Source organism: Nansenia antarctica (genome assembly GCF_963989245.1).
Source record: "Nansenia antarctica genome assembly, chromosome: 1".
Classification (NCBI taxonomy): domain Eukaryota; kingdom Metazoa; phylum Chordata; class Actinopteri; order Argentiniformes; family Microstomatidae; genus Nansenia; species Nansenia antarctica.
In genome coordinates this window covers 51,157,259-51,228,646 of record NC_137674.1, presented here as the reverse complement: position 1 = coordinate 51,228,646, position 71,388 = coordinate 51,157,259, and the positions used below count along the sequence as shown (strand labels likewise).

General features: G+C 48.9%; 5 protein-coding genes across 5 annotated transcripts in view; 2 read left to right on the top strand and 3 right to left on the bottom strand.

Annotated features, from left to right (window-relative positions):
* The window catches only part of tecpr2 (tectonin beta-propeller repeat containing 2), a gene marked incomplete at both ends in the record, with an annotated part of 69,065 nt that extends 68,038 nt beyond the window's left edge, over positions 1-1,027 (bottom strand). The window contains 2 exons of the mRNA XM_080523867.1: positions 134-262; positions 806-1,027. Coding sequence (XP_080379993.1) covers positions 134-262; positions 806-1,027 — 351 coding nt within the window. The remainder of the gene's footprint in view (positions 1-133; positions 263-805) is intronic.
* A 1,626-nt stretch (positions 1,028-2,653) lies between these two features.
* Positions 2,654-10,950, top strand: znf839 (zinc finger protein 839). Its single transcript, XM_080523855.1, has 8 exons — positions 2,654-3,571; positions 5,216-6,250; positions 6,929-7,198; positions 7,510-7,602; positions 8,371-8,517; positions 9,114-9,233; positions 9,856-9,937; positions 10,124-10,950. Exons 1-8 carry the CDS (start codon positions 2,714-2,716, stop codon positions 10,924-10,926), a joined length of 3,408 nt encoding a protein of 1,135 aa, XP_080379981.1. The 5' UTR covers positions 2,654-2,713; the 3' UTR covers positions 10,927-10,950.
* A 759-nt stretch (positions 10,951-11,709) lies between these two features.
* On the bottom strand, positions 11,710-14,550 carry cinp (cyclin dependent kinase 2 interacting protein; the record flags this gene model as incomplete). Its single annotated transcript, XM_080547001.1, has 5 exons — positions 14,450-14,550; positions 12,715-12,877; positions 12,410-12,542; positions 12,139-12,268; positions 11,710-11,912 (listed from the first exon to the last, which is right to left on the bottom strand). Exons 1-5 carry the CDS (start codon positions 14,454-14,456, stop codon positions 11,710-11,712), a joined length of 636 nt encoding a protein of 211 aa, XP_080403127.1. The 5' UTR covers positions 14,457-14,550.
* A 1,975-nt stretch (positions 14,551-16,525) lies between these two features.
* adprs (ADP-ribosylserine hydrolase) lies at positions 16,526-19,003 on the bottom strand (the record flags this gene model as incomplete). Its single annotated transcript, XM_080549707.1, has 6 exons — positions 16,526-17,090; positions 17,281-17,381; positions 17,655-17,842; positions 17,963-18,170; positions 18,438-18,534; positions 18,817-19,003. 6 exons carry the CDS (start codon positions 19,001-19,003, stop codon positions 16,741-16,743), a joined length of 1,131 nt encoding a protein of 376 aa, XP_080405833.1. The 3' UTR covers positions 16,526-16,740.
* Positions 19,004-20,267: 1,264 nt separating this feature from the next.
* Positions 20,268-57,100, top strand: LOC308151034 (zinc finger MYM-type protein 4; the record flags this gene model as incomplete). Its single annotated transcript, XM_080523844.1, has 27 exons — positions 20,268-20,423; positions 21,864-21,977; positions 22,828-23,583; positions 25,582-25,627; positions 27,246-27,555; positions 28,374-28,611; positions 33,222-33,434; positions 33,909-34,053; positions 34,906-35,021; positions 37,273-38,031; positions 41,578-41,728; positions 41,984-42,159; positions 42,401-42,590; positions 43,208-43,363; positions 43,539-43,582; positions 44,099-44,240; positions 44,517-44,656; positions 46,646-46,850; positions 47,145-47,360; positions 47,657-47,760; positions 52,946-53,132; positions 53,381-53,532; positions 53,723-53,837; positions 54,488-54,587; positions 55,162-55,298; positions 56,222-56,345; positions 56,869-57,100. 27 exons carry the CDS (start codon positions 20,268-20,270, stop codon positions 57,098-57,100), a joined length of 5,424 nt encoding a protein of 1,807 aa, XP_080379970.1.
* Between the last annotated feature and the right edge of the window lie 14,288 nt (positions 57,101-71,388).

The following is a 71,388-nucleotide window of genomic DNA, read 5'->3' as shown; positions in this document are numbered from 1 at the left end:
AGCCACATTGACTAGGGACTTGAACTAAATGCTTTAGTATCATCTTCTCCATTTCATTACATTCGTCTCGGTTCCTCAATAGAAAATAACAGTCAGGCACAAACGATAACAGATTGTTCATTCATTGGCTTACCTGCTTATTCCTACCCGGAAGTTGGGACACCAATTGAAAGAGTGCCACCCGTCCAGATGCGGTACCCACGGCAACCAAATCATCAAAACAGCTGAGCAGCTTCACCGCAGTGATCGCCTCACATTTGCCCTGGAAAGACAAGAGTCGTACTTGACTCGAGTTTATGGTGACAACATGAAGGGACACAAACAGACAGACAGACAAATAAACTTTGACACTTTGATCAACGTTTACAGATTATCGGGGGTACTGTCGTCAAAACCGACTTGGGATGACGATTACAAAAAAAACTAGTTCAAAACGACACATGAAACTGTCTCATCAACATTATCCAACAATCAAGGTTGGAACCCGGGTCTGCCTCGTAGGAGCCCCAGGTGTCTACCGTTAGACCGAGAGGACATGCTCAGGTGTCTCCCGTTACACCGAGAGGACATGCCCAGGTGTCTACCGTTAGACCGAGAGGACATGCTCAGGTGTCTACCGTTACACCGAGAGAACATGCTCAGGTGTCTACCGTTAGACCGAGAGGACATGCTCAGGTGTCTACCGTTAGACCGAGAGGACATGCTCAGGTGTCTACCGTTAGACCGAGAGGACATGCTCAGGCAGGGCTCTCTCATCTCAAGACAGACTGGGATTCCAAATCCAACTTCCACGACCATCGCTCACCTCCAGGTTGTACTTGTTCATCTGACTGACCCTCCGGCAGTAGAGGTAGAGCATGCCGATGCTGCTGCCCACGGCGATGTAGTCGCTACTGGTGTCCAGCGCCGTCAGGTACACCAGCACGGAGCGGAAGCCCTTCTGGACCTTGGCGGGGATGGCGTTGAGCAGGTAGTACAGGGGGCAGAACTCCCTCAGACTGGACTGGGAGGGGGTCTGGGCCGCCATGGCGACTGGGGTGGTGGGGGGGGGGATGGTCAGGCAATGTTCTGCATCGAGGACAGCCTACATGACTTGGTAATCAGTCTATGACTTACAAAACATCAAACTCTTCGCAAACAGTATATGATGGAGTGCAGTCAGCGTATGTATCTGGAACTGGTATACAACAGAATTGTAGGAAGATCAATCTACTTATGCTGACTGTGTCAGATTTCCTACAACACCTCCATGTTGGTCTCGACCAGGAGAACACGCCCAGCCACCTGACAGGTGGAGCGACGATGGAACCTGGCTGACATCACATGATAGCTCAAACAACCGTCTGTCTACTAACTAATCAAGACAGAATGATTATACAAACCGTGCACAGAACACACACGTTGATGACTCAACTACTAGATAACATCGAAGGGCCATGCAGCTTAGTAGGAGTGTGTCCAGCTAGCGGACACATGTGTGTAGTCGGTGGCCTTGTCACATTTTGTAGCTAGCGCAGTGTCAACGCTTTGTGATAGATTAATACAACTGCTGCCTAAATCATCATGGAAAACAGCTGTTTATGGCAGGGAGGCGGTTGGGTTGCAACTCCGCAAGCCTGCCAGCCATTGTTATGTATCACAGCCAGCTAGCTGCTAGCGACAACACAGTAGTACATTGATGTACACACAGTAAACATAGACTTACATTCGGTTATGCCTCAAGTATGCTGTAATCACATGGAAGACGTTAACTTATAAACACGTGTAAAGGAGGTGGCTGGCGACATCGCGTTCGCACACTTTTATAATGATTATAACATCTGTTCTCATGCTGATGTTCCCGTCAGGAGCTCTGGATGTCAACAAACCTCACTTCCTGGTCTCGCGTGAGCAATGATGCTGTTCTGCCCCCTACTGGACAATGTGGGCAAGTGACCCAATATGATGTGGTTATTTTGTATCAACATTGCAGATAGGGCACAGCAGGCAGCACATAGTTGATTGATAAGCAACCAACAAATAATTGATATTAAATATTATTGCAGATATAATATTAATACTAATACAAAGTAAATACCATTGTACGAAATATAGCTATGTTTACCATCCGTGAGGTAAATACATATATAGCTGGTTGCTTTCAATTTTTATATTTAGACTTTGAGGCTCTCTGTTTCATTACATATTAAATATCTGTAACGAAATATGTGTTTTTTCTAAAGGGCTTCTATTTCTATCACAAAACAGATGCTACGACTGCGTTCGTAAATCCGCTCTGAGTGCGGTGGAGCGCACACTAAGTTCAACGTCACAAGGGGACCAAGTAATCTGATTGGACAAGAGGCATTCCATGAGTGCTGATCAGATTTCCAGAGCGTATTGACGAACGCAGCCTACGTCTTCTATGGCAGCGCAGGCTGACAGGAAACGGAAAGGCTGTCGTTGGACTTTCTGAGGAAAAAAACCATGCTAGCAGCAGCAAGCTAGCGGAAAAACTCACGGCCTGAACCGTTACATTTTGTAGCGCTTGACTGCACCATTTGACAATTCTCCCTATAACATTCGTGCATTTAATTATTCGTTGCAGATGTCGTATTAAAAAACCTAACTGGAACGCAAAAATCGATCGACATTCAGGGTAGCTAATCCATCGGTTGGCTTGGTTCGGGGACTGTATGAACGGCTAGCCAGCTAACTAGCTGGAACAGGGAAAATGGCGGACAACGAGGAGGAAAGCAATATTATGTCAAGTACAATAATAGTCGGAGACCGCGGCTCTGTGTCTCAAATTCAATGTGTTTCTGAAATGGCAGCGACTGAAACCCAGGTAAGCCGAGGTTGTGACGGCAAGGCCGTTGAAACTGCGACGGAGGTGACGACGCAGGGCTTGACTGAATTCCTCCAAAGCTGCACCAAACAAGGGGACACGTTAGTGAACAAGGACGGCCAGGTTGTTGCCCATATTGAAGGCAGCGAACAACACGATCAGAATATAATAACGTCCATTGTTGGGACCTCCGGTATTGCAACGGGCACAGAGTATTCCACAATGAATGCCGAGTTTGTAAACACTCTTGCACCGACAACCACCACCATCATCTACGTGCAGCCGGACGGTAGTTTCGTCGAGGGCTCGGGTCTCACCGCGGAGGAGCAGCAGCAGCTCGTGGAACAGTTGGCGAAACAGCAGATCGTCCAAGTGACGGAGAGCGAGGCAGCACGCTTATTTGAACACAACCAAGTAATCAAAACACTCCCTGCTGCACCACAGTTCGTTCCCAGCGCAACACTGGGGGCCAGCGAGCTACAACAAGTTATAGATCAAGTCACCAAATCTCAGCAGCAGTCTCTGGTCCAGGTAAACCCACATAATCTGACGGTCAAAGCCCATGAGCAGGTTTTGGCCACGGTGGACGCGAGTGGCATGCTCACAGCTGTGAGCCGCTCCGACGTGGTGACCATGAGCCCCCAGCCTCTGAACACAGTGCAGAACGCAGCGCAGCAGCTGAAGAATGTCGCCAAACATGTGTCATTGCAGTCCCACAATGGTACCCGGCTGATCCCGAAAAAGGTAAATTAATTTTAATTTAATTTAATTTGTTGTGTTTAATTGTAAACACAACACAGTTATAGTGTCTTTGACTCAGTGTCTTAATGCAGGTAATCAACATTATTATTTGATAGAGATGCTCCGATCAGGGTTTTTGGTGCCGATCACCGATCACTGGAATCAGTGATCTGCCGATCCGATATCACCGATCACAGCGTCGAAAATGGCAATTGAAGCATTCTATTTATTGTGTAGCATTATTTATGTTTTAAATTATTCTTAACACCATTGACATTGTATATTAAGTATTTAAATGAAATTAGGAGATGAGAAAGTATCATGAATTGACGACCATCTGTTTTATTGAATTCACAACCACCTGTAGCTTACTTCAGGAAAAACAAATAAAATGTGAAAATAAAAATCATAATAAATAAAATGTACACTGTCACATCAAATGTGCAACATTCCACTCGAATGAGAGGAACTAGGGGCTCTTAGAGAACTTGGAGCTTATACTGTAACTGTAGCTTTCCTGAGGAACAATAAACATACCCAAACTAAACTGCAACATAAACAGGCTATAGCCAAATATAAAATACTGTTTCAAGTCAGTCAGTTTCAAGTCATATTTAGGAGGAGATAAGACAGCAAGTCAGCAATAATCAATAAAACAAAAAAACAAAACATTGCACCTAAGGAGATTTCAGACTCAAACCTTACTTCTGATTAAGCAGCATCACTGGCAGATTAGCCTTGAGAAATACAAGCATCTCAGCGTTTTTGGCACTCAGCCTGTTCCTCTTATCATCTAAAATATGTCCTGCTGCTGAAAAGTCGCTCGCTATCTACACTTGTGCAAGGTGCACAGAGGAAGACCTAAAACTCACGCGCTAATAGTTGTTGTTGCTATGGGCCAAGTGACTTCCTGCTCGCGGGGTCACATGACGTCGGTGAACACTACCTACACTACGCTCGTGAAGTCGCGCTGGAACTCTGACCAGCACTCGTGGAACGCCTCTCGTCCAATCAAAGCACTCGGTCCCTTTATGACGTCGAGCCCAGTGTGCGCTTCGGCGCTCTCTGAGCGAATCGACGAACGCAGCAAATGCCGTATGATATTCGTGGTATTGAAAGACCTTGCGTGCGTTCCTCCGCAAGGTATTTCTTTTGAGCAGACATTACAAACGGCATATTTGTTGTCTCTTTCCGACACTGTGTAATATTTCCAGACTGGCGACGCCATTTTGTAAACTGATCGGTCATGTTTGATCGGCCGTTTTGAGAACTCCGATCAAAACCGATCAAGGCCATATCGGCCGATACCGATCGGCGCCGATCAGATCGGAGCATCACTATTATTTGACAAAATTATGCCACTTTCACTGATGGGCAACAATAGACTGTTGAAGCAGCAATAGGAAGTTCATTGTTGACTGCTGCCATATGTGTAATTGTCAAATTACAAAAAGCCTGTACACTCATAGTAGCCACTGACCAGGGGAGGCTGGTGGAGAAATCTGGCTTGATACCATTCCACATTCCATTCCCTGCATTACAATGAGCCGCTACCTCCACCGCCCATGACATCACGATCAGATGTAAAGACACTATCGCCTGACCCACACGAACCCACACTAACCTGTGTTGTTTACCTCCCTCTAGCCGGAGCCCATCCACATCCAAGTCCAGATGCCACCCAAGCAGGAGCTGAAACCCATAACGACCATCACAATACCTCAGCAGAAGACCCTGTCTGTGGGTCAGCCCCAGGTCAAAGTGTCCACCAACGGGAGCGTGGGCAGCCCCCAGATCATCCACATCACCCCGATGCTGGGACAGCAGCAGTACTTCCTCCAGGGGAACCCCGGGGAGCCGCCCATCCAGCTGCTCCTGCAGAGCTCGGCCCCCGTGGTGGGCAGCTTGGTCCCCGTGGTACACAAACTCCCTGTCCCAAGTCCCGCCCCCGCCGCCATCGTCCAGGCCAAGGTCAACGTCCAGGCCAAGGTCACGACAACAACCCCCGCGAAGACCCCCGTCAACGGCACAGCCTTGAAACCCGCCGCCGCGGCCTTCAAACCCGCCGCGGTCGCTAAACCCGCCGCGGTCGCTAAACCCGCCGCGGTTGCTAAACCCGCTGCGGTCGCTAGACCCACTGCCCCCCTGCCGGCCCCCGCCGCTGCGGAGAAGAAGAAGCTCAGAAACAAAGAGAAGAAGCCGCAGCCGAAGATCAAGACCCGCTCCGGGAGGGTGTCGCGGCCGCCCAAGTACAAGGCCAAGGACTACAAGTTCATCAAGACGGAGGACCTGGCGGACAGCCACCAGTCGGACTCGGACGACTACTCTGAGATGAGCGTGGAGGAGGACGGAGAGGAAGGCAAAAAGGGAGGTGCGGCGTCGTCGTCGTCGACAATCAGCTACAGCCACAAACAGAAGGCCCATAAATGTGAAACGTGTGACAAAGCGTACATAGGAAACGGCGGCTTGAACAGACACTACAAACTGAACCCCACTCACGGTGAGGAGACGCCCTCTCCTACCCCGGACCCCCAGAGAACAGACCCCCCAGGGAAGAAGGCCGCCGTGGGGGCCGATCAAAAAGACTCCACCGCCGCTAAGAAAGAGAAAGCTGACGAATTAACAGCAGCAACAGCATCATCTTCAACACCACCATCATCATCATCCACTACACAACAGAAAGTAAGAAGGGTTTGGAACTTGTGTTGAATCAACGTGGATTGTGGATAGTGTGAAAAGTATTATGAAAGTGGATTCAATTCATGTAGGTGTGCTCTTTCCCTGGGCTTTACACGGCTTACCCACTAACACTACTATGTAGCACCCACCTGGGTGAATGTACAATAACCATATTGACCTTTTACTATGCCTGGAAGCATGTTAGTGGGAGCTAAAGAGGTATATGTGTTGTAAAATCTGAGGTACATTGGTGGCAGAGTTAGAGTAAGTAGTGATAGCGGACACGTCTTTTTGGACAGGTTATTTATTTGACAAATTACATTTGAAAATTCTGTCATCACTTTCATAGCATCTTCAACCACACAGACGGTGGTGCTGGACAAACACTCTTAAGGCATTTATAATATAGTAATTTAGGACTTTTTTATGACGGTATTGAGAAATACTGTTGCTATTTTCAAAAACGCTGGTTTACGGTATTATTAACCGCCCAACCCTACTATGGTATAATAATATCTGAGGTACGTTGATATCTGAGGTATAGTGACAGCAGTGTCAGTGTGTAGTGACTGCTCTGTATAGAAGTGACTCCTCTGTATAGAAGTGACTGCTCTGTGGAAGTGACTGCTCTGTGTAGAAGTGACTGGTCTGTGTAGAAGTGACTGGTCTGTCCCTCTGCAGGCTGACAGCCCGGCGGCCCTGGGCCCGGCAGCAGCAGCTGGTACCAGACAGATCCAGGTCCAGCAGGAGGTCCAACCCCAGGCCCAACAGCAGCTCCAGCACCGAGGACCAGGGAGGCCCAGGGGCACAGGCAGGGGACGGGGGCGAGGACCCCCGCCCAAGTTGGTGGGACTGGGAAACCCCATGAGGAAGGGGCGTCGTGGCCGACCCCCAAAGATAGTCACTAGTGTGGAGCAGCTGGCCCAGAGGAGGAAGGACAGGCTGAAAGAGGTAGAGAGAGACTTCAGCGACGGTTGTGTCTGCTCAAAGCATTTATGGTTAGGTTCATGTTCACCATGCCGTGCGCCATTTTGCTTATACCTGTCCAATCCTTTCAGATCTAATCAAGTGTAAAGGGAGTAGGGGTTAGGGGTTGTTTCTGGACATGCCCTGGAATTCTACCAGACAGGTTTTAGATCTAAATGAGTGTTTATATGGTTGTAAAGTGCTGAAACCCTTACTAGAAGTTTTGATATTGTATAAGGACTAGGGGCTGTTTCAGGGTCTAGGTATGAGTGGTAGGCTGACATGTCTCTGTGCAGGTGGCCCAGCAGTGTGAGAACGAGGAGCTGATGGAAGTGGTGCTGCCCCGCCTGGCCAAGGCCCTGACGCTCTGGGACTTCCTCCTCATGAAGGTAACCAACCGCCTCCACCACCCGACATTCAACACAATGACAACACAGTTACCGATGGTACGGCGATAAAGTGATAGTCTGCCTAACTTAACTGCCAACTAAATGGCTTAACGTTAAAGCGATCGATCATTGGTAGGGATGCTCCGATTTATCGGCCACCGATTTAAATCGGCCGATTTCACTCCAAATGACTCGATCGGTGATCGGCAAAAATGGCCGATCGCAAAAACCGATCTTTTTTTTTCTTCCTTTTTTTCCCCTGGGGAAGACAGATAACTGAACAGAAAACATAGGAGGACGTAACAGTATGTAAACCATGAAGGCCACGTTTATGATGTCTTTTATACAGCCATATCGACTGACTTGGGCTTCAGGCCCTAACTGGGTGATAGGCCAGACCTTTACTATGCCATAAAAATGGGTCTGCGTTTGCTTGGTGCCTAATGGATCAAAACTTTTGTCTAAAAAGCAAAAAATATGTAGGCTATCCAGTCAGTAGGCCTACAGTTATGTATTTTTAAAAAAATCGGTATCGGTATCGGTTGATCTTGAGGAAAAAAATCGGTGATCGGTATCGGCCCCAAAAATCCAGATCGGAGCATCCCTAATCATTGGTTTATATTGACGTAGCCCGTCTGTTAAGAAAGACCCCCGGGGTATGGTCTGTGACGCGTTGTCCGCGACTCACGTTTTAGCGTCGGTGAACGAACAGTGTGGTCGTTGTTGGTCTGTCCTTCCCTGGGTAAACGTGAGGTGGTTGTGTCCCAGGTGGAGACGGGTCGGCCGGCCAAGGCCCACTTCCCTGACGTGTACAGAGAGTTGGAGCAGCTCCACGACCACGCCAGGAAGATGGCCCACGACTACATGGCCAGTCCTGAGGGGCTGCAGGGTGATCTGGAGGTCCTCAACATAGAGGTAACCAGTGCCCCCATTACCCAGGGTCTAGAATGCTGCTAAGACTACATTACCCAGGGTATAGAATGCTGCTAAGACTACATTACCCAGGGTCTAGAATGCTGCTAAGACTACATTACCCAGGGTCTAGAATGCTGTTAAAGACTACATTACCAAGGGTCTAGAATGCTGCTAAGACTACATTACCAAGGGTCTAGAATGCTGCTAAGACTACATTACCAAGGGTCTAGAATGCTGCTAAGACTACATTACCAAGGGTCTAGAATGCTGCTAAGACTACATTACCAAGGGTCTAGAATGCTGCTAAGACTACATTACCCAGGGTCTAGAATGCTGTTAAGACTACATTACCAAGGGTCTAGAATGCTGCTAATACTACATTACCAAGGGTCTAGAATGCTGCTAATACTACATTACCCAGGGTCTAGCAGTCTTGTCAGGACTACCCTACTTGTCCCACTCCCTATACACATACTGTATGATATGACGACAATAGTCAGTGAGCTGGCTGAAGCATTCCATACAGTTTCAGAAGCAGGCTAGGATATTCTCCATGTTCATACCTGGCTCACCTGACTGACCCTCTCCCCCTCCAGGTGGCCAAGTCTCTTGGCATCTTTGATGAGGTGAACAAGGTGAAGGTCCTCGGCCCCGGGGCGTCGCAGCAGAGCCCCACCAGCCTGGCAGCCAGCACCAAGAACGTCCGCTACATGGAGGTGAGCACCATAGATATCATGTTTATAGATCAGTATGGTTCAGCACCATAGATATCATGTTTATAGATCAGTATGGTTCAGCACCATAGATATCAGGTTTATACAGTTGCAATCACAATTATTCAACCCCCATTGCATATTAGGCTTATTGGCAAAATGTCAAATGTTTGCAATAAACAAAGTAGACAAGAACAGTTTAAATAGTTAAATAAAACTAATATTACCATGGTTTTAATCCAAATTCAACACAAAATGTTACTTTTAATCACTACTGCAGTCTCAACACAGAATCATCTTTCAAAAGGTAACAAAGAATAATCCAAAAGGTTTCCCAAACCCTGCCCTTTCCTTTTTTATCATTTAAAAACTCAGATTTTTTTTTTTTTTAGCAAAAAGGGCTCATGTTTAACTGTAGCAGTTAGTGTTCAGATTTGCTTTCAATCAGAGATTGTAACAGACATTTAAACCAGGGGAAGCCACATTTTTGCACCCCACTGTAGAACTATTGTACACTAGCTGGCTTGCTCTTGGGTTTATCGAATGTTTCTCATCAATATGTAAGCTTTACGTTCAGTGATTGTTCCGTTGACGTTGGCTAATTGATGGATTTGTCTTCAATCAGAACACCAAAATGTTGCCGCCTTCCAAGAGATTCAAGATGGAGAACAGTGTTTCCATCCAACAGAACGGGGTAGAGAAGACAGGTGAGTGAAACCACACACCCTGACCCTCTACACAGGTACATTGTGTTGTATGCTGTCCTGGGTTTACACCTGGGGAGGCTGGTGGAGGTAGACATCAAAGCTCCATTGATGATAGACTTACTATATTCCAAATCCAAAACCATATTTGGGAGATCATTAATGTCTTTGTTGTGTGCTTGTCTGCAGCCAGCGTGAAGACGTGTACAGTGGCTGTGTCGCCCCTGGTCCTCCCCCAGGCTACCAAAGCCCTGCCCACCCCCACACCCACCACAACCCTCTCAGTACCCCCCAAACAGGCCCTCCAGGCACAGGCCACCCCCACCCCAAATCCTCAGCCCCAGTCCTTGGAGACAAGCCCAGACACATCCACCTCCATCACCCCTATGGAGCTGATCCAGGACCACCTCTCCAACAGCATGTCTGGGAACGGGGGGCATCCGGAGGCCATGGACACAGGGGGGGATCAGGGAGGACAGGGCACCCCTGGGGGGGCAGAGTCTTGCGAACAGGTCCTGAGCACCAGTGAGATAGCAGACCAGATGAAGGAACTGGAGAAGGCCCTGGCAACTGAACCACTGGCTACTGACCCACTGGCTACTGACCCACTGGCTACTGACCCACTGGCTACTGACCCACTGGCTACTGACCCACAGCCCAGGGGTAGCAGCAGCCAAGAGGCCCAGCAACAGCAGCTGTCGTCCCCGGCCCCTCAGTGTACCCCAGCCCCGGCTGCCACTGCTGGGGCCCAGGTGGTGGTTCAGGAGGGTCTGGAGAGCCAGGCAGGCCAGGAGATCTACATCCAGACAGAGGGCCTGACCATGCATCTGGCCGAGGGCTCTGAAGGCGGCCTGACCACGGAGCGCGTGGTCATCGTCAACGGCCCAGACGGGACTACCATGCACATCCGCGCCCCCGAGGGCGTGCCCCTGGAGGCTGTCCACGCTCTGCTGGGTATCGAGGCAGAGGCGGCCAAAAAGGCCCAACAATGATCTTCCACATCACCCTGTCATACAGTTCATCAGTACCGAGTTGTGATTCTCTACCCCTCCCTTCTGAAGCGGGTGTGAGGTCACTCCCTCAGTACGCAGTGAGAAGCAGAGGAGGGGAGTGAACGAGTGCACACTTCGGAGGAGAGGGACAGAGAATGTGAATAACACGCAGTAATTTACCTTGGTGGTTTTTTTATTGTATTCCAAGTATTCTTTGTAAATTTGTAAACGTTATTTTCCATGTGGTTTCATATTTAGACACAAATGTTGCCCTTCCTCTCAAGTGCTTAGTTGTTTGTGATATGTTTATATGTAGATAAATATCAAAGGCAGTTTAAAAAAAAAAGTTGCACTATTTTATTACTTTTTATATATTTGGGCATAACGATTTCCAAACATAAAAAAGGTTTGTAATACCATGGGAACTTTATGCAAGGAAGGGAACAGTTAAATATACAAACTTTTATTCATTTTCATGTGGCACTTATTGTTATGATTCGTTGGTGCAGTAAAACCATTTCATACGCTGTACATACATTTGGAACTCATTCTCCTCAATAAACGACATGAGAAAATAACCTATTTAACATCTAGCATTTCATGTTAATGTTAAAAAGAGCCTTGTGAGTTGTTGAATTCATTTGTTACGTTCAGAGTCAGACTTCTTTTTTGTTTTAATAGTTTTCCGTACTTGTAAATAAACACGGAATCTCTTCAAATATGAAATGTCATGCTTTTGAATCTGTACTGTACAGTAAAAATAGATATACATTTCAAGTCTTGTTACACTGGTCTGTGTCCTGTTTCTAGCAGCAGCGCCTCCAGCAGTAGTTTGATGTGGTCGTCTATGTAGGGCTGGTACAGCCAGGAGGACAGGTACACCATGGAGAGGTCTGGGTTGGCGGTGTGGGCTAGTTCTTGAAGGAGGGCCTGCTTCAGGGACAGCTCCTGGCTGTAGGCCCTGTACAGCTGGGAGGACACATCCACTGCGAGGAGAGGAGAGATGTTCATTACAAGACTACACAAAGATCATTCCTAATGTTTATATGCATAAAACATTACTATCCATTAGCGAAAACCTAACGGTAAGGGATCATTTTCCAGTCCCTAGATGAAGCTAACCCTTTCATACAATGTGTTTCCACTGAAAGTGCTCATTAGTCCTTAGGCCAGGGCATCCCAACCCAACAGATGGGGAGTTGTCTGTCTCACCGAACTGTGCTGTGGGCCAGGTCAGGAACAGAGGCGTCTGTCTGCCCTCTGCTCCGTACTGGAAAGCCTCCAGCTCCATGATCCCCTTCTCAGAGGAGACCAACTTCTCCATCTTGGATACGATGCGGGTCTGATGGAGAGAGACAAAGAGTTTGTAAACAGCATTGCCAGAGACTGAGGAAAGATGGAGAAACTTCACTCAAGTAGTCAGGCCTCCAATGATTTGTTATTTTTCGCTGGTGTTGCTCATCGTGGCACAGAGGAAACTCACCATTTTGTCCACAACATCAAGCAGCTTGGCACACTCCTCCTCTAGTTCTCGACTGTGTTTCAGGGAGTTCTCTGGACGAGAGGTGCCAGGTGTGTCTTGATCCTCCGTCGACGTGTGCAGCTCCTTCTGTGAACTGGTGTGAGAAACAGACAATAATACAAACTAGCACTTTGGCAGCATGATTCTTGCTGGTTTTCTCCACCCAGCTTTGTTTGTCAATTGATTCATGAACGTGTCATGTGTCGTTAATAAAGACTACTGGGAATTATTATAGGAACCCTTATTATGCAGAACCATTGACTTACTCTTTACTTATTCCTAGATTGACTATCTTATTAGCAACAGTGGAGCCGTCGTCATTCAGCCGGTTCCACTTCAGGATGAGGTTGTGCCAGTCTGCAGCATTGTCCTTCAGCTTCCGGGCGCTGCCGCTGACGGCAGACTTCCTACCAGGAGGCGTGTCTGCACCTGGGGAAGAGGGGGAAAGATGTACAGTTAGGTCCGGAAATATTTTGGACAGTGACACAATTTCCATCGTTTTGGCTCTGTACGCCACCTCAGTGGATTTGAAATGAAACAATCAAGATGCAATGGAAGTGCAGACTTTCAGCTATATTTCAAGGGGTTGAACTGTTTAGGAATGGCAACCATTTTAAGTCTGGAACCCATGGACATCACCAAATGCTGGGTTTCCCCCTTTGTGATGCTTTGCCAGGCCTTTACTGCAGCTGTCTTCAGTTGTTGTTTGTTCGTGGGTCTTTCTAACTTTAGTTTTGTCTTCAGCAAGTGAAATGTATGCTTGATCGGCTTGACATCAGGTGATTGACTCGGCCATTGCAGAATATTCCACTTCTTTGCCTTAAAAAACTCCTGGGTTGCTTATGCAGTACGTTTTTCAGTCATTGTCCATCTGTATTGAGAAGCACGGTCCAATAAACTATGCTGACTTTGGCTGAATCTGAGCAGACAGTATATCCCTAAACACTTCAGAAGTCATCCGTCTGCTTCTGTCTTCTGTCACATCATCAATAAACACTAGAGACCCAGTGCCTTTGGAAGCCAGGCATGCCCATGCCATCACACTGCCTCCACCGTGTTTTACAGATTATGTCTTCTCTTTATAGTAGACTTGGATAATTATATGCTTACTTCCTGGAGACTGTTCTTCACATGGCTGGATGTTGTGAAGGGGTTTTTCTTGCCATGTAAAGGATCCTGCAATCATCCACCACGGTAGTCTACCTTTTTGTGGTGCCGAGCTCACCAGTGCGTCACCAGTGCGTTTTTTCTCCGAATGTACCAACCTGTTGATTTGGCCACTCCTAATGTTCCCACTATCTTTCTGATGGATTTTTGTGTTGTTTTTGCAGCCTGAGCCTAAGGATGAACGGTTTCACTTGCATTGAGAGCTCTGTTGAACGCATGTTGTGTGTATACAGCAACATCTTTCAAATTCAAATGCCACACTTGGAATCAACTCAGACCTTTTACCTGCTTAATTGATAAAGAAATAATGAAGGAATAGCCCACAGTGGCCCAGGAAACAGCTTGAGTCAATTGTCCAATTACTTTTGGCCCCTTGAAAAAGAGGGAGATACATTTTAAAGAGCTGTAATTCCTAAACCCTTCCTTCAATTTGGATGTGAATACAGCTGAGAGTGCACTTTAAGCCCATATTCATTATAGTCTATAAACTGTAACTTGTAGGCCTACCATGTTTTGGTAAACAGCTAAAATAACAAACATTTTCTGTGTCCAAATATATATATGGACCTAACTGTATGAGCAGATAAAAGATCGTTTTATTACAGAGAGGAATGAGACATGCAATAATCTGTTATCGATTAACTTTGATGGCTACTTTATCTGGAAATTGAACATTGACAGCCCATAGACGGGACATCTCGACGATAGGTTGTCGGTGTCGTTTTATTCTTTTTTGCATCTTTTGATTTGACAGTTCCTGACCACTGAATGGCTTTGCTGTCAGTAGGCTATGTAACAATATAGTAGATTACGAACGTCTAGCCTAAATCTTACCGTCCATTGCTACAGTATATCCATATCGTTGAACCTATTTCATTGTAATAACACTGTATTATGTGAACACGTTTCTTGACGTAAACTTCCGCAAACTTCTTCTCTCAACCTGGGATCTGCCTACCCCGCAAACTATTGACGCTCTACCCCCACCTAGCGTATGATTTCTGAACTATGGGTTGCAAGAAATCAGGAGAAGCATCCAGCTGCAGCCTCGCAGAACAGCTCTAGGATGCAAAGGAATGTGCAGTCCAGGACGGAAAGGAATGTGCCTTGCACGAGCTTGTAGCGTCAGCACTTGCCAGCTAGACCAGTTTGAGAAACTTCGCGAAGGAAGAAAAGTAAGTAGCGTAACTAACACTTAACATTTAAAAAGCGATATAAATTGGAGATCAGGTGAGACCAGGTGATTGATTGATTGATTGAAGATTGATTGATTGATTGATTGAAGATTTGCAAAGTACATATTACATACAAGGTCAACTAACAGGATAAAAACCCAAGAGAGAGAGTGAGACTAGGGTTAGGGTTAGGACTGTGTGGCGGTGTGTTATCAGACTGCTCAGCAGTGGGAATGTTGTTGCTTTTGTCAAACATAGTTTAACATCCCTAGCTAGCTGGGTTAGCGTGCTAACGGCCTTTGTTAGCTGAGGTTAGCTACGTAGCTAGCTGAGTCTGCAGCACATGACTAGCCCTAACCCTAGCCCAGGCTTTATGGAATTTGACAACAAAATTAACAATATGAAGCCGCAAGGGATTGTGTACTAACCAATAGTCAATGTAAACTTGAGCTACTGTGCCATTATTTTAAGTATTCACTTGCAGCCCTGCAAAACGAATTGTTAGCCCAACATTAGTTTAAAGTTCTGTTATATTTCAATTGCCTTAGTTATTAGATTAGATTCGATTCAAATGTATTGTCAATGTACAGTACAAGTACAGTACAGCGAAAATAAGTTTGGCATGTAACCGGAGTGCAAATATAACTATTATGTTATATTAACTATTACTATTATAACATATACTATGTATATGCAGGTATGTACAGATGGTAAATAAGAGGAATGGTGAATATAAATATATGTATAGGGTAAATATGTGTATAGGATATGAACAGCAGTATTATACAGCAATATTATACAGTATTATACATGACTATATTCTATGCAGGTAGGCTATGTCTATAAGCTATTTTACAGTATTGTACATGAACTCTGCTATATGCAGGTATGACTATGAGCTATATGTGGGTTTGTCAGGGGGGTAATCCAGAGTCTTCTGGTCAAAGTTATGTCTGTGGAATCATCTAAGAACGTTCAATTTGACCAATTAGGCCCTTTCTTTTTCTAGATGCATATAACATGTCAGAGAGAAAGGTCGTTGCCAGAGCTGAAAAGATGCAGCACCTGCTGCCAGCAGTTTCACTGTCCTTTCTGCGATGCAATGGTTTTCAAGCCAACACTTCTAAGTAAGGTGAAGAGGCACTTGGAGGGCCATTTCAACCGGGCAGTTTTCCATGAAGGTAAAGTTGGCCAACATTCTCTGGGAAATGCAAATGGAGTTGCAGTAGAGACCAATTCCATTAGAGCAATGAATCAAAACTAACCCTTCTGTGACGTTTGTGGGAGGTATATGATTTAGATGTTGTGTAGCATATTCAATTGACAAATGATCATAGAATAATAAGGTAACACTTTAAAAAGGATCATTATAATCAATAATAATATTACAATTCTATGCTCTGTTATAGGGTATACCATTCACAGATGTGGGTTACAATGTAACCGAGCGTTACATTATCACTGCATCCACTGCCAGTCAACAATTTTACGTCGGGTGGACGTCATCAACCACCTTGAATCGTGCAAGCACAACAACCCAGCTGCAGCAACCACCGCTGCAGTGACTGCCACTTCCACTGCAGCGACCACCACTGAAATCAGTAGCTTCAGTTTGGTAAGGAAGGTTTGATCCCCTTTAATCAATCACACAAACACACATCATACGGTTTACTGGATAAGACATGAAAAAACTTTTATTAAATACTTTCCCAATAAAAACATTCATAACGCACCATGGTTAATCCATGTAGTGTTTCTTTTTCTTTTTAATATAACATGATTGTTCAACAAAAAAGGGCAAACAGGGAACACCAGGATGAACATGATGTATGATGACAGATGTGTCTGAGCAAGTGTGTGTGTGTGTGTGTGTGTGTGTGTGTGTGTGTGTGTGTGTGTGTGTGTGTGTGTAGTGTACATGTACATGTGTGTATTCGCTCAAAACAAAAGTCACTCTGTGCTTGTGTGTGTGCTGGTGTGTGAATGTGGCTGGTTGTCGGCTCCCTCTGCTGGTGCCTGCTGGTACAGCGTGTGTAGGTGTCCGGCTGTCATATCGGCATCCTCCACCCCTTCACAGGAGCGCATCCAGGTCTGGGGGATGGCATCGACCCCATAGTGAGCCCCAGCGATAGCCCCCGCCATGCAGGCGATAGTGTCTGTGTCTCCTCCCAGGGCCAGGCTGTAGGCCATTGTCCTCTCCAGGCCACCGTAGTGCTCGGGCAGCCCCTCCTGAGGCTCCAGGCAGTGCAGGACACAGAAGATGGCCGTAGGGACAGAGTGCAGCGCTGCGATGCCATTCCCTGAGAGAGAGAGAGAGAGAGAGAGAGAGACTAATTGATATCCACTCTGTAAACTATTTACATTACATAATACTTGTTACATAATAACAAATCACAAAAAAGAATAACAAAATCCTGGAGGTTCAAACCAGCACACTGACACCAACACAACACCTTATTAATGATGTACCCCAAGGGCCACCATACTGACCTAGCTCGGAGATGACCTCCTCGATGCTGACCCCGTTCCTCTCCATCAGGTCCTTCACCCTGTGGAGGCGGTCACAGAACGGGAACTCTGACTCCTTCAGGCTGGAGGGCCCAAACGAAGGGATGATTAGGAGGACAAAAGAGAGGAAGAGAGAGAGAGAGAGAGGGGGAAACGAAAAACTGGCATGATTACACTAGAATTGTGAAGGGAAACTGCATTCCTAAAGAGTCCCCCCCCAGGGTACAACTGATATAGCAGGAGGGGTTTGGAATCCCACTCTGGTGCCGAGGTCACCCTGCCTTGAGGAGGTCTCCCTGTCATCAGGCCAAGAGGACGTTTGGGTCTTTTCGAACCCCTGTCCCGGTCACACTTACACCCTGGCGTCGTTGCGCGCGGCGTCCTCCGCCTCCACCTCCTCCATCTCAGAGATGAGCTTGTTGATGAACTTGTGAGGGCCCGCCAGCGCCCCCTGGAGGGAGAGGTGGACCGCTAACGCCTGCAGCACGGCGCCGTTGTACCCCAGGGAACACGAGTGGGTCAGCATCGCTCCCAGTCTGGAGTACTGAGAGAGAGGGAGGGAGAGGGAGAGGGAGGGAGGGGGGTGTGAGGGGGTGTTAGGCAATAAGACACAGCTGAATTGTAGTTGTAGTGTAGCAGATTTCATCTTCTCCCTCCTCCTCACCCTCCTGACGTCGGCGGGGTTGCTGAAGGCGAGGGCGAAGGGAGCGGCCCTCATCGCGCCGCCGTTCCCGAACGAGCCGCGGCCGTTGAACTGAGCGCGCGCGGGCTGGAAGACGTCGTTGAGGTGCGGGGAGGCGAGCTTCTTCAACACCTGGATCACACCCGAGCCGTAGCCCCTCCCGGGCGACAGGCTGTACTCCTTGGCAAACCTGCAGCAACAACAACAGCACAGAAACATTCCATTGCATCAGCCCGGTAACACAAGGTAGCCATTTTGAGATCCTAAAATACAGGACCATGATTGAAATAAATCTTTCTTGTTTTTTTGTGCCATAACACTGATGTTAGTATTTACTGTGTTCTAACCATTGGATTGGTGTGTGGCTGTATGTGTATACTGTATTTTTCAATTGATCAATCAATACAATAAATCAATCGATCCAGATGAACCCCGGAGTTTCAGGAGGTCGACCCACCTGCGGGCCATGTCTTGTTCATCGAAGCCCGCCCGGGTCAGAAGGGACTGGACCACACAGCGTGTCATGGCCGTGTCGTCACTGTACTGGAGAATACCTGGGAATATAGAGACGAGGGGAAGGGTGATGATGGACGTTGACGGATGTTTGATATCGGGCAAATTTACAGAGGACACAGGACAGCAATGTCATAAGCTGCACACTTAACTGATTAAGAGACGAAAAAGGACCAACTTTTACTTTGTATTATCCGAAGTAGGATGTAATTGTTTCAGGCCGTGTGCAAAACATTTCAATGGGATTTTATTGCTAGGATTTTTTTTCTTTGACTGAGTTTCTCATGCATGACCTGGAAATGACACTGGCTTGTCTCTCTCACCGTCGCCACGACTCTCATCCTCTAACCCGTTGAGATGCTGCAGGACGCGGTCCATAGGGACCTCTTCTGCCCCTTCAAACTCTCCGCCAACGCAGTCTCCCAGGACCGCGGAGATCAATGCGCCACGGAATCGGGACAAAGACGCCGGTCCCCCGGCTCCTAATCCCCGTACCGCCGGCATGGCCATGATGCGATGCTGTAGTGATTGATTAACCGTCAGTGGAGAACTGTCTGCACCCTTCCTCTCCTGTCAAGCAACTGATCGGTGTGAGCGAGAACAAAAAAACCAAAACAGTCCAGATGTCCCACTTCCTGTGGACGTTTTGTTGACAGTTTGACCTGAGTGAAACGCTCAGACTGTCGCAGCCAGAAATACATCACACAGAACTGACACGTATGAGACCGTTGTGCCGCATGCTGTTCTATCTGCTACACTTCTACCTGCAACGTCCTCAACGCCTACCGAACTCTACGTAATATACGCACCGAAACAAAAATGATCTTAGTTTTGTTATTGTCCTTCTAATCGAGTGAGATTTAAATCACGTCGTACATATATATATAGGACGCTAGTTTATTGAGAATGTGTACATCCACTACTTGCAACTGTCCCGGTGGGTCGCTGAATAAAGTCGTAAGATAAGTCTAGGAGACAGACTGATGCGCATATATCGGTCATTACGTTACTAGTGCAAGCCGAGAGGGACAGTTCGATGGAAGAGACTCCTCATGGAAACAACAATGCCCGCCCGATGAACATTCCTTTCTAATAGCTTATCAAACCAGTACGGTGTGTTCATTGGCAAAGTTCCCTGGCTTTTGCGTCGAGGGCGGCTTTTAATTTTTGCATTATTCTTGCGAAAGATACCAGGGCGCACTTCAGAGGCATAGCGAGCTGAGTCATTTGCGCGCGACTCAAATATGGCGGAGTCGCAAGAATCTAAACGATCTCAGGTGAAAAAACTGCACCATCTCACCAAGCAGACAATTAGATATACAACTGTTTGTGCACGAAAGTTTGTGTCTTGGAATTGCGAGGTTTCACTAATTATAAATACGGCTTTAGATAGATTGGCCTGCCTCAGGGTGAATGCACACATCACCATGGGCTTGTCTGCAGCACTCTGACTATCAGGATTTGCAATGTGATTTCGCCAGAAATGATCGAACTGATTTAGATAGAGGGTTTTAATCAGCCTCCTACTTAATAAGAAATGGCATATGATTGTTAACTAAGCTATTTTGTTGCATGACAGGACATCTGCACACACACATACACACATACACAGCTCATAGATGTGCTTGTCTCCCTACAGCATGAAGCCCGGATGTCGGCACTGTTCGACGAGGTGAAGAAACTGGGTCCACCGAGCGGCCCTGCCTTCTCTGCCCGCTCAGGGTCCATCTCAGGCAGCAGTGACCAGAACCGAGGGCCGGAAGAAGAGGACAGTATGGGCAGCAGCCGGAGTGAGGAGAGGGAGGATAGAGGAGGAGGAGAGGGAGAGGTGGTCCCCCCCAGCTGTGTGACTGCGGAGGAGGAGGAGGAGGAGGAAGGGGTCGAGCCAGGCTCGGATGACGAGCTGGAGGGGGTGCCCGTGTACCAGGCGGTGGAAGAGGAGGAGGAGTGGAACTTCGCGCTGGAGGAGCTGGACAGAGAGACGGATGACCTCCCCAGCGAACGAGCCGCCAGCACGGGGGCAGAGGCTCAGGACGATCCCCAGGCTGCTGGGCCCAGGGACGGAGGGGAGGAGAGAAGGGGAGGTGGGAGCCCGGTGCTAGCCCACCCCACACCCACCCGGTCACCAGAATGGAGCTTGGGTAAGAAACACGAGCACCTGTCAAGCACCTGAACAGGTTAAAACGGGGGAGGCTGAGGTTAGGAATCGGAGGGAGGGGTCACTTCCACCAGCCGACACCGAATGACACGTCACGCCCATTTCAGTGCTCGCTGGAGCCTTGGAATTCGAAACATTGGGTATTTTATTTTTTGGAGAGAGAGTTTGTGGTCTTTGTGCGATGTTAAACTTTGACCTTTTGCCGTCAGATGGAGATAATCCACTCCCGTCGGAAGGTGTTGGAGCCAGTAGCCAAGAGGTAAGGAGCTGTTTGTGTTTGTGTTTGTACCAAGACATATGCGGAGGCCTGTGTTAGCAATGTGGGTGTTGACGTTAGCAAGGTGGATGTGTGGGAGGGGTCAGAGGTCAACCTAGAGGAAATATGAGATAAAGCAGGAGGAGTAACTCCAGCAGTAGGGGCTACAGTTTTACTACACAAATGTAAAAAAGTGTTTTATTACAACTACCAAGGCAAGGGAAATGCTATCATATCATATGAACGACAATGGTTGTGTCCCTACTCCATCCATCCTCCCTCCCTCCTCCATCCCACCGCCATCCCTCCTCCATCCCACCTCCATCCCACCTAAGAGCAATCGGATCTAAAGTGAGAGATCCGTAGAGATATGACAAAAAGGATCGGTGAGAGAGACAGAAGGGATGACATGCAGGACATGTCCGCGGCCGGAATCGAACCGGGAACCCTGCGGTTACATGGTCAACGCTTAGTCCGCTACGCCACCTAAGCGCTAGGGTTTGGTACAGAAAATCGGTACCGGTATATACCGGTTACTTTACATTCGGTATATACCGTACCGAATTGCAAAGGAGATTTCGGTACCTAATTTCGGTACTTTTCTATCTCGCCCCCTGGTGTCCGGTGTCATGCAACAGTCAACTGGTGACTCGTGATGTCACATCGCCTGTTAAATTTCCACTCAGTGTGTGTCGTGGTAGTGAGCTGAGCAGTTGTGTTACGAGTTAAGAAGAGAGTGAAAGCATATATACTAAATTATTATATTATCTGAATTGTATTATTATTATTATTATTATTATCATCATCATATTATCGAATTTCGCTAGCTAGTGTTAGAGCAAATTATCAATAAAAGCAGCCTGTTTCGTTTCAAGATGTATAAGAAAAGATATTTAATATTCTTAATATTCTAAATATATAGTTTAATATATTAAACTCCTTTTAATATTCACTAGCCTAGCTACGAGGTCACCAAGGTCACAGAGAATGCCGAAGGCCCTATGAAGCGTTCTAAAGTGTGGCTGCATTTCACCCGACTCGACGAAAACAACGCAAAGTTTGTAGGAAAGGTAAGTTTGGAGTCAAAATGCTTAAAATCATTCGCGTGTAAAGCAGGGAACACATCTAACTTGATGAAACACCTGGCAACGCACAGGATACATTTAAGGGTAGGAGGGTGCACCGTGTTTGACAGCTTGCGCAACCCGAATGTAAAGTAACCGGTATATACCGGTACCGATTTTCGGTACACTACCCTACTTGAAAGTGCACCTGAAAAATCAATTGTCATGTCATCATGGACCAGAGAGGGGGAGGGGAGTAGTAGTAGCTGAGCGGCAACAGAGTTTGGATTTTGACGAGGTGGAGGGCTCCAGTTCATCAGAGTTATATTTCCTCTTGGTCTTCTTGGTTCTGGGGGCTATGCAGGCCTCTTCACTAGATCCCTTTTCTAAGAATATTCTGATGTCCTTGAGGGGCTGCCGAACAAGTGTGTACTCGTATTCGACATCAGTACCAACGATAGGCACCCCCAGCTTAATGGAGTCCCCAAGGCTCAGGAGTTTTATTTAAATTTATTTTAATTTGAGTGTATATTTAACTAATATATATTGTGCCTCAGCAATAAAAAAGGGAAAAGCTGTTTAATGTTGTCGACCGTGTTATTATATATATATATGTCATTTTAAAAAATCAAAAGTACCGAATTAAGTACCGTTTCGGTACCGGTACAGTTTTTAAAGTATCGGTTAGGTACCGGTACCGGATAAAACCCAAACGATACCCAACCCTACTAAGCGCCCCTAGGGGAATGTGTTTATAGGAATGGGGCTAGTAAGTTGTGTATGCCTGTATGTCTTAGCATCTGTCCTGTCTGTGTCCCAACTCTCACCCCTCCTTCCTCCTTGCCTTGTCCTCCAGAGGTCAGAGTGTGTGTCCCCAGAGCCGGAGGCGGGGGAGAAGGACAGAGAGAGAGGGGCCGAGCCCCCCGTCTCCCCCCTCATGACCATCAAGGACGAGCCCATCGACGAGGGCTACGACACGGCCCTGCTGCCCTCCACCAGGAGCATCAAGGAGGAGCTGGACCACCAGGAGGTCTGCCTCCTCCACAGACCCTCCACACAGACCCTCCACAGACCCTCCACACAGACCCACCACAGACCCTCCACACAGACCCACCACAGACCCTCCACACAGACCCTCCACACAGACCCTCCACACAGACCCTCCTCCACAGACCCTCCACACAGACCCTCCTACACAGACCCTCCACACAGACCCTCCTCCACAGACCCTCCTCCACAGACCCTCCACACAGACCCTCCTCCGCAGACCCTCCTCCACAGACCCTCCTCCACAGACCCTCCACACAGACCCTCCACACAGACCCTCCACACAGACCCACCACAGACCCTCCTCCACAGACCCTCCACACAGATCCTCCACACAGACCTCCACACAGACCCACCACAGACCCACCTCAGACCCACCTCAGACCCTCCACACAGACCCTCCACAGACCCACCACAGACCCTCCACACAGACCCACCACAGACCCTCCACACAGACCCACCACAGACCCTCCACACAGACCCTCCACAGACCCTCCACACAGACCCACCACAGACCCTCCACACAGACCCTCCTCCACAGACCTTCCTCCACATACCCTCCACAGTACCTCCACACAGACCCTCCACACACCCTCCATACACACCCTCCACAGACCCTCCACACAGACCCACCACAGACCCTCCACACAGACCCACCACAGACCCTCCACACAGACCCTCCACACAGACCCACCACAGACCCTCCACACAGACCCACCACAGACCCTCCACACAGACCCTCCACAGACCCTCCACACAGACCCACCACAGACCCTCCACACAGACCCTCCTCCACAGACCTTCCTCCACATACCCTCCACACAGACCCACCACAGACCCTCCACAGACCCTCCACACAGACCCTCCACACAGACCCTCCACACAGACCCTCCACACACACCCTCCACACACCCTCCACACAGACCCTCCACACAGACCCTCCACACACACCCTCCACACACACCCTCCACACACACCCTCCACACAGACCCTCCACACAGACCCTCCACACAGACCCTCCACACAGACCCTCCACACAGACCCACCACAGACCCTCCACACAGACCCTCCACAGACCCTCCACACAGACCCTCCACACACCCTCCACACACACCCTCCACACACACCCTCCACACACACCCTCCACACAGACCCTCCACACACCCTCCACACAGACCCTCCACACAGACCCTCCACACAGACCCTCCACACACACCCTCCACACACACCCTCCACACACACCCTCCACACACACCCTCCACACACACCCTCCACACACACCCTCCACACAGACCCTCCACACAGACCCTCCACACAGACCCTCCTCCACAGACCCTCCACACAGACCCTCCACACAGACCCACCACAGACCCTCCACACAGACCCTCCACAGACCCTCCACACAGACCCTCCACAGACCCTCCACACACCCTCCACACACACCCTCCACACACACCCTCCACACAGACCCTCCACACAGACCCTCCACACAGACCGTCCACAGAACAACACCTTGTTATGACTAAAGCCATTCTCTTGACACACTTTGGATGTACTCAAAGTGCAGCACAATGTGTGGATGACTGCATGAAGCTCCCCACCCTGTTGATTTGATTAGAATTGTTCTGAAGCCCTATTCGCCATGTGGCGGAGGTCGTCTGTGATCCTAATCCTGTGTAAGAACAAGCTCAAATCAAAACAAAATCTTGAAAGATGATGAGATGGGTGACATGGCTTGTTACTTCTATTATAAATTGATATTATCTCTCTATATAGAGAGAGATATCTTGTTGCATACGAATGCGATCCCACACGAATGTGCCGCATGAAACACAGACGTTAGGGGGGGGGGGGGGGGGGGGTAATGTCTAAATCACATGAGGTCCCCAGATAATACTAGTCCCGTGAAAATAGGGCTTTTGTCTGTGGTTCTGACTATGTCTATTCCAGTGGAGGACAGGCTCGTTGTGATGCATATATATGGAATGAGGAATGGCTGGGTTCCCACAGGTCCTTGAAATCCTTGAAAGTTTGTGAATTTGAGGAAAAAAAATCAAGGTCTTAAAAGTTTTTGAAAATAGACATGGGTCATTGAAAGTGGGTCATTGAAATCCCCTCTCTCTCTCTCTCTCTCTAAATATATATATATATATATAATAATAATAAAATACTTAGCATGTCAACTTAGCTCGTAGTAAATACGTCTCTGTATTGCTTAACTTTACACATATTTCACAATATATTGTTTTGCTGCGCTGTGGTAGAGAAGGCAAGAGACCATCTAGTGTTCACACATTCATTCTCTTTTTCATTGTTGTCTGTGAGCAGATAGTTCCTATTATATAAATTCTCATCTAGATCTGTCTCAAACTATGCTGTGTTGGGTCCTTGAATTTGGGTCTTGAAAGTCCTTGAAAGGTGCTGGAATTTGATGTTTCAGAAGGTGTGGGAACCCTGTGTTTGATACCACTCTACCTCCACCTGCCTCCTCTTGACTGAAGTCCCTCTATAACGTGTGTGTGTGTGTGTGTGTGTGTGTGTGTGTGTGTGTCATTTGTTGCAGGAGGAGCTGAGGATCAGTTCAGTGACCTCCTACGGCTCCCCTACAGGTGAGGAGGCTACACACACACGTCTGCTCAGCCATGTTGGACGCAGGCTAGTGTTCTGTGGCTCATCAGGCATTTGAGCGTCATAAAAATAATATGTTAAACTTCCAATTCTGAATATATGTCACACAGTCTGATCATTTGTTCCGCATGTCGGCAACCAATCAAAATGTTCTGACCAACACAAACTCGCTAGTCAAGCCGTAACACTGCAACAACGCAATGGATTGGGTGAGTAATCCCCACTGCTACCTAGTTAACTAGAACACTACTTTACATTGTTAGCAGGCTCACAAAACAAGCTGTGTTAGCTGACTAGCGACGTGTCGTTGATTTTCAACAACCCGAGAAACGTATTCCCATTTTTAAAAAGAAAAGTCTGATCATTACATCAGATCCCGACATGAGGACCAAAGCTTTAGAACGTGTCACGTATGAGTCCACCATATCAACCGTACTAGGGCTGCACGATTTGGGGAAAAAATCGAATTGCGATTATTTGGACAGATATCGCGATTGCGATTAATTTGCGATTAATTTGTTTTTAAATAGCAAAAAAAAAAAAAAAAAAAAAAAAAGGAAGTTTTTGTAAAGTGTGGCCATATCTCCGGCTAGGAAGGTCGTATCAACGTGCAGTTTGTTTGTACGTCTTCAGGGGACTTAGAGGCTCCCTCCTCTAGCACCCCCACAGCCCGAGCTACGAGTGAAAGAACTAAACTTACATTGTTGCCTCTGGATGTAGCGACTGTTCCACGACAGGTCGTGCACAACACCTGTTTTTGTTGCACATCAGTCGTCCTAAATCCGAAATACTTCCACACAACAGAAGTGCTGCTTTTCTTCGGGACTAAATCGTCCAACGTTGCTTCTGGTTCTGCTGAAGCCATTATCCACCATGAATGTTGCTATTGCTAGCTACCGAAACGTGGGCGTTTCACGTGCGATGTTGTTGGTGTGCGTTCATTGACGTTGACGTTCATTGACATTCATGTTCATTGTTGACGTTCATTGTTGACGTTCATTGACGTTGAATCCGACGCGCTGTATGATGTATCCCATACGGGTAGTGGTGGTCTAGTGAGTTGGACTTGTGATCAGAAGGTTGTGAGTTCAAATCCCGCCTGAAACCACACCACTACTAGTGTGCCCTTGAGTAAGGCACTTAGCCCTCAGTTACTCCAGGGGGAATGTCCCTGTAATTCGTAATTGTAAATCGCTTTGGATTAAAAGCGTCTGCTAAATAGCAAAAAAAAAAAAAAAAAAAAAAAAAAAAAAAAAATTTAAAAAAAATCGCAGGCAAATCGCAGGCTTTGCGATTAGCTAATCGCATCATTTCAAATCGCGATTTCGATTTAAAATCGATTAATCGTGCAGCCCTAAACCGTACCATACCAAAAGTACCATACCATACCATACCATACCATACCATACCATACTATACCATACTAGGGTGTGTGAATGGGTGAACGAGAGGCCGTTGTAAATCGCTTTGGAGCAGCAAAAAAAGCGCTATATAAGTGCAGTCCATTTACCATACCATACCATACTGAAGCTTCATCACAGAGCTTTTATATGATTCACAATGAAAAACATGACCCCCCCCCCCCCCATCCTTCCTCAGCTCCGGCCCCCCAGACCACCTCCTCCTCCGTGTTTAGTCGGGGTGTGGCACCCCAGTTAGGAACTGGACCGGGAACCAGGACCGTCCCCCCAGCGGTCCAGCCCACCCCGGCCCCTCCTCCTCCTCCCCCCCAGGCCCCCAGGCCGGCCCCCCCCATCCGCATCTCCTGCTCCGGCTGCTCCAAGGTGCTGCTCAAGGGCATGACAGCGTTCCAGAGGAAAGGCTCCTCCCAGCTGTTCTGCTCCACCGTCTGCCTGACTGGGTTCAACCCGCTCGTCACCAAGCCCCGCAGCTGCGCCCAGTGCCTCAAGTACGTCAGCCAGGCGTTATACAACCTCTCTCTGGGTCTCCTCCCTCTCTCTGGGTCTCTCTCTCTGGGTCTCTCTGGGTCTCCTCCCTCTCTCTGGGTCTCCTCCCTCTCTCTGGGTCTCTCTGGGTCTCTCTCTCTGGGTCTCTCTGGGTCTCTCTCTCTGGGTCTCTCTGGGTCTCCTCCCTCCTCCCTCTCTCTGGGTCTCCTCCCTCTCTCTGGGTCTCCTCCCTCCTCCCTCTCTCTGGGTCTCCTCCCTCTCTCTGGGTTTCTCTCTCTGGGTCTCTCTGGGTCTCCTCCCTCCTCCCTCTCTCTGGGTCTCTCTCTCTGGGTCTCCTCCCTCCTCCCTCTTTCTGGGTCTCCTCCCTGCCGCCTCCCAACTGTCGTTTGTGTTTCCTGAGGGTTTCTGTGTCATGTCGTCGTGTGTGCCACGTCTCCAAACGGATGATAGAAGTATTCTGTTGTGTTGTTTTTCATTATTATTATTTATTATCGGCCAGACCAAACGCCCAACTGCCTTATATTGTCCGAGTTATCGGCTGAGTTTATTTCACGGGGGAAGTTTGTTTCTTGGGAGTAGAACACACTGAATGGAGTCTAGCCAAAAGCAGAATCTCCGTTAAAGGTGTCGTGTGTGTGTGTGTGTGTGTGTGTGTGTGTGTCTCTCTCTCTGTGTGTGTCTCTGCGTGTGTGTGTGTGTGTGTGTGTGTGTGTGTGTCTCTGTGTGTCTGTGTCTCTGTGTGTGTGTGTGTGTGTGTCTCTCTGTGTGTCTCTGTGTGTGTGTATCTCTGTGTGTGTGTTTGTGTGTACGTGGTCTCCAGGGAGATAGACAACCCAACGGAGGTCATCTCGGCCATCGTGGAGGCGGGCGGCACCACGCGGGACTTCTGCAGCCAGTTCTGCATGGTGGTGTACAAGCGCCGGCGCAGGGACATCGAGCTGCTGGGCCGGGAGAGGGAGAGCATCCCGGCCGCCCAGATCACAGCCCTCAACACGCCCAGCGTGGTGGACAGCGTGGAGAGCATCCCCAAGTGCAGCGTCTGCAACATAAGCTCCATGGTAGGGGACAGACCTCACCTCCTTGTCTAGACCCTTCCCCCCTCTATGCACTTGTCTACACCCTACCCCCCTATACACTTGTCTAGACCCTTCCACCCTCTATGCACTTGTCTACACTACACCCTACCCCCCTATACACTTGTCTAGACCCTTCTGCCCTCTATGCACTTGCAGGGGTGCAAACTTGTCACCTTTCTGCTAAATTAGCTGTTTTTACTTCAAAATAGTCATCCACGTGAATCCTGTAGATTCGAAGATTAGAAAAAAACATGTCTACGTCTCTTCCAAGTCACATGATGACTATTCTTCTAACTAATCTTCCTGTCTGCTAAACACCTGCTAAATTGCAGGTGTTAAGGTCAGGGCTGCCGCTACTTACACGCGCATCATTGTTAGACCACCGTTAGTGCTAGCAATATCCATTTAGCACCTTTTTGGCCCATCACCAGTTTGCACCCCTGAAAATCAATGACCCCACTGTTGTATAGGAACGAACGGACATACACGCGTGGTCAGTTGCAAAACCCACTGAGCTTTAATTAACTTCCCACCCTCCAAGACCAAACCTCAAACTGCTTGAGTCACATAATGAATATAGCGCCCCTACTGGCGATGTGTAATAAACTAATAAACCATAGCATAACCTATGTTATCAAACATAACATTTCCCCCCCCCCTCCGAGAAAGAAAGAACATGGCAAGATAAGCCCTAATACCCCACTTGAACAAACCCATATAACCAAGTCCATGAACTGCAAGGCCTGAGACTAAGTATGGTAGGATGTGGCATAGTCCTGCAAGGGAACAGGTCGGGTTCTAAGCCGCACTGGCCTGGGCTCCAACCCCATAGGCTCTTGTGCTGGTGCCGCATCCGGTACTGGATGAGGAGGTGGGCCAGGGTCAGTGCCCATGGCATAGAGAGACGGTGGTGGGGCTCGAGCTGCAGCTGTGTGCCCGGAAAGGGGAACTGGCACTTTCCTCAGTCTCCTAGCATGCCATCGCGAGCCGTCGTCGAGCAGGAATGTAGCAGGCTCCAACAAGCGTCTGACCTGCCTGGGCTCTCCGACCAGAATGAGGCCATCTTGTTATCTCGATGTGGGCGTCGAGCCCTGACCCAGACCTGGATGGATGGTGCCCTTGCCCTGCGTGTTTTGTCCACCCTCTTCTTTGTCTCCTGTTGTCGTGTGGCAATGGTGTCCCGGATCCGGGTTAGTGAGCTGGCCTTGAGAGTCCTTCCAGCTGGTGCTCTGAGCCTATGCAATGGCAATTCTAGCTCTCGGCCGAGCATTAGGAATGCCGGTGACACTTGTGTGGTGGAGTGTGGGCTTGCCCTGTAATGTAGCACGGTCTGGTTAAGTGCTACTTCAAAAGTGCAGCCTTGGGCCAGGTGTGCACGAATGCCATTCTTCAACGTACCATTGAAGCGTTCCACTCCACCATTGGCCTGCGGGTTGTAGAATGCCGTTCTGATATGCTTGACACCCCGGCTGGTGAGAAAAGCGGAAAACTCAGCAGACGTCAGCTGCGTCCCGTTGTCTGTTGTCACAACCTTTGGCACTCCCCAGCGTGCGAAAAGGCTATCCAGTATACGTATTATGGTGTGTGACGTCACTGTCCCCACTGGTACCACCTCCGGCCACTTGGAGTGGAGATCATACACGACCACCAGAAAGCGCTGGTGGTGGGGAAGACCGCGGCCATGGATTTCCCCGCAGATGGACATGCTCCCAGGGGCGAGGAGGCCAGGGAAGAGGTTGTAGAGGGGGAGGTGCTGGAAGTCCAGTCGCTGAGGAGGCATGCTGAGCAGTCCCGGACAAGACCTTCAATGTCCCGGTCGATGGCCGGCCACCATACTAGGTCGCGGCACCGTTGCTTGAGTTTCACAATTCCCAAGTGACCCTCATGTGCCATTGACAGGACGCGTGCGCACAGGGCACTTGGGATGACAGTGCAGAGCCCCCTCGAGACACAGGTGTCTGCCCAGCAGGACAGCTCGTCTTTCACCCTGGCGAAAGGCTTCAGCTCTTCAGGAATGTGGGGTGGCCAGCCATTTCTGATGAATGTGCACAGTGTAGACAGTATTGGGTCCTTGTCTGACACTGCCTTCAGTTCCTCGAGTGTGACTACCTGCTGCAGAGGTGCGTAGAGTGTCTGGATGAGAGCTGGTTCTTCATCGTCTGTCGGTTCTCCATTGCTTGATGGAACGGAAGGGGTTGGGGCTGTGATGGAGCGGGAGAGGAGGTCAGCCAACACGTTGTCCCTCCCTGGTGTGAAGGTGAGGTCATAATGGTACTGGCGAAGACGTTCCGCCCAACGGTGAAGTCGCAGTGGCTTGTGACCCAAACCTGATGTGGCGAGTACTGTTGTGAGGGCCTGGTGATCTGTCCTGATGGTAAAATGGCGGCCATACAGATACATGTGCCATCTCTCGCATGCCCACACACAGGCCAGTGCCTCGCGTTCACCCACGGAGTATCGCTGCTCTGTTGGCGTCAGGGCCCGGGATGCAAAAGCGATCGGCCTCTCTGTGCTGTCCTGTACCTGGGACGACACAGCCCCAATTGCCGCAGCAGAGGCGTCGCAGGTGAGGATGGTCGGGCTGGAAAGGCTGAAGTGGGCCAGAACTGGAGGCGAGGTTAGTTGTGCTTTTAGTGTACAGAAGGCCTCTGCCTGTGCTGGTGACCAGTCCCAGGGCTCATCCTTCCTCAGGAGCTGGCGAAGGGGTGCCGTCGTTTGCGAGTAGTGGGGCAGGAAGCGCAGATAGTAGGCGGTCATCCCCAGGAAGGAGGCAGCCTGTGAGGCGGAGGTCGGTTCTGGGATGCGCTGTATTGCTTCTACATTAGATGAGAGGGGTGCGATACCTTCAGCTGAGAGGCGGAACCCGACGAACTCCACTGTGGGGACTGCAACCAGCCATTTCTCTTCATTCAGAGTCAGGTGGTGCCTGGCGAGCGCCTCAAACACTCTGTGCAGACGTGTGTCGTGGGTTGGTCAGTGCACCACAATGTCATCCAGGTACACCGCCACCCCTGGGACCCCTACGAGGATTGTGGACATCACCTTTTGAAAGCAACTGGGGGCAGAGCTAAGGCCAAAAGGCATGCGTGTGTACCAAAAAACACCAGCATGGGTCACAAATGCCGTCAGGTCCCGGCTGGCTGGGTGAAGAGGCACCTGAAGGTAGCCTTGGCGCAAGTCTAACTTTGAGAATATTGTTGAGCCATGGAAGAGAGTGGTGAGCTCTTCCGCTGTAGGCAGAGGATACTTGTCCGGAATGACAGCTTTGTTCACCTGGCGTAGATCTACACAGACGCGTAGTCCCCCCGTCTTCTTCTTTGCTACTATACACTTGTTTATTAGGGTTGGGTACCGAAAATCGGTACCGGTAGGTACCGGTTACTTTACATTCGGTATGTACCCGTACCGAATCGCAAAGGAGATTTCGGTGCCTCATTTCGGTACTTTTCTATCTCGCTCCGGTGTCAACTGGTGACTCGTGACGTCACATCGCCTGTTAAATTTCCACTCAGTGAAAGCAGCGAGTACGGAAGGATAACGAGAAGGTTGCTAATAGCAACTTCCGCTAGCGGGTTGGCATAACGCGACGCTCGACTTATGGGTGCGTTCCGTAAACTCGTTCTGGAATTCTGATCACCACTCGTGGAATGCATCTGTCCAATCAAATGACTTGCTCCCCTTATGACGTCGGGCCCAGTGTGCGCTGCGAGGCTCTCAGAGCGAGTTTAGAACGATAGGGTTTAGAACGATAGGCACCCCAAGGCTCAGGAGTTTTATTTTCATTTATTTTAATTTGAGTGTATATTTAACTAATATATATTGTGCCTCAGCAATAAAAAAGTGAAAAGCTGTTTAATGTTGTCGACCGTGTTATTATTATATATATATATATATGTCATTTTAAAAAATCTAAAGTACCGAATTAAGTACCGTTTTGGTACCGGTACCGTTTTTAAAGTATCGGTTAGGTACCGGTACCGGATAAAACCTAAACGGTACCCAACCCTATTGTTTATACCCTATCCCACTATACACTTGTTTATACCCTACCCCCCTATACACTTGTTTATACCCTACCCCCCTATACACTTCACTAGACCCTACCTCCCTATACACTTGTCTAGACCCTACCCCCCTATACACTTGTCTAGACCCTACCCCCCTATACACTTGTCTAGACCCTACCCCCCTATACACTTGTCTAGACCCTACCCCCCTATACACTTGTCTAGACCCTACCCCCCTATACACTTGTTTATACCCTACATCCCTATACACTTGTCTAGACCCTACCCCCCTATACTCTTGTCTAGACCCTACCTCCCTATACACTTGTCTAGACCCTACCCCCTTATACACTTGTCTAGACCCTACCCCCCTATACACTTGTCTAGACCCTACCCCCCTATACACTTGTTTATACCCTACCTCCCTATACACTTGTCTAGACCCTACCCCCCTATACACTTGTCTAGACCCTACCCCCCTATACACTTGTCTAGACCCTACCCACCATGCCCATTTTCTGTCTTGAAACAAACTAATCTTCCTCTTTCTCCCCTTTCTCCCCCCCCCCCCCCCCCCCCCTCCAGGTTGAGCATGAGGTGTCCCACCAGGGGGCGCTACACAGGCTGTGCAGTGACCGGTGTTTCTACTCGTTCCGCTGCACCCACCACCTGGTGATGAACAGCTGCTACAGCTGTGGGATGTACTGCAACAGCAACGCCTCCAACTGCCAGATCCTCCGCATGAGCGGAATCAACCTCAAGTTCTGCAGCCCCACCTGCATCTCCACCTACCGACAGGTGAGTACCTACACACACACCCCTGACCCTTAACCCCCCCGCATCACCACCTACACACACACCCCTGACCCTTAACCCCCCCGCATCACCACCTACACACACACCCCTGACCCTTAACCTCCCCGCATCACCACCTACAGACAGGTGAGTACCTACACACACACCCCTGATTTTAGACATTTAGCAGACGCCTTTATCCGAAGCGACTTACACACACACACACACACACCTGCATCACCACTTAGAGACAAGTGAGTACCTGATTTGATTAGGTCTTTAATACAGTACATCACCATTGTTCTCCAACACCAGAAGTTTCTAGAACTGGATGATACATATAGACATATACATTTTGGTTTTGACTGATCAATGATTTGATTTATTTGGTTGATAATGTATGTATTATTTGATTGATTGATAGATTGATTGATTGGTTGGTTGGTTCCCCCCCCCTGTGGTGTGTGTGTGTGACAGACGAGCACCAAGGTGATCCCGTGCCCCCGCTGCAATGACTGGAGGATCATGTCCGACATGGTGGAGAGTATCGACGTCCACGGCAAGGTCAAGCTCTTCTGCTCGTCCAAGTGTGCCCCCAGCTCGTCTCTCAACTCACTGTCAGGCACGTGCCCCACCTCACTCTGGATGTGTCACACTAACGTAACCTTTTTATTCATAGAAATCTCCATTTTACCAGGTTAGTTGAAGTTGTGGACGTGTCAAATCTCTTGTAGGAGACAGACCAAGCCTGGCCACACACACAGTTACAGACATACCTACACAATTAGTGCATACATCGAGACCTTGCACGTTAAACGATAGATTGGTACGACATAACTAAAACTGCTGAGGAAACTGATTGGATGAATAAAGCTGAACCGGGTCAGTGTTTCCCATTAATGGCCACACAAGCGTTTTCTCCTTGTCACGCAAAAACGAATCTCTGGCGACACAGAGTCGCGTATTCAGTACACTGGGCATGCGTGTACTGGTAGACCCAGAAAATGATTAAAATATAATAAACAGTACCGTAAAATAATAGAAATTCATAAATTTTTATTCATTCGGTAGTATTGTCAACTCCTAATAAATCTTCTCTCCACTTACATTACGTCTGCATCCAAGATATGGCATGTATACGTTATTCATCTGAGCGGACTCGTGCAGCCGTGAGGTGCAAACCATATCAAATCTTCACCGTTTCAGACAAATCCGGCGCCGTGTAGCCCAGGCCTTAGAGGGTCCAAGGTCCACCGACCACGGTCACCCAAAAGCCTGGGGGGAAACACTACGTGTTCCTCAGCCTCTCGCTTGCGCTGAGAAGCTTTCATTCTGACACATGGCTTGGATAGAGAAGGCTAGCTACAGTGTATTACTGTATTCTAACCTTCCAGCTCAGCCAACCTGTGACCTTGGTAATGATGCCAAGAAATGGCATCCCATAATGAGTCCTCTCCCCCCCCCGGTCCCACAGGAAAGAAGTTCCACTGTACCTTCTGTAAGGGGCTGGCTGTGCCCGAGTACCACCTGGCGAGCATCGACGGAACCATCCGGAACTTCTGCTCCATCAATTGTGCTACCTCCCATCGGGTAACAACAACAACATGACAGCATACCATAAACAACATGACAACATACCATAAACAACATGACAGCATACCATAAACAACATGACAGCATACCATAAACAGAAGTGCAGTGCATACAGAACTGCCACAAGACTGTTAACCTGTCGAGGTGCCCCACGGTGGTGTAGCGGTCTAAGCACTGGGGCCCACCGGGGACTGGGTTCGAATCCCAGCTCGCCAGATCCGGATATGGCTGGGGCACACACGGGGAGCGGCATATTGGGCGGCCGCTCCCGAGGGCGGGTATAGGAGTATTTCCGGACAAGGATCCGTCGCGCAACACCGCCCCCTGGGTGCCGGAATAACGGTGCTGGGCTCGAGGAGCCAGTCAGCTAGTCTGCCTGGCGGCCTCCTCTGGGACTGCCGGCCACGGGGTCGTGCGGCGGATCCTATGCAATAGGCAGGGGATAATTGGATGCTAGGTTGGGTTCAATTGGCTACCAAATTGGGTGAAAAAGGGATAAAATCTGAAAAATACATAAAAAAAAATAAATAAAAGACTGTTAACCTGTCGAGCTAAAGCGAGGCTGATTCCATACAACCCTGCATGCAAAGTTATTTGAAGGGTGTAGCTTAAGGGCGCTTTTCCATTGACCAGACGGTACGGCTCGGTACGGCTCGGTACGGCACGCATTTGAAAAGTTCGGAACGGTACGGGTAGGATACGTTCTCCATTATACACAACAGACCTGGAGCGAGCGGGGACAGTAGGAGGAGTTAAGTGTCATAAGAGCACTTCACTTTAATAAGTGCTGGTATACAGCTCAACGGGGGGAAATGCGATAAGAATTATGTCAAAATGCAGCACTATCATGCACAGATCAGCCTTAAAACATGTAACGTTAGATATATAACGTTAGACAGGGAGCAATGTATTTCTATGGAAAGGCTGTGCTTGACGCTCCCATTGGACTGACGGCGGGGCTCATACAATCTCCGCGTTTGTTATAGATACCGGAGTGCTCCGGTGTATTGCTGGTAGTCAAATATATTTATTTATACAGCATATGGATGTTACGTGCCTGTTACTTGTCGCTTTCAGTTCTAGTAGATCTAGTAGTTCTAGTAGATCGCGCAACCAGGGAAACGCCGACATGTGTTAAAGGGAGCAAGACGTGAATCTACCGGCATTTGGCTCACGGCGAAAATGCCTGGTCGGCACAGCTTGGGATTCCATGGAAATTATAGGGAACTATGTGTGAAAGAGGCTTAAATGTTGAAATAACAGTAATACCATGTTCATTGATAAAATGACATAAGGGATGAAAAGGGGGGATGGCAGTTTTAGAAGGGGGATGATGAAGCGCGCTGGACTGGGGAACGGTCTAGCATAGGCACAGCACATCGCCATAATAGCGATTTTTTTTGTTATGTTTGTAAATAAAACTTATATGATGCATTGAAATGACATTAAACTAAGATAATAAGAAGGTTATCATAATGTTTCTAATCTTTATTAATAAGTTATTACAGACACAGTAAGTGACATTTTCCGAGAGTGAAATCTGTTGAAATCTGTTGAAAAATGGCGGTTAGCAATGAACTCTATGAACATGGGACGACGATTTCCATTGACCAATCAACGGTCTGCAGCGTCACACGTCACACACGGCCTGGCACAAAAGTACCTTTCTCTCCTAGTAGTTCCTAGTCAGGAAGGGTAGCTAAAACGGCCCGTCTCGGCCTGGCTCGGTTGGCAGTGGAGAAAGCAAAACAAACCGGGCTCACGCGGCCTGTCACGGTACGGCACGGTAGTGGAAAAGCGCCAATAGTGCACCACAAAAAGTAAGGGGCTGTTTCCCGAACACAGTGAAAATCTACTCCTGGGATAAATTAGATTTTGAATGGAGAATCCCCATTGAAGACGCTTCTTAGTCTAGGACCAGACTTAGTCGGTGTCCTTGAGGATCCTCTTTGAAGATGTTTCTTAACGCCAGCTCACATCTAGGATTCGCAACGCAACGGGTCAGTTTTGGAATGATGCAGAGAAAAAACTCAGCAGACATTCCAAAGAATCCAGATGTTCTGCTGAGACTTGAGTCAAATCGCTGGTGTCGCCTTGCAACTGCTGTCGCAGGGTAATTTGGACCGCTGCAACTCGAGTTGCGTTTCGTTGCGAATCCTAGATGTGAACTGGGCTTTAGTCTAGGACCAGACTTAATCTGTATTCTAGAAGCCAGCCCTGAATCTACTCCTCTGTCCTTGTCCAACAGACCGCCTACCACATGACCTCAGCCCTGCACCAGGTGAACGGTTCCACCCCCAGCCCCATGGCGGCGCCACCTCACTGCGATGCCCCTGGTACAGAAGCTTTCAACGGACACCACCCTTACCCCCAGCCTCTGGGACCCACCACTGTTCACCACTATGCCCCAACCCAGTCCACCACTGGTCACCCCTATGCCCCAACCCAGTCCACCACTGGTCACCCCTATGCCCCAAACCAGTCCCATCCCTCCACTGGTCACCTCTATGCCCCAACCCAGTCCCAGCCTACCACTGGTCACCCCTATGCCCCAACCCAGTCCACCACTCGTCACCCCTATCCTCCAATCCAGTCCCATCCCTCCACTGGTCACCCCTATCCTCCAACCCAGCCCACCACTGGTCACCCCTATCCTCCAACCCAGTCCACCACTGGTCACCCTTATCCTCCAACCCAGCCCACCACTGGTCACCCCTATCCTCCAACCCAGCCCACCACTGGTCACCCCTATCCTCCAACCCAGTCCCAGCCCACCACTGGTCACCCCTATGCCCCAACCCAGCCCACCGATGGTCACCCCTATGCCCCAACCCAGTCCCAGCCCTCCACTGCCCCATACACCCCAGCTGCCCCAAGTTGGCCCAAGCACATTGGGCCTTACCAGCATGACATACCCCAATCGGGTGGCCAGCGCTGGTCAGCAAGACTCACCTGCTACCAGTGCTGCAAGCAGTTCAGCAACAAGCCGGAAGTCTTCCAACACAAGGTAACTAGCTCTTACTTAGACTTAGATCTTGCTTCTCACTAACTTGGTTCCAGATCTAGGTGTGTGTGTGGGGGGGGTGGGTTCATTCCATGTCAAATCAATGCAAAAAATATGACTTTGACACCAACCATCCACCATCTCAGATTGCTCCAAAATGGTTTCTCTACTTAGAAACAGATAAGATGAGTATTCCTGCAACATTATTTTTTGTAGAAATATCTCTTGAAGTGTGGTAATTCATTGTACCTCCATGGATTGGCCATTGTTTTAATTTCGTAGGATTCATATTCAATAGAATTCAAACCCCAATTCCAATTTGGAGAGACTATCGGTCTGCAGTGTCAGTCTGAGTTTGGCCTGGTGTTGGAAATAGGGGTGGGACGATTAGAAAATGTCATGTCACGATTATCGTGGGCAAAATAATCGCGATCCACGATATTATCGCGAGAATAAAAAATAAATAAATATATATATATGTTTTTTAATGCCAATAAAACACACTGTAATCACTTTAACTTAGATTTTGTTGTATTTTTAGGACATTTTAAGTCAGTAATTCAAATTCAGATTCTAGTGGCACATATCTCTGGCCATAATCCGGGTCCTTAAGAAAGAGCAATTCCTTTTCGGCCAATCAGCACCTTTCATTAACGTACCCAAGGAAGTTTAAAGAACGCACTCCCAGTGTTGCCAACTTCCAGAGCCCCTTGGCGACTTAATTAGTCAAAAGCGACCAGCGACAAATCTAACTTCCTTTTCTGGTCATTTGGGGAATTACTGTAAAGCATCTAACATATCCTGTATTCCACGGTTCACGTTACAACCGAGCTCAGGAGAGATGAGTAGGGATACAGTCTATGGCGAGCGAGGGTTGCCGTCTCCTCTCTCTCTCTGAACACTCTCTCCCTCAACACTCTCTCCCTCAACACTCACTCCCGCGGCCAGTCTGATAGCAGCCGCGGGGAGCGTACCGTTGTTCCCCGGGTCCTCGCAGGGGGTTCGGGCAAAGTTCGGGAAATAACGGACGGTTGTCATGTGTTTATACAGAATGGATGTTACGTGCCTAATGCCTTTGATGCGCACACTTGCTACTTGCCGCTTTAATCATTGTATTTAGCCTATAGCACAAGTCATGCATTGAATGTAACCTCAAGTGCTGAACAGTATTAAGTAAACCACAATATATTTGCTAAAGCTTAGGGGCGACCGTGCCTTTTGCAGCCATAGACTGTCACTGCCTGGTAATAACAAGGAAGGCCAATGACAGTATCCCGTCTAAAGTTTTTCACCAGCCATGGTGAGTAGGCTAGCATACGTTACCTAGGCTGGCAGTCTTTAATAGCCAACTGTTGTTGTGGACTATACTGGGGAAGTATTTGTTATTATTCAGGAGTAAAACAATAAATACAAATATCGGATTGATATCGGTATCGCAGATACCTGAAGCCCAGGTATCGGTATCGGTAGTGAAAAAATGGGATCGGGACATCCCTATTAAGTACTGCACGCAGCATTCTGGTGTAGCAGCACCCATCTAGGGACTTCTGCAGGGTAGGCTTCAGGGTCTGGCATTCACAGCCCTATAGGAGAACGGACTCTACCGTTGCATAGAATAAGCTGAGTTTGATTTGTCGTGGGAGGTTGGAGTGCCACACACTGGCCATGCCATTCAGGGCCCCCCATGCAAGCGCCTTCCTCACTTTAAGGTCTTGCTCGGACGAGTTGACCCATTTAAGTCTTTTACTTCCTTCAGAGCAATGCCTCCTGTTGTTAGAGGTGGATGTTCCGGGAGGATGTTATAGGTGATTACCTTGGTTTTCTTGGCATTTAGCCGAAGGCCAACCTTGGCACACTCTGCCTCCACTCTGCACAAGAGCTCCAGTCCTTGCTCTAAGTGGTTGGAGAGCAGGCTGATGTCGTCCGCGTTGTCTGGGTCCATTAGAACTACAGTGGGGTGTCGTCTTGGCCTCCTACGGTGTTATGGTGAGGCCGAGTTCTTCCTCCCGTCCATTGATGAGACTTCCTGAGTCCATAGTCTAGGACAGCGATTCCCAACCTATGGGCCGCGGCCCTCTGTTGGGCCGCGAGGGTACTGCAAGTGGGCCGCCAAATCATGGGCAAAAAAAGAATATATGTATTATTTTCTTTAAAACCTTCAAAAATGCATAATCAGTGTGATAGTACTAGGCCTACTGCACTGTATGTATGATGATGCATATGAAATATCCAATAAGAACAAGAAGGATGAGACACCAAAAAAATAAAAATCCCAAAAAGGTTGGGAACCGCTGGTCTAAGACATGGGTCACAGGCAGCCCGCCAAAGCTTCCCATCTGGCCCGCTGAATATTTATGTTTTTTTTGTATTAATGAATTCAGAAAATGTGAGGAGGGAAATACCGTTTAGAACATATAGGCTGCGCACATGCACATTAACAGTGACTTAAATAACAACTAACTTCTCAGTCAAATAAATGAATGCGGTAAATGGCTTGTTATCTGATTCTAGCTACAGAAACAAATCTGAAGAATCTAAGATGGTGGGTGTAGAAATCCTCTTTTGTTCGTTGACTTGACATGGAATGACCTCAGATTCAAGTCAACAGGCTCTGACATGCAATAAAAAACGAATCACACTTTATTCACCCAATGGCAGGGACATCTAGTGCACAGAATCTGGTAGTATAATGGCAATTATATTGGGACAATGGACACACAACTAACGACTAATATCTTTGGACAGGGCAATGACCTAGTCCTCAGATTCACCAGAAATACATTACATAATATGAAGCAACAAAACTCCAAACCACAGCTTCATACGACTCTTCAGACACAGAGGACTGACATTCCATACTGGACGATAAAACCTTCTAACGCAGGGATTTGGAGGGTTCATGGGTAACTTTTGGCCATTGTTTTGGATTCCTCATGTAGGACTTTGGTAATTATTACAAGTAATTATTATTTAATTATTAAAATTATTATTAATTAAATTACTTTGGTCCAAATCAGATTTGGGCTTTGACTTCTATTCAATATTACAATGGCCAATTTGTTGGCCAATGACCAACAATCAGTTGCCTAATTTCTCAAGAGATTTTTTTTTTCCTACAAAATAGAGTTGCAGAAGTACGTAAACATTTTGACATGGAATGAACACTGGGATTTATGCACTATAATAATAATAATAATAATAATAATACATTAGACTTTTTAGCGCTTTTCTAGACACTCAAAGACACTTTATAAACTGAAAAGATCGAGTACGGTAGTAATAATAAAAAGAAACCAAAAATAAATAAAAGAAAGTATAGGGGCCTAATTAAGGTAGTGCTGGGGACACATGGGAGGGGGAGGGGGAGAGGGTTAACTGGTGAAGGCAAGCTTGAAGAGGTGGGTTTTGAGGGCCTGTTTAAATGTTGGGAGGGTGTTGGCCTGTCTGATGTGGTTGGGGAGGGTGTTCCAGAGGGACGGGGCTGCAGCTGAAAAGGGGTGGGGTTGACCTGGGCCTGACCAGCAGTGCGGTCCTGTGTGCTGCCCTCAGGGCCGGGTGCTCCAGTTCTGCGGGGCGCCGTGCTGCGAGGACTTCAAGACCAGCCGGAACATCACCGTCTCCTGTGAATACTGCAAAGGCAACAAGGTCTGCAAAGACATCGTCAGATACAAGTCTGTAGACAGGCCCTTCTGCAGCGAGAGTGAGTAACGTTGCCATGGTCACCTCTCTCTCTCTCCGTCTCTCTCTCTCTCTCCTCTCTCTCTCTCCTCAGCTTCACACTCTCTCTCTACTCCATCTCACTTCCTACACTTATATTAATTATCTAAACTTGGCGTCAGATAAGAGACACTTATCTCTCTCTCTGTGTGTGTGTGTGTGTGTGTGTGTGCGTGCCTGTGTGTGTGTGTGTGCATGCGTGCCTGTGTGTGTGTGGGGGTGTGTGTGTGTGTTCCAGGCTGCAAGCTGCTGTTTAAAGACATGCTGAACAAGCAGGCGCAGGACAACGTGTGGAGCTCGTGTTCCTACTGCGCGGGCATCAGTCAGAAGATGCTCCACAACCACTTTGGAGGGAAGATGAAGCAGTTCTGTCACTCCGAGTGCATGTCTCTCTACACCGTGCTCTTCTACGAGGTCAGACGCTCATCCGGTTACATTCAAATGCAATTTTATTCATCGCCTCAGGGCATTGACAAATCACAAATATCATCCTCTTTGTGAACCACCTGGTTAGAGAACAGTAATAGATCTGTGCGCTTTTTCTCTGCACAGTTGAGAATGTGTTTTCAACAAACTAACTAGATTCCCTCCCTCCCTCCCTCCTCCCTCCCTCCCTCCCTCCCTCCCCCCCTCCCTCCCTCCCTCCCCCCGTCAGATGGCCAAGTGTGACAACTGCAGACGCCAAGGCAAGATGAAGGAGCAGCTCAAGTGTTCGGGCCTCCTCAAGAACTTCTGCAACCTGCCGTGTCTGCTCCAGTACTGCTACCAGACCTTCCCTCAGGCCCCGCGCCGTAGCAACGGTACCACCGCCGGCCCGGCCGCACCGCTGTTCTACCGGCTTAACTGTCTACCGCCGCACCAGACACCAGTCATCAATCGCTTTTTGGACGTTTTTTTATTTGTATTTGTATGCGTCACTGTAGCGCTTCACGCCAAACACTTATTTTTGATTTCACTCTTCTAAACCGAGGCCTTAACACTAGAACAGCCACGATGGGTCATTTTGACCCCTGTGAGTAGAGAAAAATGCTATCTCTCACTCGATCAAATTTCAGGACCCTCCTTTCATGACTTTTCCTAGATATGTGTGTTCTACCACCCAGTATCCTTACATTTTCAAAATCACATCAGGATAAGCTAATGTAGAGCTATTTTGCGTAGGAAGCAGGCTAATTCACAAGTGGCCAACTAGTGGTCGTTGTGTGTAAATAGCAGCTTGAGCATTGTAAAGACTATGGTCATTTGACCCCCGAGGCGGCTCTTATAGTAGGTAAAAAAAAGCACGGCTGTTCTAGTGTTTAATATCGTGTTTAGGTTTATGTTTATAAATATATGTTTATGTTTATGTTTCATTACGCTCAACTTATCGCCTCTTGTCTCTTCCTCTCTCTGTCTTTTCTTCTTTCCCCCTCTTTTCTCTCCCTGTCTCCTTCCTTCTCTCCCTCCCTCCCTCTCTCCCCAGTGCCTTCGGGGGGTGTACCAGCCCTGCCGGGCCCCCCCACTGCACCAGTCCCCCCCCCATCCTTCCAATCACGGGCGGCGCCGGTCATAGCTGACGTTGTCTCATTGGCCAACGCCCCTGCTGACCAGCCCTGTACTGCTGACATGGCTCTGACAGGTAGCACACACACACACACACACACACACACACACACACACGATACACTGAGCTACATGAGTGGCTGGTATAGAACATCGTCATATCACGAAGACGTTTCCAGCTTGGTGGTTGTGAAGGCGAGGTCAGAGTGAGAGGTTGACGTGTCCTGATGAAGCCTTTGCTCTGCTTGCAGGATCTCTCCCCACGTCAAACTCCTACGGCAAGAGCCTCGGGGACGTGAGTAATGTCTTGAGTTCCTCTGTCATGAACTGTCGTTTGATTTAAACTGGTAAAAATAGCAGGTTTAGTTTTAAATGCTAAATGTGTGTGTGTGTGTGTGTGTGTGTGTGTGTGTGTGTGTGTGTGTGTGTGTGTGTGTGTGTGGAGACAGTGTTGCTTTTTGTACCCTTAGAGTAGATACTGTTTTTCAGTAATGCTGTTGTATCTCTTAACCCACATGTGAAACATCTTCTGTGTTAATATCGTATGTGTACAATGGTTGCTGTACAGTCACAAACGTAGATGAATGTCTCCCAATGAACTGATTGCACTTTATGTCTTTAATGCATGTCCTTAATGCACTTTGTATTTATGTGGACATAAATAAAGCATTTCAAATATATATATATATGTGGGTGTGTGTGTGTGTGTGTGTGTGTGTGTGTGTGTGTGTGTGTGTGTGTGTGTGTGTGTGGGTGTGGGTGTGGGTGTGGGTGTGGGTGTGGGTGTGGGTGTGGGTGTGGATGCGTGTAGGCGAGCACCCAGACAGATGCCATGAAGCTGCCTGCTGCCAGTCGTCGTGTCATGAAGAACAAGGCTCTGATGTGTAAACCCTTCACCTTGGACCAGGAAACCCTGTGCCACCTGAGCACCCAGGCCACAGAGACACCTTCTGGTAAAACTACCTACTAACTCTAGGAACTTACTACTGTCTACATACATAATGATAATTGTATTATAATCATTTCAATTGTATCTCAAGCGACTTACATTGCCATGAGTGCATATCTTTTTCAGTATGGGACCTACTACCTCACTGTATGTGTATGGGTATTACCTCAATCAGTACATCATAAAACACACTAGTAGGAAGGAATACGATTTCATATTGACTTCCAGTACGCTCTCTCTCTCTCTCTCTCTCCCCCCCCCCCCCCCCCCCTCTCTGCAGGTTCATCTGAGTGTTGGTCCATGGTCGGCGGTGAGAAGGTGCGGGTGGTGGTGGTGCCCGTCCCCGTGCCAGTCTACATCCCAGTGCCCATGCACCTGTACACCCAGTACATCCCTGTGCCCATGCCCATACCTGTGCCTGTACGTACACACCTCCTCTCTGGACCTTAAGTCGTGTAGTTGTGAGTTTCTCTCCAGAGCCATAGACAGATGTCTGTCGTGTAGCGTCTGAGAAGCGGCGAACAAGCAACGCCAGCGTCCTCTCTCGACGACTACTGATGATCTCATATATGACATCCTGGTGCAGTGTTATTACATATTGATTCAAGTCTGAACATTGCCATTGAGGTAAAACATTATTTATTTTGGGTAATTCTTAACTTGACAAATGACTCATATGATCTCATAATGAAGTGTGACGTTTACATTTTTGGCATTTAGCAGACGCCTTTATCCAAAGCGACTTACAACAAAAACATTTGTCTAAGTAAGTGAATCATCTATCCACCACCAGTCATAGCAAGAAAATGTAATCTATGCTCGGGCCAGGGGCCATTGGCAGTCCACCTCTGCTGGCACTAGGTGGAAATACATTTGAGTAAGTAAGTGAATCATCTATCCATCTGTCACAGCAAGAAAATGTAATCTATGCTCGAGCCAGGGGCCATTGGCACACAGGAGGGGCAGTTATGGTGTAGCCTGAAGAGATGAGTCTTCAGTCTACGGCAGGGATGTCAAACTCATTTTAGCTCAGGGGCCACATGGAGGAAAATCTATCTCAGGTGGGCCGGACCGGTAAAATCCTGGCATAATAACGACAACTTCAGATAGTTTTCTTTGTTTTACTTTGGTCCAATATAGTACAAGCACATTCTGAAAATGTACACATCACAATAATCCTCTTATTTGGAAAAACATAATTTGCAATTTCAAGAACACAATGCCTCAGTGATTGGAACTTAGACTTACAAAGCCATAAAACTTTAAGTCACAGCCTATCTGGGATTGAACAAAATACAAAATAAATAATAATTGAATAAAACAACTCTTCTAGGTATCAAATACCTAATTTGTCGTTTCCACATATTAATCCTGTGCTAACTCAACAAACCATACAAACTGAGGTAGAAACTATTCAAGAGGGTTGAGTTACTCCCTGCCTTGTAGGCTACACTATTTATTGTTAGAAAAATAATGATTAGATATGTGTAATGGTGTTTGTGACACGTTCTAATGCTTTGGTCCGCATATCGGGATCTGATGTAATGCTCAGACTTTTCAAAAAATAAAAATATACATTTCCGCGTTGTTGAAAATCAACGACACATTGCTAGTCAACTAACACAGCTTGTTTTGTGAGCCTGCTAACATAGTAAAGTAGTGTTCTAGTTAACTAGGTAGCAGTGGGGATTACTCACCCAATCCATTGCGTTGCAGTGTTTTGGCTTGACTAGCGAGTTTGTGTTGTGATTCTCAACGACGTCAAAACGTAGTTCCGTGTTTCAAAAGACATGTGTGTGTCACAAACATTTTGATTGGTTGCCAACATGAGGGCCAAAGCACGTAATGTTGACAAGCTAGCTCCGACTACCTGTGCCTACTTCCTCAGCCCCGGTATAAACAGCTTGCTTGCTGGACGGAAGTGCGACATCTAGTGGACACATTTAGAACAGCAGTTTCTTTCTTTGAAAAATTGCATCTCCCCGCATCTCATTTTTATGCTTTGCAAAATCATCTCATGGGCCGGATTAAACTCGTTCACGGCCTGATCCGGCCCGTGGGCCGGATGTTTGACACCCCTGGTCTACGGTGTCAGTTAGGGAGTGCCTCTGCCGTGGCTAGCCTGTTGGTACATTTAGCACCCAGAGTCAAACACAACCCTCCTTTTATTGAGAATCGCTCCAAGCCAGCAGCTGTGTGAAGGACACCGCTTGGTGCATCTGTTGTTTGGGTGTTTTTCTCGAGAAAAGCCAGGAAGCAAAACAGGCTGACGTGGGTCTTTTATACCCGTCTCAAGGTCTAAGTGCTCTTAAAGGAGGTGTGCTCCTGCCAGAACCCCTACAGGGGACGGGAGGTGGGTTGGTGTTTGGTTGAGTCACAGCTTACTTCCTGTGGTCCTCTCTCTCTCAGATCCCAGTGCCCATGGTAATACCACCTACGCTGAGCAAATCAGAGACCAGGGACGTGAAAGACCCTGACCCATCACAGGCCATGGAAAAGGAGGAGAAGGAGGAGGAGGAGGAGGAGGACGATGACGTGGAGGAGGAGGACGAGGTAGAGGAGGACGACGAGGACCAAGAGGAAGTGGAGAAAGACAAGCCTGTCTCCCATGAAGGTCAGGAGAGTTTACGGCTGTCTGGGTAACATGTATGACACCATTACTGTCATTGAAGGTCCAATCATACTTACCACAACAGATACATACCACAAACACAGTCTAAACTTCACCAGGTCTACATACTTACACAATGAATCTGTCTTCACTAACATGGATCATTAACATGTATAACAGCATTGAGAACATGGAGGTTGCCTGGGAGCATTGATGGAGGTGGTGTGTGTGTGTGTTTGTGCTTGCGTGCGTGCGTGCGTGTGTGTGTGTGTGTGTGTGTGTGTGTGTGTGTGACAGACCAGGGAAGTACGTACAGTGGAGACCTGGAGTCCGAGGCCGTGTCGACGCCTCTACACGGCTCCTCTACTCCTCTCAGCTGTGAGGAGGAATCTACATCTGCTGCCCAGAGACACAGCCTCGGGGGGGGCCCGGGGGCGGCGGACCCCCCCAGCACGGGCCCTCCCTCCTCCCCCACCCCCAGCATGGCGGACCTGGAAACTGACTTCCCCCCAGGTGAGACCCTCAACACCTGTCGTACCTGGAACACACATGAAGGGATGGTAATCTATGGGTCGCTTTACTGCACGTGGATTAAGCCTAATGCTTGATTAAATCACACTTTAGATTACCTAGGACTATTATCTAAATCTGGGAAACCGCCCCTTAGAAGCTTTGTTTGCAGCCATCTCCTCCTGACCTCCGTGATCGAACTCTCCTCAGACCACAGCTGTGTGTGTGTGTGTGTGTGTGTGTGTGTGTTTGTGTGTGCGAGTACGTCGCCCTTCTCTAACTCCTCCCTCTCCTTCCAGCGTTGTTTGACTCCGCTGCAGCCAAGGAGCCTCAGCTGACCGTCAAACAGAGAGGACGCAAGAGACCCTGCGACGGAAGAAGGGTAGAGGAACCCAGGAAGAGGGTACGTAACCAACCCCAGGGGTCTTTAGAGGGCTTGTCAACACGGCTGGGATGTGGTCAGAGGCGGAGACAATGCAGGGCAAAGGACATGTTGGCCACGATGAACGATATTAGCCAAGAGGATTCGGACGGCGGACCGTGCAAGGACCTGGACGGAGACGATGACAGAGACGAAGACTATGTGGTCGAATCTGATTCAGATTCAGAATCAGACCTTGAAATTGAGTGTGCCAACTCTGACTCATGTGAAGAGACCACAGATCTATGGAAAGAGAGATCACGAGATGGCACAGTATGGACTGAAAACCCTCCTGACAGCCCTGGGAAAGGTAGAGCGCAAGAGGCCGATATGACAAGGCATCTCCCAGGACCCACACAACGCGCCAAGGAAAGTATTAGAACTCCACTGACCAGTCTACTGTGTTTGATTGACCCAGAAATGTGGCAACAGATTCTCAAGTACACCGAGGCGGAAATTGACCGGAACAATGCTTATATGTTCAACATAAACATGGACGAACTAAAAGCATTTGTGGGTCTCGTTTATTTGAGAGGCATTACCGGAGGCAAAAGCATGAAACCGGATGACTTTTGGTCGACTGAATTGGGAAATCCTCTTTTCAAGGACACAATGACTCGCCAGAAATACAGAGAGATCATGCGCTATCTACGCTTTGACGACAAGAACACAAGGGGCGCCCGCCTTCAGGAGGACAAATTTGCCATGATATCGGAGATCTTTGATCAATTTGTGAAAAACAGTATTGCTTCTTACACCCCCGGTGAGAACATCACCGTAGATGAACAACTGTTCCCGACTAAGGCCCGCTGTCGCTTCACACAGTACATGAGCAATAAAACAGACAAATTTGGCATTAAATTCTGGGTAGCAGCGGATGTTGACACCAAATACATGTTGAATGCACATCCCTATCTAGGGAAAGATGACAGTGGGCTGGCCAGTCAGCGGTTGTTGGACAATGTTGTGCTGCGTCTCATGGAGCCTTTCTTTGGCAAAGGAAAAAATGTCACCACAGATTTCGCCTCGGTGCCACTGGCAAACACTCTTTTGGCCAACAAAACCACCATTGTTGGCCCAATAAATAAACTACGAGAATTGCCCCCATCTGCACGGGAACAGACCGAAAGATTTTCCAGCAAGGTGCTGAGGGCTGGCGAAGCCACACTCACGCTCTACCAGGCAAAACCAAAGGAAAAGTTATGCCTCCTCAGCACACTGCATCAGACAGTTTCAACAGACAATGGCCCAAAGAAACGGCCCGAAACGGTTTCCCACTACAACAGCACTAAGCTTGGCGTTAAGGTGATGGACCAGTTGGCACGGGTGTATTCAGTAAAGGGAGCGACCCGCCGTTGGCCTGTAGCTGTATTCTACAACATCTTAGACCTGGCTGCCATTAACGCACACATTCTGTACAGGCAGTGCATGGACGTCAAGATAGACAGAAGGAGGTTTATTCTAGAGCTGGTGAGGGAGCTGTGTGCGCCTCTGAGAGTGACCAGGCCGCCGCCACACGTAGCGCGTAAGCTACTTCTGCTTCAAACTCCTCTCCTCCAAAGGGGGTTCCCACCTGGGAAAAGGAGGAAGTGTCAAGTGGCCAGATGCACGGGGAACAAAACGGCAGAGATCTGCAACACATGTAGGCGGCGTGTCTGTGGCACGTGCTCTAAGGCACAAAATAGGACGTGCTTGGAATGTTACGCCTACGAGGAGGTGGTGGAGGAGGTGGAGGAGGTGGTGTCTATAGGAGGTGTCCAGATAAGATAGACTTGTATTTTGTATTTCATGCAGTCTCTAGTTTCTGGCAGGAGGTATATTGTATATCGAGTGGTATTGCAAGAAACGTGTAGTTAATTTCTATGTGGCCAAAATCAACAAATGTTTGAATACTAGTCGACAAATATGAATCTGTGTATATCTGTGTCCAACTGCTACCGTCTGGCTGCACACTCCCAGTCCAAGACCAAGAGACTGAACTAGCTTCTATCTCCGAGCAATCAGGCTCCTGAATGAAGGACACTAATAGCCTGTTGCGTGTTTTTCCTACTTGTGCACGTTGTGTATTATTGTGTGTCATCATCATTGCTGCTTCAAGGTCGAGGAACCTTGACACAAGAACTGTCCTCTCATCTGTAAAGTGATAAGATTTTACATTTTGTACTAGTATATTTCGTATTTGATTCTTGTATGTGTGGTTTTCTTTTGACCTTTTTTAATTTTTTGACTTTGCTAGGGGCTCTCAAACTGCACATTCTTGCTTATATGATGGAGTATGTGACAAATAAACTTGAAACTTGTATTATCAGAATTCTCTGCTTGTTGTAACCTATTCTGCCCCGCTAAAGTTCAGCTATTCATGGATGGACACACACACACTCACTGCATTGTAGAAGGCATGTATTTCAAAACCATCATTAGCCTATTATCAAACGATCTCTCAGAATTGTGTCTGCTTGATAAGCTATGTTGTCATGACATAGGAGCTACATTTAGGCTACATGATGAGGATGAAAGCAGTGTGTGCTGGAACGTAGGCTCCAGGCTACCTTCCAAACCAGATATAAAGGGATCAAATGAGACAAAATGACAATAGACATTTCTGGTTTCTTGCCTAGGCTAGGCTACCAGTCGTGTTCAGATATCAAACTTTTTTTCTGAATGATTCTAGGCTAGACAACAAACATTCCACTGTCACCAAGTAGGCTAGCTCAACACGGAAGACAAGACCCTATTTCAGGGTTTGTTAGCAGCAAAGTAGTACAATAATTAATAAACTCCTCGACTGATTCTTGACGAAGTGTTGGAGGATTCACTGCACCTTGTACTGTTACTGAATTCAATTCAATCAATACACTACACGTGAATATCTCAGGGGCTACAGTTTATATATTGTTTGTTAATATGTATGTTAGACCTTACTGCAATTAATGCACATACTCTATAAACAGTCCATGTACGTGAACATAGGCAGTAGTATTTTGGATAAATAAATGGAACACAGGTTGCAGCTGCGTGGGCAGGCCAATGTACAAGAGGCGCCATCTGGTGGTCTTTGTGTGTCAGTAACAGCTTCCCATTCTAAAGAAGTAAATCTGACCCCCTAGTGCGCGCCATGAGTAGGTGAAAATGGCTTGCCGTTTCTAGTGTTAATGACATCATCCTACTTATCAGTATTATGGCTAACCAGCAGAGGAGGCTGGTGGAAGCAGCATTGGTCGTTCTGTTCCATCCAGTACAATTCAGAAGCTCCAGTACATTCAGAACAGCGCTGCTAGGATCCTGATGAGAGTGCGCAAATACGATCACATCACACCCATCCTCCACTCACTACACTGGCTTCCCATCTCCTCTCAGATCATTTACAAAATCTCACTGTTAACTCATCAATGCATTCACGGCAACGCACCCCCTTACCTCAAGGACCTGGTCAAATCCCACAGCCCCTCCACTCGCACTCTCCGCTCATCAAATGCAAACCTCCTCAAACCCACCAAAACCCACCTCCGCTCCATGGGAGACCGGGCCTTCTGCTCCATCGCCCCCGAACTGTGGAACGCCCTCCCTGCCCACCTGAGAGCACCACAGTCGGTCGACTCTTTTAAGAGCGGACTTAAGACTCATCTTTTTAACAAAGCGTTCCAGTAGCCAGATTTGTATTTTTTTGTTTTTGTTTTGTTTTATGCCACAGTGTCTTTTTAACCTTTCTGCTTTTGATGTTTTTAGTGATCTTTATTGTGTTGTGCTGTTTTTGTTTCTTTTATTGACTGTAGCACTTTGAGATTCTTGAAATGTAAAGTGCTTTATAAATAAAATTAGAGATGCTCCGATCAGGGTTTTTGGTGCCGATCACCGATCACCGATCACTGGAATCAGTGATCTGCCGATCCGATATCACCGATCACCGATCACAGCGTCGAAAATGGCAATTGAAGCATTCTATTTATTGTGTAGCATTATTTATGTTTTTAATTATTCTTAACACCATTGACATTGTATATTAAGTATTCAAATGAAATTAGGAGATGAGAAAGTATCATGAATTGACGACCATCTGTTTTATTGAATTCACAACCACCTGTAGCTTAGGAAAAACAAATAAAATGTGAAAATAAAAATCATAATAAATAAAATGTACACTGTCACATCAAATGTGCAACATTTCACCCCGAATGAGAGGAACTAGTAGCTCTTAGAGAACTTGGAGCTTATACTGTAGCTTTCCTGAGGAACAATAAACATACCCAAACTAAACTGCAACATAAACAGGCTATAGCCAAATATAAAATACTGTTTCAAGTCAGTCAGTTTCAAGTCATATTTAGGAGGAGATAAGACAGCAAGTCAGCAATAATCAATAAAACAAAAAAACAAAACATTGCACCTAAGGAGATTTCAGACTCAAACCTTACTTCTGATTAAGCAGCATCACTGGCAGATTAGCCTTGAGAAATACAAGCATCTCAGCGTTTTTGGCACTCAGCCTGTTCCTCTTATCTAAAATATGTCCTGCTCTGCTGAAAAGTCGCTCGCTATCTACACTTGTGCAAGGTGCACAGAGGAAGACCTAAAACTCACGCGCTAATAGTTGTTATTATGGGCCAAGTGACTTCCTGCTCGCGGGGTCACATGACGTCGCTGAACACTACCTACACTACGCTTGTGAAGTCGCGCTGGAACTCTGACCAGCACTCGTGGAACGCCTCTCGTCCAATCAAAGCACTCGGTCCCTTTATGACGTCGAGCCCAGTGTGCGCTTCGGCGCTCTCTGAGCGAATCGACGAACGCAGCAAATGCCGTATGATATTCGTGGTATTGAAAGACCTTGCGTGCGTTCCTCCCCAAGGTATTTCTTTTGAGCAGACATTACAAACGGCATATTTGTTGTCTCTTTCCGACACTGTGTAATATTTCCAGACTGGCGACGCCATTTTGTAAACTGATCGGTCGTGTTTGATCGGACATTTTGAGAACTCCGATCAAAACCGATCAAGGCCATATCGGCCGATACCGATCGGCGCCGATCAGATCGGAGCATCACTAATAAATCCATTATTATTATTATTAATGAGCCCCTCCTCAGATTTCTACCTCCACCAGCCTCCCCTGCTAACCAGCTGTGAGTGTGTGTGTGTGTGTGTCTTGTTTTCGTTGTGTCACGTTGCAGGCTCGTAAGCGGGCTGGTTCTGGGTCTGGCTCTGGTTCAGCGGAGCCGAGCCCCAGCCTCCGCCTCTGTCCTGCCAGAGCCAAGCTGCACCACATGTACGGGGTCAAAGCCTGGAAGAACTGGGTGGTACAGAGGGAGGGACAGACCAGCAGGGAACAGCCAGGCGGGGAAGAGCCCAACGTTGCCGGTGAGTACACTTATCATCTCGTCTACACACACACACACACACACACACGTGGCTATGTGGTCAGGTGTGTTCATGTGGTGGTTTCTCTAGCCAGTCCCAGTGCCTCTTCTCAATAGGAGACTAATGAACAGACTGATGAACAGATGAACAGACTGATGAACAGAGGCTCTTGACTTGACCGACCGTTTTCTCTGTGGGTTCCGTGCGCCCCTTCTCCCTCCCTGTCCTTCCCCCTCTCCCTCCCCCAGCACCCCCCGGGTCTCTGAAGGGGGACGTGTTACAGTGTGACTCCTCTGAGCTGAGCTACGGTCTGTGTCGCTTCATCTGCGAGCTGCGGCGGCCCGGCGGTCAGCCCTACGCCCCCGACAGCGTCTTCTACCTCTGCCTGGGCATCCAGCAGGTAGGCCCCGCCCCCCCCCACCTCTTACTGGTCACCCTCACCTTACTGTGTCCACCAAGTCCTTCAGTCTGTTTAGGCTTCGATGAATGGAAGGGAATCAATTGAATTAAATGCATTTCCCCCCTCCTGTATCTCTCTCTCTCTCTCTCTCTCTCTCTCTCTCTCTCTCTCTCTCTGTCATATGTACCAGTATCTGTTTGAAAATGGGAGGATAGAGAACATCTTCACTGATGATGTGTACAGCCAGTTCACCATGGAGATCACCAGGCTGCTGCAGAACTGGAGACCTTCCCTGCTACCTAGTGGTACCATACTACTACTATACTACTACCATACTACCCTGCTACCTAGTGGTACTATACTACTACCATACTAACCTGCTACCTAGTGGTACTATACTACTACCATACTACCCTGCTACCTAGTGGTACTATACTACTACCCTGCTACCTAGTGGTACTATACTACTACCATACTACCCTGCTACCTAGTGGTACTATACTACTACTATACTACTACCATACTACCCTGCTACCTAGTGGTACTATACTACTACTATACTACTACCATACTACCCTGCTACCTAGTGTTACTATACTACTACCACCATACTACCTAGTGGTACTACTGTATACTACTACCATACTACCTAGTGGTATTATACTACTACCATACTATAAAGTTGTACTATACTACACTCTTCTTCTGTCTATAAACAAATGCATTAACAGTGCCGTGTGTAAACCGCCTGATACTGCTGTCCCAGTGTTCCTCAGCTCGAACCCCCACGTCTGTCTGTCTGTCTGTCTGTCTGTCTGTCTGTCTGTCTGTCTGTCTCATCTCTGTCGGCCAGTTCCTCTGTAGGGAGATAGGGACGTCTAGGCTTGACTTCAGCGGGCTAACACAGTCTCGTCTGTCACCCCGGGTTACCTCTAACACGGTCTCGTCTCCTTAGGTTACCTGCACTCTCGCGTGGAGGAGGACTACCTGTGGGAGTGTAAACAGCTGGGGGCGTACTCCCCCATCGTGCTGCTCAACACCCTGCTGTTCTTCAGGTAGGCTGAGGGTCCGTCCTGGACCTGGTGTGTTCACCATGACCTGGTCTTCAGGTCCGCTGACGGTCTGTGGTGGACATCAGTGCTGAGCTGGGAGGACACACCTGCAGTACCACAGCTCTCCAGGACCGGGAGGGAGGCGCTCTGACATAATGACTCTGATTGATGAAGAATCTTCTTCTTCTCCTCCTCCTCCTCCTCCTCTGCTCCTCCTCCTCCTCCTCCTCTCTGCTCCTCCTCCTCCTCTCCTCCTCCTCCTCTCTTCTCCTCCTCCTCCTCTCTCATCCTCCTCTCTGATCCTCCTCCTCCTCCTCTCTGCTCCTCCTCCTCCTCTCTGATCCTCCTCCTCCTCTCTGCTCCTCCTCCTCCTCCTCTCTGATCCTCCTCCTCTCTGATCCTCCTCCTCCTCCTCTCTGATCCTCCTCCTCTCTGATCCTCCTCCTCCTCCTCCTCCTCTCTGCTCCTCCTCCTCCCTCCTCCTCTGCTCCTCCTCCTCCCTCCTCCTCCTCCTCCTCTCTGCTCCTCCTCCTCTCCCACTTCCTCCCCCTCCTCCTCCTCCTCTCTGCTCTTTCAGCACCAAGACGTTCCGCTTCACCACCCTGGCCCAGCACCGCCGCCTCTCCTTCTCCAACTTCTCCCGCTGCTCCGCCAAGACCCCCAACAACTCCTGCCTCAGGTTCCGACCCGCGGACACGGACCGGGCCGACCCAGGTCAGTCTCGGACTAAACTAGGGGAGGGGGGGTTTACACACGGCTGAATTGAGCCAGGCCTGGGTCCAAAATAGCGTAGCCTTTTTTCTTTTTCTTTTTTATAAATGCTTTGCAATTATTCGACTGTTCCATCGCGTCCGTTGTGCCAGGAGAGCTCAGTCAAGCACAGCAAAGAATTCGAAATTCGACTTTTACAGATTTCAAATAGTATTTGGAACCGTGCTGTCCTCCTCCTCCTCCCCAGTAAAGCTGTCCTCTGTCCCCTAGTAAAGCTGTCCTCTGTCCCCTAGTAAAGCTGTCCTCTTGACCAGTTTCCAGCCCCATTCGGATGACGTAATGGCCCCGCTTTCACAGACAAAGCTGAAGCCTAATCCTAGACTAAAAAGCTTCATCTTCAATGGAGATTTGACATAGAAAGTGTGATTTAGTCCAGGCCTATGTTGGTTGTGGTCAGATCCCCCCTGAAATAAAAACGGTCAAAATCATCCCCCTTCTAAAACTTTCCATCCCGTATGTCATTTTATCAATGAACGTGGTATTACTGCTATTTCGACATTTAGTTTGGCGCATATTGAGAAAAATACTGTGGGCGAGGGAGGGAGCACGCACACATGCAATGACATTTTTACCAAGTCACTGACACTGAAGTCACTGACGCTGTGGGGATGCTAAAATTGTCCCCATATGATAAAATCCACCATCCCCCCTGATTTCCTTTTACAACTTGACTTGAGTACTGGTTGTAGTCAGTGGGTGTGGGTTGGGTGTGGGTGTGGGTTGGGTGTGGGTGTGGGTGTGGGTTGGGTGTGGGTTGGGTGTGGGTGTAGGGTGGGTGTGGGTGTGGGTGTGGGTTGGGTGTGGGTGTGGGTGTGGGTTGGGTGTGGGTGTATTTACAGTATGTTTCTCTCTCTCATGTGGATCAGAGCTGCCTGTGTTGCCGGCCAAGAGGAAGATGGAGGGAGAGGAGGGAGACATGGAGATGCTGGAGAACACAGAGAACCCTCTACGCTGCCCTGTCAGACTCTACCAGTTCTACCTCTCCAAATGGTCAGCACGCATACACACACACACACACACACACACACACAAGTAGATATGGGTGATCAGCTAATGACACTCTGATCTCTCTGTATGTAGTGATGGCATATCCATGATCATGTTCTTATGTTCTTATGTAATAGCTGCCTTAACATAACCTTCTCCTCCTCCTCCTCCTCCTCCTCTTCCTCCTCCTCCTCCTCTCCCACTTCCTCCTCCTCTTCCTCCTCCTCCTCTTCCTCCTCTGCCTCCTCCTCTTCCTCCTCTTCCTCCTCTGCCTCCTCCTCCTCTTCCTCCTCCTCCTCCTCTCCCACTTCCTCCTCCTCCTTCTCCTCTCCTACTTCCTCCCCCTCCTCCTCTTCCTCCTCCTCCTCCTTCTCCTCTGCCTCCTCTTCCTCCTCCTCTTCCTCCTCCTCCTCTGGCTCCTCCTCTTCCTCCTCCTCTTCCTCCTCCTCTTTCTCTTCCTCTTTCTCTTCCTCTTTCTCTGCCTCCTCCTCTTCCTCCTCTTCCTCCTCCTCCTCTTCCTCCGCAGCTCTGAGTCGGTGAAGAAGAGTCCAGACCTGTTCTACCTGCAGCCCGAGACCTCCTGCCACCCCAACAGCCCCCTGTGGTACTCCTCCCAGCCACTGGAGGGCGCCGTGCTGGAGAGCATGCTCACCCGCATCCTGGCTGTCAGGGAGGTGCATCTGGACTCCTCCCCCCAGCCAGGCCTGCACCCCCCCCCCTCCACGTCACCCACCTCTACGGACGATGAGAGCACATAGGGGACGTCTATACGGGGCTTTATACACTACTACCGCCCCCCCCCCGACCAGAACCATACTGGGCTTTACACACTACCAGACCTACTGCGCTGGCTCTCCCTTTCACACGGTCCGGTCCAGGCTCTGTTTTTGGCAGCGTCGGTGGACACGTGACCGGGCCGGCCCAGTAGCCTACAGCTCGGCCGGGCCTCTGTAGTGTGGGTCAGGGGATATGGACTTGTGCCCAGAGCCTGTTCAGAAACAACCACTAGCCCCGGGTAGTAAACAAGATAGCGGTCGCTGCGCTATTCCCTCTTGATAGGCCAAGTTACTTCAGCCTATCCAGTCCCTCGCAGATTATTTACACCCTCCAAGTGTGTAAGGGGGTGCAAGGGCTAGTGTGTTGGAGTTTTTCTGGACAGGCATGTGGATGGACACTCACTTGACTAGATGACTGCTGCTGTGTCTGTGACCATAGATGTATTATTACTAGACAAAGCTAGAATGGCGTCTCTCGGTGTGAAGGGAGCACATCAAATAAGCTCACCAGCCAAACGTTCTTTTTTTCGGGGGGGTGGGGGGGGCTGGTAGCGGGGCCAGAGTTGTTGCCAAATTGCGCTTACACCCACTGACCCCAACCCCTCTACTACCCCGACCCCTCTACTACCCCAACCCCTCTACTACCCCAACCCCTCTACTACCCATCCCCTCTGCTACCCCAACCCCTCTGCTACCCCAACCCCTCTACTACCCAACCCCTCTGCTACCCCAACCCCTCTACTACCCCAACCCCTCCCCTACCCCAACCCCTCTGCTACCCCAACCCCTCTACTACCCAACCCCTCTACTACCCCAACCCCTCTACTACCCAACCCCTCTACTACCCCAACCCCTCCCCTACCCCTCTACTACCCCGACCCCTCTACTACACCAACCCCTCTACTACCCCTCCCCTACCCCAACCCCTCTACTACCCCAACCCCTCTACTACCCAACCCCTCTACTACCCCAACCCCTCTACTACCCCAACCCCTCTACTACCCCTCCCCTACCCCAACCCCTCCCCTGCCCCAACCCCTCCCCTGCCCCAACCCCTCCCCTACCCCAACCCCTCTGCTACCCCAACCCCTCTACTACCCCTCCCCTACCCCAACCCCTCTACTACACCAACCCCTCTACTACCCCAACCCCTCTACTACCCCAACCCCTCTACTACACCAACCCCTCTACTACCCCTCCCCTACCCCAACCCCTCTACTACCCCAACCCCTCTACTACCCAACCCCTCTGCTACCCCAACCCCTCTACTACCCCTCCCCTACCCCAACCCCTCCCCTGCCCCAACCCCTCCCCTGCCCCAACCCCTCCCCTACCCCAACCCCTCTGCTACCCCAACCCCTCTACTACCCCTCCCCTACCCCAACCCCTCTACTACACCAACCCCTCTACTACCCAACCCCTCTGCTACCCCAACCCCTCTGCTACCCCAACCCCTCTACTACCCAACTCCTCTACTACCCAACCCCTCTACTACCCCAACCCCTCAGACTCTACGTGGATGAGGACACGCATATTAACATGCAAAAAATGCAACGCTATCAGATCATATCAGATACCGAAAAAATGTATCTACATGAATACTTGACCTTGTTATCGACAGTCGACACATGCCTGAACAAATATGAGATTATTGTTTATATCACATTAGTTTTTTATTTTCTTGTTCGTTTGGTAAAGCTCCTAATCATCTTGTTTTTACCAAGTTGCCTTACCCAGAGGGCCACACTAGTCACCCCGTCAGCTAGTGTTATCAGGGGAGGCTGGCGGAGGTCGACATCAGAGGACAGGCTCATTTGTAATGCATGGAATGGTATCAAACCTTATTCCCTCCCATGCATTAGAATGAGCCTGTCATCTGATCCCTGCCTCCACCCGTCTCCCCTGAGTGATATCCACTACATGAACCAAGGTCATTACATTCATAGGTTTCTTCTGGATTGTTCCTGGAGTACCATGTGAATGAAGAATTGTACTTTGTGCTATTTTCTTTCCTCCAACTGAGAACCTCAAAATAATAAACATGTTCAGACACCAACAAGTTCGGCTCTCTCTGCTCTGGGCTCTCTGCTGGCCTTGAGCTGGCCTATCCCTGGCCAGGAAACAGAACAGTCATGGGCGTGCGCCGCGTGTGTCTGCCCTCTGTGAGAACCGCACTCGTAACCAGAATGAAACCAGAATGAAAACGCACCAGCATTTTAGGTGTATGAATAATGTCAAGATAAATTGCAGCTTGTTCAGTATGCAAATGTGATTGTCTATGAAGAGCTGTGCTCCGTGTGTGTGTGTGTGTGTGTGTGTGTGTGGGTGTGTGTGTGTGGGTGTGTGTGGGGCCGTGTGTGTGTGTGGGTGTGGGAGAGCGCGCGCGATTGTTTCTGAAGAGTGTGTGTCTGAGAGACAGTGATTGATGTGTGATGTAGTGTGTTGGCCATAGCGTTGCAGTGGTGTATTAACATGTTACACAGTTATTTAATAGTTAAAGGGAAGGCAGGTACCACGTTGTGGTAGCATGTGAGACCGCTGGTGTGTGGGAGGACAAGGGCACACAGAGCGTGGTATGAGAGGGATGGAGAGAGCCAGAAGTGTTTGTGTGGGAGCCAGAGATAAAAGATCAACACTGCAAGCTGAAATTTCTCCATCGACGATCTCTCGATATGCAGTAGCAGCTGTTTGTAACGGAATCAGAGAAACCACTCTCTCTTCCTACCTTTTTGGATTTCTTGTTATTCAAATCAATCCGTTAAACAGTGCCGTCACCTTTCTTGTGCTGAGGGATAAACGCCGCCCTTCTTTCTCCAACCGGTGTGAATTGTGTAATGATTTCCCCAGCTGATACACTCATTGAGCCCACTGGGGTCAAGCCTAAATAGAGAGAAAAGGGGGGCGAGAGAAAAGTTAGGCTTTTAAGAGAGCTACAAACCACTTGAGCCCTGAAGCATCTATAGAACATGGGGGAGGGGGGAGCTGTAATTGTGTGAGGTAGGGAGAGAGAGAGGAAGAGGAGAGAGAGAGTGAGTGAGGGGGGGGTGGGGGGGGTGGTTTGCGTTGGTGTTGAAATAAGAGACCATTTGTACAAAAAAATCAGTTTCTCTGACAGTAGGCATGATTTACAGTCCATAGTATCTCAGGATTCTACGTGAGCACTGGTGAGAGGTTCTGGTTGTAGAACGCCTGATTCTAGAACATATGGAATGATCTTCTGCCAATGACAGTGACAGTTGGGGCTCTGATTTATTTATTGATGGGGAACAAGTGACAATGGCTATAGAGGAGAGCAGAGACAGATAGGAGGAGGAGAGGCAGAGAGAGAGAGGAGGATGGTGAAAGGCTCTGAATGGGGACTCTGAAAGGACCTGAAAAAGAAGTGACTCACCCGGAACATTCTTGAAGACGCGCAGTTACAGTATTGTACTGAAGCTTTTATTAAACTCCTGGGTTTTCTTGTTGTTGGCTGCAGTTCTGCGAGAGAGGAAGCAAGCAACATTGGATTGGATTTTTAGAAACCTGCAACCTTGCCGTTTCTGACATACAGCTCTTTTTTATTGTAGGTTGTTGTGGAGAGGACAGAGGAAAGAGGAGGAGATTCAGACGCTAGATACAGGTGACGATGGAGATAGAGGCACTCTAAGGATAATAATTGACTATTATTTTTTCAGACTGGGAATAAGCTGTCAGTTTTCTCCCTGGAGATTTTGTGTTTTTTCTCGTATCTGTTGTACCCTCTTTTTGGACATCTTGTGGATCTGCTGTAGTCTGTAGAGGAAAGACAGGAGGATAGGACAGACAGGAGGACGAGAGACAGGAGGAAAGGACACACAGGAGCAGAGGAGAGGAGAGGACAGACAGGAGGAGAAGACAGAGAAACAGGAGAGGAGAGGACACACAGGAGCAGAGGAGAGGACAGACAGGAACGGAGGGGAGGACAGACAGGAGCAGAGGAGAGGACAGATAGGAGGAGAGGAGAGGACAGATAGGAGGAGAGGAGAGGACAGATAGGAGGAGAGGAGAGGACATATAGGAGGAGAGGACAGACAGGAGGAGAGGACAGACAGGAGGAGAGGACAGACAAGAGGAGAGGAGAGACAGGAGGAGAGGAGAGGACAGACAAGAGGACAGGACAGACAGGAGGAGAGGAGAGACAGGAGGAGAGGAGAGGAGAGGACAGACAGGATGGGGAAGCCTCTGAGCCGTCCAGGCTGTTTCACACAGAGCCCCTGCTGCCTGGAGAAGAGCCGCGACGTCGCCGACGGTTACAACGAGGATGGCTACATCCCCCAGCGCTCCATCTACGACACCATGTGCATCAACGAACAGATCGACGGCTCCGCCCACGGCACCATCGGCTCCGGGGGCGGGCACGACAACAACTACTCCAGTAACGGCTCTCTAGGAGCGGGGGCCGGCGGGGGGCTGGCGGGGGGGGACATGTTCGAGCCCCGCTCCACCCCCACGGTCCCAGGGAGGAGGCTGGACGAGAGGGTGATCTTTGACTGTCTGAAGCTGGTCCAGGACGAGCAGGGCAGCAGCAGCAGGTCTCCTGGGGGGTACAGGTCTGTGTCCCCCAGTGTCTCTTCCATCACCGTCCCTGGGGGGGGCACCTCTTCCTCCACCAAGAAACACCATCATCACCATCATTACCATCACCACCAGGACAGTGGGAAGAGAGACCAGAACTTGGGCAGACAGTCCTGGAAGATCCTGACCCCCCCCAAGCACCTGGAGTGTCTGGAGCTGACCTCAGCTGACGTGATGGAGAAAAGCTTCTTAAACCCTGGGGGTGGGGGGGCTTCCCTGTACCCCCACAGCAGCAGTATGACCTCACCCCTCATCTCCCCCTTCTCCGGCTCCCCCCTCTCCTCCGGCTACCACACCCCTGTGTTCTTTTCCCCTGCCAAACCCCGCCCAGCTCAGACACAGAGTCTCAAAATCTCCCCCCCTCCCCAGCCTCGCCACCCCTCTCAGACCCTCAGCCTGAAATTGTCCCCCCCTGCCCAGCCCCGCCACCCTGCTCCCAGACCCCCCCTCGCCCAGCTGTCTGTCAGCGCCCTGCAGTATTTCCAGGATGATCTGATGTTGAGGGAGAGGGGGGAGACAGAGAGGGTGAGGAGGGGTCCGTCTGTCACCTCCATGGTTCAGGACGACCTGCTGGGGAGGGAGGGGGAGAGAGCTGACAGGGACAGGAGGGGTCCATCAGTAAGCTCAATCGGTCAGGAGGACTTGAGGGGGAGGGAGGGGGAGAGAGCTGACAGGGAGAGGAGGGGTCCATCAGTAAGCTCCATGGTTCAGGACGAATTGAAGGGGGTTGAGGGGGTAAGGGAGGTGGCTAGAGCAGAGAGTGAGAGGAGGGGTCCGCCAGTGAGCTCCATGGTTCAGGAGGAGCTCAGGGAGAGGGAAAGGGTAAGGGATGTGGCAGAGAGTGAGAGGAGGGGTCTGCCAGTGAGCTCCATGGTTCAAGAGGACCTCAGGGGGAGGGAAGGGGTAAGGGAGGTGGCTAGAGCAGAGAGTGAGAGGAGGGGCCTGCCAGTGGGCTCCATGGTTCAAGAGGACCTCAGGGGGAGGGAAGGGGTAAGGGAGGTGGCTAGAGCAGAGAGTGAGAGGAGGGGCCTGCCAGTGGGCTCCATGGTTCAAGAGGACCTCAGGGGGAGGGAAGGGGTAAGGGAGGTGGCTAGAGCAGAGAGTGAGAGGAGGGGTCCATCAGTGAGCTCCATGGTTCAGGAGGACCTCAGGGGGAGGGAAGGGGTAAGGGTGGTGGGTAGAGCAGAGAGCGAGAGGAGGGGCCTGTCAGTGAATCCAGTAGTTCAGGACGAACACGGGTCGATGTTTGGGGGCGCGAGAACCAAGGCTCCTGGCTCAATGATCGGCCGTCACTCTCCCTTCCCCGAGCCAGACCACGACACGGCCCCCCTCCTGCTCAACCAGAGGTCTCCGGGGGCCCTTGGCCCCAAGGCCATGGAGTCCACCTGGCCTCGCAGGATCATTGTGAGGAGGAGGACGGTGAGGCAGGGGGGGGCCCTCCACAACCTCCCTATCCTCCCCCCCCTGCCCTCGGTGCTGGCCCTGGCTGCCCTGGACAAGAAGGCCCTGCCCCGCCTCAGCCCCTTTCCTGAGCACCAGGGAAACCTGGCTGGACTGATGGGACGGTCCTCTCTGAAGGAGCAGAGTCTGGAACAGTGGAGGGTGTTCCAGGAGCCAAAACCTCTGGCCAAACCGGAGAAGGAGGTAGGAGGAGGAGGAGGAGGAGGAGGAGGAGGAGGAGGAGGGGTGGGGGGAGCTCAGAGCAGTGGTGTTGAGAGCAGCGCTGGTGCTGTGACTGATGTGAAGGAGGGAGGAGAAGTGGAGATAAAGGAAGGACAGGTGCTGAGAAAGGTGGAGAAGCAGGAGAGTGGAGAGGTGGTAGTGGAGGAGGAGGTGGAGGAGTGGGATACTGTACTTGACATGGTCAACACCCTGTGGGACGAAGGCTGGGCAGACTCTGACTCCTGCACAGGCTCTCTGAGACGCTGGCCTCTGCTGAGACCCCCCAGTGGCTTTGGAGGCTCCCACCCTCCTTCCAGCGCAGCCTCAGAACTGTCCCTCCTGGAGATGGAGAGGAGGACCAAGGAGGTGGATGTGGAGAGTGACCTGTCCTCCATAGAACACCTGGACCTGTCTCCACCCAGTCCTCAGCCCGACACACAGAGGGAGAAACCCCCGCTCCCTGGGAAAGCCAAGCGCCTGGGCGTAGGGGACCAGGTCCCTCCACCCAAGCCCAGCCTGGACCTTACCCCCGTGGGCTGTCCGACAGAGACGAAGCCCCAGAAGGAGGATGGATCTCCTGACTCAAACCTGACGTTGGAGTCCGACTCCAGCGGAGTGTTCATGTCCAACCCCAGCCAGACCAGCCAGGAGGACAACGCCTCAGACAGCGACAGTAGGCCCCTGACGGAGTCTGACTTAGGGAGCACCACCTCCCTGGACCAGGTGAAGGACGAGGCCGGCTGGGGGAGGGAGGAGAGCACGGAGCTCCAGTGGTGCTACCCCTCCCTCCTAAAGGGCTCCTCTCGCTGTGAGGGATACGATAATGAGCCAGTTGAGGAAGACTCTAAAATGGGGAAGATGAAGGGATCTGCTGGTGAAGGGATACCATCTGACAACACTGATCTGGGTGATGGGTCCACCACTCTAACTGAGGCAGATTTGAAGCTAGTGAATCGTAGTACTGTGATCATGTCTGGGGGCGCTGACTCCCCTCTCCCCTTGTCCCCCACTAAACATGAGATACGGCGCTCCGGGTTGGACAGCAGTGACCTGGACCCCTTCGTTGCTACTGATAGTTTTGTCTACCTGGCTGTATCAAGGCCTCGCATCTTACAAGCAGATGTGGCGTCTAAGGCTGAAGAGGCCACAACCCCGGCCTCCCTCTCCTCCAAGTCTGGCCTCACCGTCCCCGAGGAGACGGACTTCCTCTCTACGGACAGCTTCGTCTACCTGGCAGCGCCAGACTGCCACATGTTGGCCACCGAGGGTCACTGCGCCTACGGAGGTGACTCCAAGGAGTCCGACTCAGACGACAGTGGCTCTGGGGTGGACTTTGTCCTGGGGTCCATGGTCGGAGACAGTGACTGGGACTCTGACCTGTCCGGGTCCGGGTCTGGGTGTGAGCCCGCCGAGCCGAAGGCTGAACCCGGCAGCGTGCCAACCTGGGACTTCTGGAATGAGCTGGAGCAGGAAGTGCTGTCTGAGCTGTTCGCTGAGGATAAGCCAATCACAAGTTTGTCCGTTGTGGATAAACCAATCGCAGGGATGTTCGCTGAGGATGACCCAATCACAGGGATGTTCGCTGAGGATGAACCAATCACAGAGATGTTTGCTGAGGTTGACCCAATCCCAGAGATGTTTGCTGAGTTTGACCCGATCACTGGGATGTTCGTTGAGGATGAACCAATCCCAGAGATGTTCACTGAGGATGACCCAATCACAGTGACGGAGGTGGTGACCACTCAGGTGGAGCAGGCCAGGAAGGTGACATGGCAGTTTAAGTCCAACAACCGTTCTGTATGTCAAACAGGAAGTAGAAAGGAAAAAGAGGTGTCTTCATCATCATCATCGCGGTCATCATCGTCTTCTTCATCGTCACGCTACACAGATGCCGGAGACACATTCACTGGTTGATAGTCGATATTTCCTGCTTCATATTTCTGATGAAGGCAGCCAGGCTTTCTTTCAGTTAAGTGGCTAATGTTTTCATAACTTGTGTATTCTAGTTTTTCATCGGGAGAGGCTGGTGGAAGTAGAAATCGGAGGACGGGCTCATTGTAATGCATGGAATAGAAGGAGGAATGGTATCAAACAAACTAATCCTCATTCCATTCCATACATTACTATGAGCCCAATTTCTACCTCCACCAGCCTCCCCTGATGGAGAGGTATGGGCCTCAACCTACCCTTCCCCTGAGACGCATGGGGACTTCAAGCCAATATCTTCCCTGCTTGTAGACGACTTCTAAAGGTTTGAAGAATATAGACAATGAAATCCAAAAGAATTTGGAAATAATAAAATATTTAATGTTATTTAATGTTAATGATAACCTCCGTGTAGAGGTTGAGAACTGTTGTTCTGTTGTCAGCTCTTCTCATCCCTGAGGAACTCTTATCAGCTGCCTTGATACCTGTTGAATGTCGTTCCATTCAGCTATTCGACCATAAAAACAACTCATTGCAAATAAACTGCGATTGCTGCTTTGTATTGACTAATGTTTATGTAAAAAAGCAATGTATTGATATTGAGAGATGCTTTAAGACAATGTTTTATTTGATTATTACTAGAGTGAAGTGTTGTTAAATTGATATTTGAGCAACATGCCTAAAATGTGCTATATATATCTTATTTCCTTATTAGAAAGTGTTGATTGAGGGATGTACATATACATGAGATATCAGTGAATCTTATTTATTTAATCATTGCCAAATATATATTAAAGTGCTCTGAGCTTGGATCTGGCAGCGCTGGACTTTACTGTGTTCTTGTTCCAATAATTGGTACTAACTGTGTACTGGTTCCTCTGGGTACTGGTAGTAAATATGTGTGCCAGTGCTCTGATTGAGAATGCGCAGGACTGAATACATTTACATATAATACATAATATACGTTTAATACAATACATACTGAATTTAGAGATATTTATTTCTACACATTACTAGTCTCCACACTGCTGCGCAGAAAGAAAGCACTGACATTGAGGGCTATTTTCTGTCCATGACAAATGTAGGGAATAAGCTGCTGTACAGAAGGAAAACACTTAAATATGCTTCGATTTGATAAGGGTTGACTAATGTAACCCTAACTCCCTGCAGTTGCATTAACATACCTAGAATGTTAATCTTAATAAATGAAGTGTTTGACTACTATTGTGCCTCTGGTCAAATGTGGTACTTACTGGCTAAATGACAAATCTCATTATTTACCTCTGAAAGGCAAATCTCCAACATACTCTAATGGACTTGAATCGGACAAAGAGAGTTCCTGCATCTTGGCTCTCTCATCCATTTACATAGCATTACATTTTTGGCATTTAGTAGACGCATTTAGCTGATTTTTATCCAAAGCGACTTACAACAAATACATTTGTCTAAGTAAGTGAATCATCTATCCATCAGTCATCGCAAGAAATCTATGCCAGGACCTGAGGCCATCGGCAGTCATAATGCCAAAAGAATTAAGATATTTTATTTAATTATTTTTTACTTATTTACAGTAGAGAAACTGTAGAGGGGGTGAAAGGGATAGTATAAACAGTTAAGGTGTAGCCTGAAGAGTCTACGACGGAAGATCTCATCCCAAGTCTGCTCTGTAAATCTATAACATACTTAAAGGGAAGTTACATTTCTTTAACATGTCTTCCTGGTTTGGCCCTGACCCTGACTGCAGTTGATTAGCCAGACAGTTTTTAGTTACAGATGTTGCTTCCTTAAATACTGAGTCATCATATTTTGGGCCCCATTCCTTCAAGAAATATATCCAAAACACCTTGCAGACTAATCCAACTCCGATGACAAAATCCCTCTCAAAAGACTTTGTCTGCATTCTTCTTCTGAAAATGCACTTTACTTTGTTATGCTGTAATCCATTTTTTCATTTCGTTGTCATGGCAACAAAATACTAAGTGGATTGCAGCAGTAAATTGACAGGGCCTAACCAAGTGGTCTTTTTGGTAGAACATTTCTGTCTGTCAAAAGATGTCTGCTTCAGATCCGTCTGTCTAATTATTGAGGTTTGCAGGACCTTGTTTGGTCCACGTTGGTGAATGGACCTAAGAGCTGAGAGTTGATTGTTGAAATACCTGAATGTGTTAAGAAATAAACAAATAAACTTGATGGTAAAACGAGAGTCTATGTTGTTTATTGCATGCCTTGAATCTATGTCTCTTATTCCTATACAGGACCCCCTTAATACCCACATGGGGGGGATTTAATCCTGTCACCAGAATTTTAAATAAATAAATAATCTCACGAACCAGCCAATCGTGTGGCTTCTGAATGTGTTGACGTTGTGGCTCATTGTGCCAGTTCATGCTGTTCCTGACCTAGAAAAGACCCTGTGTGTGTGTGTGTGTGTGTGTGTGTGTGTGTATGTATATGAGACATTTATGTGTGTGTGAGCATGCGTGTGTGTGTGTGTGTGCGTGTGTGAGCGTGTGTGTGTGCGTGTGTGTGAGCGTGTGTGTGTGGAACCATAGACATCTGCGTGTTTAACAGTTAAGTCAGATCAGAGGCTGAGGCTCCTCCGTGGTAGAAATGTAGGCCTGTTCCTGTCTATTTCTGGTCGGATTAATTAGATCAGTCTGAACGAGGGCAGGGAGGTGTTGGTGGTGGTTCGGGGGGGGGGTGGAGGGGGGCTGTCATGATTAATAGCTAATTTGTGTGCCAGTTACAATACACTAGAGGTGTCCACCGTCCACACACACAGTGTCCAAGCCGAGCTGAGGAGGATGACGTCGTCCTGTGTATCTGTGTCTACACAGTTACATCACTGATCTCTGACAGTAACACACTCGCTCATATATAGAGTTCAGTATTGGGTCACTCATATATACAGTTCAGTATTGGGTCACTCATATATATAGTTCAGTATTGGGTCACTCATATATACAGTTCAGTATTGGGTCACTCATATATATAGTTCAGTATTGAGTCACTCATATATAGAGTTCAGTATTGGGTCACTCATCTATACAGTTCAGTATTGGGTCACTCATATATACAGTTCAGTATTGGGTCACTCATATATACAGTTCAGTATTGGGTCAGTATTGGGTCACTCATATATAGGGTCACTCATATATACAGTATTGGGTCACTCATATATACAGTTCAGTATATAGAGTTCAGTATTGGGTCACTCATATACTGTATACAGTTCAGTATTGGGTCACTCATATATACAGTTCAGTATTGGGTCACTCATATATACAGTTCAGTATTGGGTCACTCATATATACAGTTCAGTATTGGGTCACACGTTTCCTGGGTATCATACACGCAGGCCTTTTGATAATCTGTGCCAACTGCAAATTGATAACTGAATCTGTGTGTATACTGAATGTAACACCATGGCATCATACGTGCTGTGGATCCTGAACAGGAACAAGGATCTTCGGCAACAGGGGTGAACGATGGTCATTTTCTGTCTGTTCTCATAGAATCTCCATGAAATCTTTTTTGGCCTATTGTATTGTGTTTGAGGGAGTGTGTGTGGGTGCTGGTTGGATGTGTGTGAAATGTTGCTCGGGCACATCGAGTGGGTGGAGTGGAGTGGGTGAATCATGCTGTTGAATATCTGCCAGGTGCTCTAAAGTCAGACTGACGGAGATGAAAGCTGCTATGCAAGGGAGAAATGATGCTAGGCTATTAGTACTAAATACTAAATACTATACATTGAGCCTAGGCACTGATCACTACTAAAGCCACTAGATGCTACATGCACTAATGCTATGATAAAGCACTATCTGATATGCCAAAATAAACCCCTCCTCTTTATCTGGTGTTGTCAGTTCTTATTTGAATAGCAGGCGTTATGACTGCCAGAGCCACAAATGGGAACATGTCATGGAAATGGAAAAATATGTTAGCTGAGAGGAAAAATAAGAGTGAGAGAGAGAGAGAGAGAGTAAATGGGTGGGCCAAATAATGGAGAGATGAAATGGCACAGTAGGAGGAGGGAGGGAGGTAGAAAATGAAAGATCAAGAGGTGTAGGTGTTATGTAAGGCGTTAATGCTAATGCACTGGGCAGCCATGTACTGTGGTTTACTGTACTGTGCTGCTGGCTGGTAGAGGAAGTGGTCTATTTTAGACTGGGATTCTGCTGAGAGGAGAGAAGCAGTGTGGGCAGGGGAGGCAGAGAGGAGAGGTAGGGGAGGGGAGGGGAGGGGGGGGCAGAGAGGAAAGGTAGGGGAGGGGAGGGGAGGGGAGGGGGTGGCAGAGAGGAGAGGTAGGGGAGGGGAGGGCAGGGGAGGCAGAGAGGAAAGGTAGGGGAGGGGAGGGGAGAGGTAGAGGAGGGGAGGGGTGGCAGAGAGGAGAGGTAGGGGAGGGGAGGCAGAGAGGAGAGGTAGGGGAGGGGAGGCAGAGAGGAGAGGTAGGGGAGGGGAGGCAGAGAGGAGAGGTAGGGGTGGGGAAGGGAGGGGGAGGCAGAGAGGAGAGGTAGGGGAGGGGAGGCAGAGAGGAGAGGTAGGGGTGGGGAAGGGAGGGGGAGGCAGAGAGGAGAGGTAGGGGAGGGGAGGCAGAGAGGAGAGGTAGGGGAGGGGAGGCAGAGAGGAGAGGTAGGGGTGGGGAAGGGAGGGGGAGGCAGAGAGGAGAGGTAGGGGAGGGGAGGGGAGGCAGAGAGGAGAGGTAGGGGAGGGGAGGCAGAGAGGAGAGGTAGGGGAGGGGAGGCAGAGAGGAGAGGTAGGGGAGGGGAGGCAGAGAGGAGAGGTAGGGGAGGGGGAGGCAGAGAGGAGAGGTAGGGGAGGAGAGGGGTTGGACAGAGACAAGAGGTAGGGGGGGGGAAGGGGGGGACAGTGAGGGGTGGGAGGGCAGAGAGGAGAGAGGAGGGGAGAGGGGAGGGTAGGGAGGTAAGGTGGGGGTGGGTAGGAAGAGGAGGGGGGTATACTAATCAGGCTTTCCAATGATATAAAATGGAATGGAATGGACTTTATTTGTCATTGCTACAGTACAGGTACCAAACAACGAAATTTAGGAGGGGTGGCTCCCCTGGTGTTTAGGAAAGGAAAAAAAAAACACATTTTAGAAAGAGCATAGATGCATAAAATCACAAGAAGGTAAGGAGCTGGTTTACATCAATAAAGGCTATGTACACAATCCACTGTACTATACTGCACAGATAGTCAACTAGGGTTGTCATATTGCACAAAAAGTATTTTTTCACATTATTTTAAAGTGTCACAGTTTGCAGGCTTGAAAATGTACATGTTTGTGCCTCAGCACTAGCTGCCATACAATCCGTCCGGACTGTCCTGGGCCCAGAACTTAGGCCTTTTCTGTGTTCAGGGCCTTGACGGCCCTGTGGTAGAAGCTGTTCTTCAGTCTGTTTGTCTTAGCGGCCGGGGTCCTGTACCTCCTGTTCGAGGGCAGCTTGACAAAGTGTTCGTGCCCAGGGTGGGTCGGGTCCTTGGAGATCTTGGAGGCCCTCCTGAGACAGCGTGTTTTGTACAGCTCCTCCAGAGAGGGGAGGGGGGCGCCGGTGATCTTCTGTGCTGTTCTCACGACTCTCTGTAGCTCGTTTCTCTCCGCTGTTGTGCAGCTGTGGAACCAGTTGGAGATGCCGAAGGTGAGGATGCTCTCCACTGCGCCGTGGTAGAAGGCCACCAGTATCTCCTGCTTGTTGTGTTGTTTCCTGAGGCATCTCAGGGTGTATAGCCGCTGTTGTGCCCTCTTGATGGTGCCTTTAGTGTTGTCCTTCCAGGCCAGGTCATCCCGCATGTTGTGTCCCAGGAATCGGAGGGTTGAGACTATCTCCACGCTCTCTCCGTCGATGAGCAGGGGCTGGATCTCGGACTTTTTCCTCCTGAAGTCTACGATGAATTCCTGGGTCTTTGACTTGTTTAGCAGCAGGTTGTTAACCTTGCACAGCTTGCTCAATTGCTCTACCTCATCCCTGTACGCCGCCTCGTCCCCCCCCGAGATACATCCCACCACGGTGGTGTCGTCTGCAAACTTTACGATGTAGTTGCTGGGGTGGATGGGGGTGAAGTCGTGGGTGTAGAGGTTGTAGAGGATG

Excerpts from the sequence above, each read along its gene's own strand:
- znf839 (XM_080523855.1), top strand. The coding sequence starts at position 2,714 with ATGGCGGACAACGAGGAGGAAAGCAATATTATGTCAAGTACAATAATA. Across the intron at positions 3,572-5,215 it reads CCCGGCTGATCCCGAAAAAG|CCGGAGCCCATCCACATCCA; the intron begins GTAAATTAATTT and ends ACCTCCCTCTAG. Across the intron at positions 6,251-6,928 it reads CATCCACTACACAACAGAAA|GCTGACAGCCCGGCGGCCCT; the intron begins GTAAGAAGGGTT and ends GTCCCTCTGCAG.